General features: G+C 38.2%; 1 protein-coding gene, 1 long non-coding RNA gene and 2 pseudogenes across 8 annotated transcripts in view; all 4 read right to left on the minus strand.

Moving 5' to 3' along the window:
- Positions 1-2,550: 2,550 nt before the first annotated feature.
- On the minus strand, positions 2,551-9,715 carry LOC142631469 (protein FAR1-RELATED SEQUENCE 5-like; annotated as a pseudogene).
- A 16,683-nt stretch (positions 9,716-26,398) lies between these two features.
- Positions 26,399-44,137, minus strand: LOC142630648 (uncharacterized). 7 transcript variants are annotated; one of them, XR_012843379.1, is made up of 5 exons: positions 43,561-44,137; positions 42,339-42,411; positions 40,651-40,746; positions 27,413-28,737; positions 26,399-26,794 (listed from the first exon to the last, which is right to left on the minus strand). It is a non-coding gene; the product is annotated as an uncharacterized LOC142630648 (long non-coding RNA). The 7 variants fall into 7 exon arrangements; XR_012843375.1 differs by having other exon boundaries at positions 40,651-40,754; XR_012843377.1 differs by lacking the exon at positions 27,413-28,737 and having other exon boundaries at positions 26,399-26,783; positions 40,651-40,754; positions 43,561-44,132.
- A 10,613-nt stretch (positions 44,138-54,750) lies between these two features.
- On the minus strand, positions 54,751-63,494 carry LOC142632195 (stearoyl-[acyl-carrier-protein] 9-desaturase, chloroplastic-like; annotated as a pseudogene).
- Positions 63,495-70,443: 6,949 nt separating this feature from the next.
- Positions 70,444-72,089, minus strand: part of LOC142631470 (4-nitrophenylphosphatase-like) — an 8,199-nt gene continuing 6,553 nt past the window's right edge. The window contains exon 7 of the mRNA XM_075805642.1: positions 70,444-70,710. Coding sequence (XP_075661757.1) covers positions 70,456-70,710 — 255 coding nt within the window. The 3' untranslated portion in view covers positions 70,444-70,455. The remainder of the gene's footprint in view (positions 70,711-72,089) is intronic.

Raw genomic sequence — 72,089 nt, forward strand, 5'->3', positions numbered from 1 at the left:
TTTGTATTTTTCACATCTTTTTTGTATGCTTTCTTCTTCTCAAAATTACACGTTTAAACAAACAAAAGAAAATCCAGATGAACGTTTGAGTGTAGAAAGGAAACCTGTACCTGTTTGATAAAATGTCTCAATGAACATTGATGCATTCCTTTGTTCTTAACCCGTACCTGTACCTGTTTTTTTTTTTTTTTTTTTTTGGATCCCAGATTAAAGTTAGGTTTTTTGTTATAGTTTCATATGTAGAAACACGAAGCTCCTCTCTTTGTGTGACAAATAGTTTGCTGCCTTCATTTTGAAGATAATTGCTTTGCAAATATGTTGATTAAAATCTTGGTCTTGCTGTGAAGGTTGTTGAATGCAGTATATGTGGTTTCCCTAATCTCATACTTTGTTTTGCCTTCGTTGAGTTTTGAAGGTACTTTGAAGTTGTGGTGTATTCAATTGTTTTTTATGGTAACGAAATACGATAGTTTTACATGATCAATTGCTATGTTGGTTGTGCAAAGGTGCAAAGGCTACTTTTAGTCTAGGGGATGATGCTTGGATTCTACCTTGTGAAGGTTCTGCCTTTTAAAATGGTTAGATTTACATGATGATATAAATTTGCTGATACCTAACGGTTGAAATTTTGGTCTTGAACAAGTTCATTCGAAGTGTATGAATTCATTAATATTTGGAGAAAAGCTCTTGAAGTGGGCTCTAGTGGTTTCCTTAGCATCACTGCTAATTTTCATGATGAATTGATGATATGAGTTTGTGATTGGATTCATTCAGGAATTGCTATGGCCATCTTTACAATTTGTTTTTACATAAAAAGCCAGTCACCTTTCATGTTAGAGGGAAAAAATGGTCCCTTACTTTGTAGCTGCTTTCATTTTAAACTTGCAGAGTTATTTATGATCAGAATTAATTTCTTTTTATTACATTAGGTTGTTAAATGTTTGTTGATTTAGTTATTGATAGATATGTGGAGTTGACAGAGAAGCTAGATTATTCATCTGTTGTGGCCTTACTTTTGTTCAGCCTCATTCTAGCAATATTCCAAGCTCTTAATGGTTGCTGCTCTACTGATTGCATTTGTGACAACACATATCTTGTACCTAAACTTTTATAGACTTGATTATGGTAACGTATTTTCCAAACGGTCTCCCTCTATTGAATAATGCTCTAGTGACATTATTAATATTAAAAATGATTTGTACTGCTATGTCAATATGTCATCTTAAACTTCATTGCATAAGGCTTTGTTGCTCTGCCAGAATTTTTAGAGTTTCCATGTTGACACTACAAGAATGCTTCTTGAAAGTACCTCAATGTCTCACTTGAGTCAACTATAACTGTAAACTTTTTATTTTAGAGGAAAAAACAAAAACTTTAACATGTTACATGTGCTTTTGGTTATTTATTTATTTGCTAATATTGTGTTTCTTTTGTTTTAGGACCCTACTAGAAGATTTTGAAGTATGATGGATAGCATTTTTGGACAAGATTTTTTACTGCAATTGGCACAGCTGGGGGACAACATTTTGGACCAATATTTTTGGATAACATATTTGACTTGGACAACTTTTTAGATAGCATAGCTGAAAATTTAGACAATTGGTTACTCAACTTGTAGCAATTGTTTTAGAAAATTGTTGTAACTACTGAAGTTAACATGATGGATTCTTTGTATTAGTAGCTTCTAGTTAAATAAGTTGGACTTGTTCAGCAACTTTCATTAGTATGTAACATGATGGATTTTTTGTACGTAACATTTGTATTAGTAACTTCTACTGAAGTTAACATGATGGATCCATTTTACCAATGTTATAATATTGAACTCATATTAGTAAGTTGGACTTGTTCAGCAACTTTCATTCCATTATACCAATGTTAAAAGGGTGGGCTCATATCAATAAGTAAAGAGAAATTTACATACATTTGAGATCATTGTAAACTTCAATGGTTATTATCCATCTAAGAATATTATACATAAAAATGAGAGTTTGAACTTAATGGTTCAAGTAAATAGCATGACTACCTATTTAGATGTATTTTGCAATAATTGTAATTCACTTCCACTTTCTAAAAATGTTCAATTCTTCAACAATGTATAAGTATTCACTTCTTTACAAAGTCACAAAAGACAATGGACAATTGACCAAGTCAGGTATTGGAAACTAGCAGTATTCAACAATAATGCTCTTTAGTTGCAAAAGCCACCAGCTATTTGCAAATGCCCTTTGTAAGGTTAATTTAAACAAAAGAAAATGAAAACTCCAAATCCATCTCCACAACTATTTGCAAATTGTCCAAATAGGAGGACATGTAAAAATATTCATCCACAACTGTCTTATTTAAAGATGAACTTATAGAAATGAACTTTACCATCATATTTAAAAATATTCATCATTTTCATATATAATTTGTGTTAAACTAGAATCTAACATGTGTGTTCAAAAGAGTTGTTACAAAAGGTATCAACTATCCAAATTGTTAGATATCCCATCTAAAAAGTAGCTGTATGTTGCCCAAAAATACTGTCCACTAGTTGTGCTGTGCAGTTTGCTATTCAAAAAAGTTCTCCTTTATATTCAGAATCTTGTGCATAAAACTGTGCAGTTTGCTACTCAAAAAGCTGTCCAAAAGTTCTCCATTATATTCAGAATCTTGTGCATATGGCTGTGCAGTTTGTTATTCAAAAAACTGTCCAAAAAAGCTTTCCATTATATTCAGAATCTTGTGGTAGAGTCCTGGGAAAAAAAAAGTAAATGTTAAAAGCCACTTTTTCCCTACTACTGTAAAAAGTTTAAAAAACAATACATGTTAAAAGGCATTTTTTTTCTCCCTAATGTAAAAAGTTTAAAGTAACATAATGTACCTGGCTGAAGGGTAATATTAATGTATTTTCTTGAAGCATTCTTGTATAACTAAACATGGGATTGAACAACTCTGGGGAAAAGGATGATGATTGAACACCTCCTAAGAAAAAGAGGAAATAGTAACAAATGGTTAAACTTAACAAGCAAAGCTAAGAAAAAAAAAAGATTAAAAAGAGGAAATATTAACAAATGGTTAAACTTAACAAGCAAAGCTAGGGGAATCTTCCTCATCTTTTGTGTGGAGACTTTGCCATGATAGTTTGCCTACTTTCCTTACTCTAAAAACTAGGGGAATTCATGTAGATAGCTCTTGCCCCCTATGTGCTGAGGATGAGGAATCTTCCTCTCATTTGATGCTTTTCTGCACCTTTGCCAGGGCAGATTGGCATGGCACACCCCTGGCTATCCACACAATTGATCTTAGGAATGTTTCAGTGCAGCAATGGCTTGGGCAAATTCTCTTAAGACATAAGAATTTGGATCAAGATAATATGAAGTACCTGCAAGGGATTTTTACTACCTTGTGGTCTATTTGGACACATAGGAACTTGGTGGTTCATGAAGGGAAACAACCTAACCCTTAGAAGTCATTCTAATAGTCCAATCTCTTGTTTGCAGGTATGCAGAAGCTTTTGGCTGCTGCTCTACACCAGTTCATAGGAGTGGTGTTCAGTCCAAGAGGGTTTAAATTCCATGTGGCCCTTGGCAGCTCATAGTCAAAGTGGCTGGTGCTAGATTAAAAAGAATGAATAGAGCTGGGTATGAGTTTGAGGACAAGACTACTCATGGAAATTCCATTCTGCAACCTATTCCAGTCATCATCCAGGGAGCAATGCTAGAGGCAGCACTCAAAGCTAGGAAATTGGGTTTCAAACACATTGTCTCTCAGTGATTGTAGGAGGGCTGTGCAGGTCAACAACTGCAGAACCACTGCTAGTTGGCAAGTGAAGAGCCTCGTGTCTGATTGGTCTTATCTCTTAGCTAATGATTTTGTGTATCACTCTGTGTTTGTGCCAAAGGTGGTTACTAGTTGTGTTTTTGCTTTAGCTAAGTTGGCAATGAAAATGCCAATCCATAGCTGCTATGTAAATACTAACCTCTTGTAATGTCTCCTTTTTTTCTAGAATGGTATCAAAAAAAAAAACACACAAGCAAAGCTAAGCTAAGAAAAAAAAAAGAGATTAAAATGGTAGTTTTGGATATACTATGTATCATAGATCTAACTTGTGGAGCTTGTGAACTAGTTGCATTTTTTTCACTTCTCATCTTTTCCACTTGAATTTCTTGATTCATTCTTGAAGAGCTAAACATGGGATAAGCAATAGGCATCTCCGGGGGAATGAATGATGATTGAACATCTCCTAAGAAAATAAGATATAGTAACAAATGGTTAAACTTAACACGCAAAGCTAAAAACAAAATGGTTAAAATAGTAGTTTTGAACATACTATGTATCATAGAACTAGCTTGTGGAGCTTGTGAACTAGTTGCATATTTTCCACTTCTCATCTTTTCCTCTTGAATTTGTTGATGCATTTTTGTAGAGCTAAACATGGGATAAGCAATAGACATCTCCGGGGGAATGAATGATGCTTGAACATCTCCTAAGAAAAAGAAAAAAAATAGCAAATGGTTAAACTTGACAAGCAAAGTAAAGAGAAAAAATGACTAAAATAGTAGTTTTGAACATACCGTGTGTCATAGAACTAGCTTGTGGAGCTTGGGAACTAGTTGCATCTTTTACGCTTCTTCTCATCTTTTTCACTTGAATTTCTTGAAGCATAGAAGTAGATTGTGGAGCTTGTGAAGTTGATGCGTCTTTCACCTTCTTTCTTTTCTTTTTCTCCAATTGACTTTTTATTCTAGCATTGGTTATCCCTTTCTTTCTCACATGTGGTGGATCAAGGATTGGTTTCTCCCCATCTAAGTTTGGTTGCACCTCATCATGTGCAAGATCTTGAGGACATTCTTTACCAACATCTTCCACCCCATTTGTAGCCATCATATACTTTTCAAACTCACGTGATAGCTCTCTTAGATTATCCATCATAAATTTTGTCCCATTATCGGTCAATGAAGCCTTATCAAACATATTATATCCCAAATGAGTTAACATGCTCATACGCAATGTACAACTTGATTTCTTTTTTGGTTGAGAAAAATCATCATCACAACACAATCTCTTTTTTGCATCTTTTGTCCATCTAATTGATATATATGTATTGGGTATTTTGTTCACATTATTAACAAGAAACACCCTTAAAGCATGGCAACATAACAAGCCCAAAGTCTCAAATAACTTGCAATCACAACAAATGGTCAATTCAAACCGGTTAAAATGCACAGTATATACCCTACAACTCATCTCATTATGTAGTGAATATGTGAAGTTATTCTCATGATGGTTAGTTTCAACACAACTCAATCCCCCACCTGAATTGAACTCTTCTTCAAACATTTTAAACAAAGTAATAGTATAAACTTTAGCAGCATGACTTAAGATACCTCCATACCTCATTATTTTTTAAGGTACACCATTCTTACAACGAAATTCTTCATTTAATTCATTTTGGTGCATTTCTACCACTTTTTCCTCATAAAATTCATCAACTTCAATAAGTGTCATGGATGTTTTCATGATTTGATGAAATACACTATTTATACTCTCACTCCGTTGGGTAGACTTCATCTTTGCAAAAAAGAAATCTACATTGAAGGCTAGACACCACTTTTCTCGGATTTGGTATAACCTTTTAAGCGATGCATGATCCTTTAAATTATGCTTCTCAATCATACCATTCCAAGTTGACTCAAATTCCATTTCAGTTAAACATCCATTTAAGCACTTATTAAATCTTTGATGGAAATCTGGATTACCATAAAGTCCTGGGAGGTTTTGTTGGGCATTTTTACTAATATGCCATGTACAAAGTCTATGATGAGACTTAGAGAAAACCACCTTAATAGCATTTGCCATTGCTTGGTCTTGATCTGTAAAAACAGATTTTGGTTGTCGACCTCCCATTGCTGTCAAAAAAGTCTCAAACAACCAAATAAATGAATCAGTTGTTTCATTGGTTAGAAAGGCACAACCAAATAAAACATTGTTCCAATGATGGTTAATTCCCACAAATGGTGCACATATTAAGTTATACTTATTGGTTCGATAAGTGGTGTCAAAAACAACAACATCCCCAAAACAGTCATAATCTAATTTTGATCTACCATCTCTCCAAAAGAAATTTGCCATTCTATTTTCTTGGTCTACTTGCACTGAATAAAAAAACATTGAATCTTCACTTTGTCTATTTTTAAAATGATTAATAACACTTTGCCCATCCCTAGCTTCAATCAATTGTTTTCTTTTAGTGTGTAAGAAGTTATGGCAATCTCTCCTAAGGAACCCAATGTTATTTGCACTACCAAGCTCCTTTGATAAAAATGAGTAAGACTTTGTTGCTTTTATGCCTGAGCTAACCATTGTCTCAATTATAGTCCCATGAGTACTTAGCACCTTCCTTCCCGATCTCAAATTACACCTCTATTCTGGACTTGCAAATTCATGATTGTGTTCATCATTGAAGTGTGAAACACTCCAAATACCATTTTTAACATTAAAACGAATCCTAGCTTGACAACCTGTTCTTGTATCTAATTTATTATACTTCTTATAATCACAAGGGTCTTCAAACTCTTTATGACCCTGTTTTGAACACAAAAATTCTCGTTGCCTAAGTACACCATCAGTCTTTCGGTTAACCCCTTTTCGAATGCTAATCCCCTTGTTTAAAGCATACTCATTATAGAGATTATATGCTTCTTCTTCAGAACTCACTTGCATTCCAAGTTTAATTTCATAGTGTTCACCCAAATTTACATTCTCATGGTTTTCACTTTTATCATTGTCACCAGCTGTATCAAGAGCATTTTCTGAAAAATCCATTACTAGTCTAGCCTAATCATGAAAAAGAATGTTGAATGAACAAATTGAATAGGCAGAACTCATAATTTTCCATAATAACACAACTATAGACTAAAACTAAGAAAAGAAAAGGGAAAAGATAGATTAAATACCTCAGCGGAGACTCTTAGAAAGAGACTATTTATTGGAATCAATTCCTTCAGTAAACCCAATAGAACAAAAGCATCACATCCCTGCACCAGTGCCAAATTGAAAGAGATACAAATCAGTTTCAATACCCTGTTTCTTCAACTCTTTGTTTCACAAAAGTTGGGATATATATAAAAAATAAACTTCCTCTTTAGGCTATCACATATACAGCATGTTTCAGGTTCTTATTCCCATTTATCTCCTTTTTACACTCAAATGTGTCTTTGCTTTTCTTTTTCTTTTCTTTTTTTTTTTAAAATTTTATTTTGGTGATAAGTAAAAAAAAAAAAAAACCATCTGTATTTGCAAATAAATTAATAAAAAGAAACTAAAAAAACTATCTCTCTTCCAAACTCAAATGTGCCTCTACCGTTCTTTTTTGGGTGTCTCTGCCTTTCTTTTTTGGGTGATAATTGATAAGTGAAAAAAACCATTCTGTAGTTTCAAACAAATAAAACTAAAATGAAAAAGAAGATGTGAATAGGTATGAAAGGAAGCAGATGAAAAGAAATATTACCCATTTGCGGCGGATTCTCGAAATCAGCGATGGACTTGCAATGCTCAATTTGGGGTTTTCAGAGGATTCAACTTCCAGTCTCGTAGGACCTGCGATGCTCGGTAGTGGCTGTGTTTGGCAGCAAAATCCTGGTTGAGAGAAAGAACTCCAATCTCGTTGGATGCTCGGCAGTGGCTATGTTTGGCAGCAAAATTCGGAGTTGAAAGAAAGAAAGGAGAAGGAACACTTGAGAGAGAGAAAAGGGAGAGGGAGAGGGAGAGGGAGCACCTGAGAGACTGTGAAAGACAAATGGGTTTTGGAATTTCAGGTTTAGTAAGCGAGGGAGAAAGTGGCGCGGTTCGACATTTTTTTAGGGATAAAATGGTCTTTTTGATTTGGTTCACTGCAACAGGCTGATGTGGGTTTTTTGGGACAGGTGTTGATAATTTATTGGTTAGGAAACACCAAAGGAGATGCTGAGTTGGAATTACTGAAACATAGTATACTTTCTCAGCCTACACAGCCTAGCTTGACACCCAGGACAAAGAAAAAGCAGGGAAACATCACATCACCAATCCCCCTAAAGCAAAATTTGCCTGTTGGTTTCCCACTACACCCCCGCCTGGTAAAACCATGTGAATTGGTGAAGTCGTAAAGGCATCAAGCCTCGAGCCAGAGTGGACAAGTGGTGTGAAATACCTCAGAAGAAGATAAACTGCAATGTTGATTGAACAACGGCAAAAGTGGTCCAAAGTTACAATAATGCAAGGCTGAAAAGTATTCAAGCGGGGAGGTGAATTTGGGTTTGATTTTTTTTTGGGGTTCGTCTTGGCTACATGATTGAATTTGGGTTTGAACTTAAATTAATAGATTAAGATTGTGTTTAGAATTTGTTTATTTTATTAAAATTAAAAAAAAATTGTTAAAGATATTTAGATAAAGATAAAAGTTAATTGAAATAGTACAGTAATACTTATGAATAGTACTAAAAAATGTAATGGGGTCTATAAATTATAACAAAAATAAACTAAATAGTAAAATAAGCTGGTTTTTTAAACTGAAGCCAAACACATACTAAGGCAAGTGATTGAGATCCAATGTACTAGCAAAAGCAATTAACCATATGAGCGTAAGAGAGGTGAAAAAATATAGGCATAAATGCATTTTTGGTCTCTTCATTTTGGGGTCATTTCTATTTTGGTCCATACATTTTCATTTTACCACTGTTGGTCCCTACATAACGCGTTCCATTTTGGTCCTTACCATTACTCAGTTAACAGAAATTGCTAACGTGTCTGACGGCACAGTAAAATAATAATTAAAAAATCTATTTTGGCATTAAAAAATTGTCACGCCAGCATTTAAATTAAAAAAAATTAATTTATTAATTTTAATTAAATAAACAAAATTAAAAACAAAAAATCACGTTAATTGAGATCTAAGAGTGCCTTGAACAAGAACAATAAGAAGACAAACCCAGATTAAGAACACAAACCCAGAAATTAAAATTATAAAAAAAAAAACAACAACAACAACAACAAACGACCATTCAAGATCGTCAAAAACCATAGATCAAAAGGTAGATCAAGCCTACCTGACACAGATCAAAAACCATACATCAAATCAAATCAAATAAAAAGTTTGTATGATAGTCAAGAAAATGAATAAATCTCTTTTATTTAGCTAAATCAACATTCATCGTCTGCTTCCGATACCCAAGAATTCATTTTTCCATTTCTTTTCATTGTTCTTCAGAACCAAACAAAGCACAACTTGATCAGCACAAAAAAAAAAAAAAAAATCATTCTTTCGAAAACCAAATAAACCCCAACAATTAATTTTCTTTCTAATCATTTTATTTCCCTAGCAAACAAACAGAACACAAGAAACTCAACAAAATCAAAACTTTAGCTAAAAAAGAAGAAACCCAAATCGGAAATAAAACCCAAGACGGACTGCAAACCCACCACCACGGCGCCGGATTTGAGTAGAGGAGATTGAAATGTCGCCGGACGTCGCCGGAATTGAGCGGAGGAAAGTGACCGAAACACACACCCATAACAATGGTGGTGACAAACGTGAAATCAAAGACGATGGCTCTGATGGACGAGGAGCGCCTTGGAGGCCGAGATGAACGCCATTATCGACCCCCTCCTCACGTCCCCCTCCTCCTCCTCTGCCACAGGATCCAGATCCGGATCCGGGGCTGGGTTGGGTGGCGTGGCACGGGCCCGGGCAATCCATTTAGGGAGATGGGTCGAAGGTTTGAATGGGTTTGGGGAGAGAGAGAGAGAGAGAGAGAGAGAGAGAGAGAGAGAGAGAGTGAGAGAGAGAGAGAGAAATGGTGAAAGAGAGAGTGAAGAAGAAGCATCAGATTCTGACTGGGAAATTGGCTGTTCATTTTTCACTTTTGGGTTTGATGTTTGTATGGAGGGTTTGATTTTTCATGTGATGTTCTAGGTTTGTTAGAGATTGGGGGTTGTGTTTTGGTTTGTGTTCTTTGTGTTTTGAATCTTTGAAAGTCTTTGTATTTTGTAAATCTGTGCCTTTTGATTTTGGGTGTTTCATGTTGGCATGTTCTTGATTTTGAGGAAGAATTCATGATGTCTGGGAAGAACATCATGTAATTTTTTTTTAATTTAATTAATTTAATTTCTTTTTTAAACAATTTGTTTTTAAATTTTTTATTTAGTTAAAATAAATAAATAATATTTTTTAATTTATAAGCTGACATGACATTTTTAATATTATTTTATTAGTCACGTCAGCATTTAATGTGCCAACAGTGGATGTCGTTTGCCACATCAGCAATTTTTGTTAAGTAAATAACAGTAAGGACCAAAATGAAACACGTTAATTAATTTAGGGATTAAAAGTGGTAAAATAAAAACGTAGGGACCAAAAGTGCATTTACGCCTTTATCTTAATGTTTAGAGAAAAAAACTTATGGGTTGATCTAAGCTAGAAGTACTAGTGACTCCTTTTAATTAATCCAAGTAGTTTTAATTTGATCCAATGTTAACCTTGGATTGAGATCCGGTGCTATTGCGTCATCTAATAGAAAATCAATAATTGATATTAAAAGTTACAAAAGTTACTTTTAATCTCAACCCTTAAATAAAATTTTTTTTAGCCCTTAATTTTTTATCATTTCACTTTTACATTATATTTTTGGCGTAAGTGTACTTTTAATTCCTATGTTTTGACTTTTTTCCATTTTGGTCCCTACATTTTAATTTTCTCACTTTTAGTCCCTAAACCAATTAACGCGTGTTATTTTCGTCAATTCCGTCGATCAACCGATAGAAATAGCTGAGGTGACAACCGGAAGAATTAAAATATTAAAAAAAATGTCACATCACCCATGACACATCAGCATATAAATTTAAAAAATTAATTTATTAATTTTAACTAAAACAAAATTAAAAACCAAAATTTACAAGAATTAAAATCTAAAAGTTTCTTGAACAAGAATACCAACCCAAAAATTTAACATAAAATCCAAACCTGAACACTATTCTCAAACCGGCCCCACACTTTTATCTAAAACTCAAACTCTATTCTCTCATCTCAAACTCAAATACTGATACATACACAGATCTAATCCGAGTAAAGAAATGTAAAGTAGAATCAAATCGAAGAAAAAGAAGCTGAAAACAAAAGAAATCGAACCCAGAAAATCAAATACCCAAACCCAATAAATGAAACCTAAAAAACAAAAACAAAAAATCAAATCCAGATTATGGGGACTTGTTGCAGCGGCAACATCTGGGTAGACTCTCGCATCGCGTCGCGTCGGCGTTTGGGCTCACTATCTCATGTCGCGTCAGCGTCTGGGCTCAATGGCTCACTACCTCTCTGTCTCGCCTCTCTATCTCCTTGTCTCGCCTCACTATCTCTTTATTTCCTTTCTCTTTTTTTTTTTTTTTTTTTTCCTTCCTTAGTTCCTCTTTCACTCTCTCTGTTAGGTTTGCTGTTGAGTTTTGTTTTTTTTTTTTTCTTTGTCATCTTTGTCGAAGTCAGATTGTTTGGTGGTTCCAAATTTGGACAAGCCAAGCATTAAAGATAACAGCACCTCTCTCTCTTTGTCTCACAATGTTGAATATATTGGAGTTGTGGGATCTATGATAGCTGATTTGAGTTTAGATCTGTTATGGATTGGTTGGGCTTGCTGTTGTTGTGAGCCGAATTGGCTGGGTTTTTCTGGGTTTGTGTGTTTGTTTGATTCAATAAGCCGAGTTGGTTAGGTTGGTTGATTTTATTGTTGATTGTATGAAATAAACTGGGTTTTGTTTGAGTTTTTGGGTTTTTGAGTGTTTGAGATTTCTAGGTTTCCTTTGATTTTATGATTTTAGCTATGAATCTTTGGGGAAGAACGAGAAAAACTGATGGGTTTTCAGCATGGGTCTTTCAGCATTGGTCTTTGTTCTCTTCTCAAATTTTATTGCATTATTGATTTGATTTTAAGCGGGAAAGGAAGTTGATTCAATGGATTTAATTTTGAATTCATGTTCTGGGTTTGTGTTCTTTGTGTTTTTAAATTTGAGTTTGTGTTTATAAATTTTCTTTTTTATTTAGTTAAAATTCACAAATTATTTATAAAAAAAATAGATGCTGATGTGACATTTTTTATAATATTTTAATTCCTCTGGCTGCCACCTCAGCTATTTCCGTCGATTGACTGACGGAAATGACAAAAATAATACGCATTAATTGGTTTAAGGACTAAAAGTGCTAAAATTAAAATGTAGGGGACCAAAAAAAAAAAAAAAAAGTCAAAACATAGAGACTAAAATTGCATTTGCGCCTATTTTATAACTTGAAAATGAGCTTTTCTTGTTTCTGAAATTGGTAATTCAAAACTCAAAAAACTCAGTTTTGTTAACTGAGTGAACAAACAAAAAATCAGCCAAACAATGTTTCCTTATGTGGCCCCACGAATTTTGGGTTATGAGTTAACAAAACTGAGTTTTGTTAACTCAGTTTTGTAAAATCCAAACAAGGCCTTAACTATGAAAAAAACTGAGTTATGGAATTAGCTTATTACAGGCTTTGTATCTCACTTTTGTGATGTTTAGAGATGTACGGTGGTTGAATATATAAATAGGCTTTGCATATCACTTTTGCAATTAGCTTAAAAAGCTTTTTTTTATTTTTTATTATTTAGGTTATTTGTGCTACCATTCAATTTATTTTTATTACTATTTCGAGATTTTATTGCACTTTTTTATATTATTTATGAGTTTTACAATATTATTTCAACTACTTTTTAATTTTATCTATCGTACTTTTAATAAAAAGTTTTCAGTTTCAACTAATAAAGATGGTACCTGTGGGGGGTAAAAAGATCCTGATGGGAACATGGGCCTTTTGGGCCGTGTTAAGGAGGGCCGACCTGACCCTGGGTTTGGAAATTGTTAATACTATGGGTCGGCCCATGCGCCGAGGGTCCGAGGACCCAGCCGAGGGTGAACTTACCCTCGGACTGACACCGCAGAACCCGGACTTCATGGTACAGGTTAGGGAATGACACAGTCAAGACCAATGGTTAAAAGGGGTGAACCCTTGAATGCCCCAGAAGCACCAGTGTTGAAGAAATGTCAAAGACAAAGGCTGCTACCTCCACATTAAAGACCCTGCACCTACCACCCTGGCCGCATTAATGGGGAGGTGACACTTAAACAGTGGAAGGGAAACTTCTAGTTACTGTTCAAAGGTACTAAGAAAAGAAATATCTATACTAAGGGAGGAGTTGGGGGCAACACGTGGATAAAGTATTAAGAAGAATAGTATTTAAGAAAAGACCTAGAACAGAAATGAGGACAAAAAAAAACTTTTTGTAACCTAAAAAGAAAAAAGACAAAGAGAGAGATAATATAAGAACAGCTCTCGGCTTACGTCCGAGGAGACCTATTTACATTACTCTTTGCTGTTTCCTAATACTGGCAATCTTTAGTTTGTCATTTAATCTTCACTCACTTCTAACCTGGGTTTCAAGCCCACTCTCTACAAGTTTTCATTGTTTAAGGCTCATTGGGCCTGAGCCCATAACTGTTCTTGGGTCCAGGTGCAATTGTGCACTTACAATTGGCGCCGTCTGTGGGAAATCTAGTCTGGAAGTAGTAGAGATATTATGGCAGGCTTAGGCTCTCACCATGCAGAGTCACAAGGATCACAACCGGAAGATCATTTCGAACGTCTTGAACGTCATAGGGATCGTGAGGGAAGCGTCCATACAGAATACCCAGGGGATCGCCATCCTCCGGGAGGGGGTCGCGCTACCCACGAGGAGGGCTCTAAATCCATGCAGAAGGAAATTAATCGTTTGAAGAGGAAGTTACGCCGTGCTAAACGTAAGGTTTCTCCGTCCTCATCTAGTTCTTCCTCAGAGAAGGATAAGGGAGTTGGCTACGGTTCAAGGTCATATTCCCCCACTAGCGCAACATCCTCCGGCGAGGAGGACGACCAATCAACTCGCAGACGTAAGAAGCTTCGTTCTAGGGGCTTAGGCAACGATACCATGAGTAGGGCGTTGCACCAACTCTCTAAATCTCCGTTTTCACGTAGGATTGAGAGGGGGAGGCTTCCCAGGAGGTTCACCCAGCCCACGTTTACCATCTATAATGGCCGGACTGATCCGGTGGAGCACGTGAGTCACTTCAGCCAAAGGATGGCAGTGCACTCACACAACGAGACTTTGATGTGTAAAGTCTTCCCCTCCAGCTTGGGACCTGTGGCTATGAGATGGTTCAACGGTCTCAAGTCGGGGTCTGTAGGCTCGTTTGGGGAACTAACTAGAGCATTTGCTTCGCGGTTCATCACGTGTAGCAGAGTCCCTCGGCCATTGGACTCGTTGCTATCCATGGTTATGAAGGAAGGGGAGACACTGAAAGCATACTCCGACAGAATCGGGAGATGTTTAATGAAATAGACGGCGACTTTGATGAGGTGGCGCTTAATACCTTTAAGGTGGGCCTCCCTGCGATCACGAGCTACGAAAATCTTTGACGAAAAAGCCCGTCCGCAGCCGTACGCCGTCTTATGGATCGTATTGATGAATATAAAAGGGTAGAGGAAGACCCGCGGCGGGGAAAAGGGAAGGAGAAGGTTATCCCGCAGAGAGAAGGGATTTCGGGTCGGACGGATATCACAACAACAAGCCGAGGAGGGATTACATTGGACAAACCGGCTTGGCAGCACCCCAGTTGTAAATGCGTGTTCCGAGAACCGGTGCATCGCTATTAGAAAAAGTTCGCAAGGAGCCCTTCTTCGATGGCCGGCAAGATGGCAGGGGACCCTGCGAGAAGAAATCAAAACCTTTTCTCGTCGCACCATCAAGATGTGGGCCACACTACCGAGAACTGTCGGACCACTGTGGAACCATCTAGAGCGGCTCGTCGGTGAGGGAAAGTTAAAGCGACATTTGTGTCGGCCACCGGGCGGGTCGGTCAAGTTGGTTCAAACAACCGGAGGAACAGTTCATCTCGGCCGACATTGGGAACCATTAACGTTATCTTCGCCGCACACAGCGGGACCGGCTCGGGTCCCACTCGGGTCATGGCGGTTTCCGTCCGCAGGCCGAGGATGTCGGTGGTAGGCCGAAGAGATTAAAGAGCACCTTACCTGTCTTGGGTTTCTCCGAGGAGGATAAAATGGGGACTATCCAGCCCCATGACGATGCTCTTGTGGTTACCCTCAGAATAGGGAACTATGACGTGAAGAGGGTGATGATAGATCGTGGCAGCGGTGCGTATATCATGTACCCCGATCTATTTAAGGGGTTAAGGTTGGAGTTGGAAGATTTAACTCCTTATGACTCACCTCTTATCGGCTTTGAAGGGAGAGCCGTTGTGCCAAAAGGACAGATCCGTTTACCCGTTCAATCCGGCACGTAAACGGTTGAAGTAGATTTCATTGTGGTTGACGCGTACTCTCCATATACAGCCATCCTCGCCAGGCCATGGCTGCACGCTCTGGGAGCCGTCTCCTCTACCTTGCACGTTAAGGTTAAATTCCCTCGGGTGAACACGTTGAGGAGATCCTCGGCGGCCGGTGGTGGCCGTGCAATGCATATCGGCGGCAATACTTCGTCGGTCGAAGTCGAGTTATCAACCTTGCCCATCCAGAGTCATAGCAATTAACGGCTCGGAGGCACCTGGAGCGATGACGGAAGATGAGGCCGTTTGCGAGGAGTTAGAAAAGTTTGTAATAGCAGATGATCCAGAGAGATTCTTCCAAGTTGGCATACTTCTGCCATACCAAGATAAGATGGAGTTGTTGGAATTCCTAAAGGACAATATATATGTCTTTGCGTGGGACCCTTATGAGGCTCCATGCGTGTATCAGAGCTTTATTTGTCATCGTTTAAACGTCAATCCGGCCATTGTTCCGAAGAGGCAGCCACCTCGGCGATCTTCCCGAGAACATTCGAGGCCGTGAAGGAAGAGGTTCTTAAACTCAAAAGGGCGGGGGCGATCAAAGAAGTTTTCTACCCCGAATGGTTGGCTCATACCGTTGTCGTTAAGAAGAAGAACGGCAGGTGGAGAGTGTGTGTAGATTTTACTGATCTGAACAAGGCCTGTCCTAAAGATTCGTTCCCAATGCCACGGATTGATCAACCGGTAGATGCTATCGTTGGACATCCTCGGATGAGTTTCTTGGACGCCTTCCGTGGTTACCACCAAATTCCCTTGGCGTTAGAGGATCAGAGAAAACCGCTTTCATTACTCCAACCGGGAACTATCATTATAAGGTCATGCCATTTGGGTTAAAAAATGCGGGGCTACTTACCAAAGAATGATGACCCGAATGTTTGAACAGCAATTGGGGAAAAACATAGAAGTATACGTGGATGATATGGTGGTGAAGAGTAAGACAGTACCTTCGCACATGACAGATTTGGCCGACACCTTCAAAATGTTGAGGAAGTATAAGCTGCGCCTTAACGCCTCCAAGTGTTCTTTTGGCGTGGGATCCGGAAAGTTCCTAGGGTATATGATCACTCATAGGGGCATAGAGGTGAACCCAGTGCAGGTTAAGGCTATTCAAAATTTGCAGCCGCCTCGGAACCCAAAAGATATTCAAAAATTGACCGGAATGATTGCTGCGCTGAATAGATTTATTTCTCGGTCAGCTGACCGGTGCCGTCCTTTCTTTCAGTTGTTGAACAAGTGGAAAGGGTTCCAATGGACCGAGGATTGCGAGGTAGCTTTCCAACAGCTTAAGCAATATCTTTCTCGGCCACCCATTTTATCTCGCCCTGAGGTGGACGAGGTTTTATTCGCTTATCTGGCCGTAGCCACTCACGCGGTGAGCCTAGTCCTCATAAGGAATGAAAATGGGTTACAGAGACCGATCTACTACGTTAGTAAGTCTTTGAATGAGGCCGAGATGCGCTATCTGCCTTTGGAAAAAGCACTTCTGGCTGTAATCCACGCCACTCGCAAACTCCCTCATTATTTTCAATCTCATACTGTGGTTGTTTTGACCCAGCTGCCTCTCAAGGCTGTGTTGCGTAGTGCTGATTATTCTGGCAAGGTGGCAAAATGGGGAACCATTTTGGGAGCCTTTGATGTTAAATACAGGCCTCGCACATCGGTGAAGGGACAGGTCCTCGCAGATTTGGTGGCGAGTTTGCGAACCATTGACGAAGAAACTTCAAAAGAAGCACACTTGGATGGAAAATCAGTTGGTGTGATCACGGATGTATCACCCTCGATTTGGAGAGTTCACGTGGATGGGGCTGCTAATCAAAGAGGGTCTGGTGTTGGGCTTGTTCTAGTGTCCCCTGAAGGGATTGTCTTTGAAAAATCTTTGAGATTGGCCTTCTCGGCTACTAATAATGAGGCCGAGTATGAAGCAGTCTTGGTAGGCATGCAAATGGTACATAAAATGGGTGGCAAAGAAATCCATGTGTTCTCGGACTCTCAATTGGTGGTCGGCCAAGTCATGGGGACCATGGAGGCTAGAGACCCCAGAATGCAAGAATATTTGGCCCAGGTTAAACGTCAGCGAGCTGAATTCGACTCATTTGCCTTAGCTCATGTCTCTAGGAGTGGAAACACTCATGCATTCTTTTGCTACATTGGCCACATCCTCGGCTCAAGGTCTACCTAGGGTGATTCTCGTTGAGGATTTGATAGAACCTTCTCTTATAGCTGCTAACGCACCTCGCATCCATTTAATAAGGCCTGGTCCTAGTTGGATGGATTCAATCATATCTTTTCTCAAAAATGACATCCTTCCCGAAGACAAAGTTGAAGCGAGAAAAGGTACGTCGAAAGGCGCCGCGTTTCGGTTGTCCGAGGACCGAAGCTATACAAACGATCCTTTTCGGGACCGTATTTGTTGTGTGTACACCCGAATCAACGGAATCATTCTTGGAGGAATTGCATGAAGGGATTTGTGGAAGTCATACGGGGGAAGGTCCTTAGCCCATAGAGCCACGACTCGGGGTTATTGGTGGCCTAATATGCGAGAGGGAGGCTCGGGATTATGCCGTAAAGTGTGATCGGTGTCGGAGGTTCGCCCCTAATATCCACCAACCCGGAGGGTTCTTAATCCTCTGTCTAGCCCTTGGCCTTTCGCACAATGGGGCTTGGACATTGTAGGGCCATTCCCGAGAGCTGCTGGAAACAAAAGATGGCTGCTCGTAGGGACAGACTACTTCACTAAATGGGTCGAAGCCGAGCCCTTAGCCAATATCCGAGATGTTGATTCCAAGAGGTTTATTTGGAAGAATATTGTTACTAGATTTGGTATACCACATACTCTTATCTCGGACAATGGCGTTCAATTTGACAAAGAACGCCTTTAGGCGCATCGTAGTGACATGGGCATCACAAACGGATACTCTACCCCGGCTTATCCTCGAGGAAATGGACGGCCGAGGCCGTTAACAAGGTCATAGTCAACGGGCTCAAGAAGAGGTTGGATGATGCGAAAGGCAGATGGGTAGAAGAGCTCCCTCATGTCCTGTGGACGTATCGGACCACTCCACGCAGGTCCACTGGAGAAACGCCATTCTCTATGGCTTATGGAGCCGAGGCGGTGATACCATTGGAGTCTGGATTTCCTACTCTAAAGACAAGTTCTTTTAGTCCGAGAGAATAACAAGGAACTTCTAGAGAGGGATCTTGATTTACTTGAAGAACGGCGTGAGGCGGCTATGGTCCAAATGGCTTATTATCGGCGAAGCTAAAACAAGGACATGATGCCCACGTGAAACTAAGGCCACTTGCGCACAGTGATCTTGTATTAAGGAAAGTTGTAGGCACTTCTAAGAACCCGGCATGGGGTAAGCTAGGACCTAACGGGAAGGCCCCTACCGCATTGTTTCAATAGCGGGCGTAGGGTCGTATAGGTTAGTTGACCTGGATGAACGAGTTGTACCACGTCCATGGAATGTAAATAATCTTAGAAGGCATTATTATTAATCAAATAAGCTTTTGGCAATTAATGTTTCAAAGTTATAGCTGGCTCTCATATTCGAAGTTCTTGTTCTAAAGAATCAAACGAAACTTGGTTAAGTGTAGTCCTCGGACCACAAACCTTGTGGAAATTGATGTCTTATCATTTGTTAAACGGAACCTTAGTTATGTCGGGTCTTCGGACCTCCTACTTTGGGAAAATTAACATTTGAAGTTACCGTTCTAAAGAATCAAACGTAAACTTGGTTAAGTGTAGTCCTCGGACCACAAACCTTGTGGAAATTGATGTCTTATCATTTGTTAAACGGAACCTTAGTTATGTCGGGTCTTCGGACCTCCTACTTTGGGAAAATTAACATTTGAAGTTACCGTTCTAAAGAATCAAACGAAACTTGGTTAAGTGTAGTCCTCGGACCACAAACCTTGTGTAAATTGATGTCTTATCATTTGTTAAACGTAACCTTAGTTATGCCGGGTCTTCGGACCTCCTACTTTGGGAAAATTAACATTTGAAGTTACGTTCTAAAGAATCAAACGAAACTTGGTTAAGTGTAGTCCTCGGACCACAAACCTTGTGGAAATTGATGTCTTATCATTTGTTAAACGAGAACCTTAGTTATGTCGGGTCTTCGGACCTCCTACTTTGGGAAAATTAACATTTGAAGTTCTTGTTCTAAAGAATCAAACGAAACTTGGTTAAGTGTAGTCCTCGGACCACAAACCTTGTGGAAATTGATGTCTTATCATTTGTTAAACGGAACCTTAGTTATGTCGGGTCTTCGGACCTCCTACTTTGGGAAAATTAACATTTGAAGTTACCGTTCTAAAGAATCAAACGAAACTTGGTTAAGTGTAGTCCTCGGACCACAAACCTTGTGTAAATTGATGTCTTATCATTTGTTAAACGGAACCTTAGTTATGCCGGGTCTTCGGACCTCCTACTTTGGGAAAATTAACATTTGAAGTTACTGTTCTAAAGAATCAAACAGAAACTTGGTTAAGTGTAGTCCTCGGACCACAAACCTTGTGGAAATTGATGTCTTATCATTTGTTAAACAGAACCTTAGTTATGTCGGGTCTTCGGACCTCCTACTTTGGGAAAATTAACATTTGAAGTTACTGTTCTAAAGAATCAAACAGAAACTTGGTTAAGTGTAGTCCTCGGACCACAAACCCTGTGGAAATTGATGTCTTATCATTTGTTAAACAGAACCTTAGTTATGCCGGGTCTTCGGACCTCCTACTTTGGGAAAATTAACATTTGAAGTTATTGTTCTAAAGAATCAAACAGAAACTTGGTTAAGTGTAGTCCTCGGACCACAAACCTTGTGGAAATTGATGTCTTATCATTTGTTAAACAGGACCTTAGTTATGCCGGGTCTTCGGACCTCCTACTTTGGGAAAATTAACATTTGAAGTTATTGTTTTAAAGAATCAAACAGAACCTTAGTTATGCCGGGTCCTCGGACCTCCTACTTTGGGAAAAACTAGCATTTGCAGTTAAACGAAAGATTGCTTAAAGATTCGTCTTCGGACTATGACTTTGCTTAAAGTTAACTTCTGATCGTGTCTGGATGTTAATACCTTACTGTTTATTAACTCGGATCTTAAGTTTTATATCTTTAAGTATTGGGTGAATTTGTGTAAGGAATGGTCCTCGGATCTTACATCCTACTGGAAACAGTGTTATGCATTATAAGGGCTTAATCGTTATATGAAGTCCTCTTTCCTTTTTTATCAAGGCATTGTTCAAACGTGTTAACTATGTCACCTCGTATTAAATCTTTAGTAATATACGCATGATTATGTGGAAGTTACAATTGTGCAATCCTTGGAGTTAGATTTTTATGCTCTGAGAAACTCTTGATATGACTTAATGGGAAAACTTTTGTAATAAGTACATAAAGAATAAAGAAAAAGCAGACACAATCCAAGTGAAAAGCAAACGAAATTGTCTTTCATTAATCAAGTTGAATATACATTACAATATATAATTCAAAAACAAAAAGAATGGAAAAAGAGAAGCCCTAAGCTAAGTCCTAAGCTGTTGGAGGAGGATCTTGCTGAGAGGTACTAGTGCCCTCGGTCTTTCTCAACTCCAGCTCAAAAGGAGTCATAACCTGCTTTCCTTTATCCGCTGTCTTTGTTGGAAGGACGTTGGGTTCCACTATCTGGTTCGAGTCCTTCTCTGCATCTACTCCTCCTTCCTTTTCTTTATTGGAACCAAAAGGTTCGTAGGATCGAGAATCTGCCGTGGGACCATCGGAGGTAGAACAGGAAGAGTTGTCTCGGGGGTAGGAGTAGCGAAGGGCTTCTTCAATCTCCTGTATTTCTAGGGGAAGCCAAACGTTCTCGGACTTCCTCAAATCCGAAGACCGGGGAACTCCTGCTACGTTTAAAGCTTCCCCCATACTTTTTGACGCATTCGCGGCATAAAGCCACGAATTCCTCTCGTCATTGTTCCTCGGTGGTCGCTACCCCTTCGTCAAAACTTGCACAGCAGCGGCTGAAGAGAGAGTTGGAAGGAGCCGGCTTCTTCCTTCATCGAGCCGCTGTTTCTTCGCATCCGAGCACTCCCTTTGAGCTTGGGAGAGCTCTTCATTTCTTTCCTTAAGGAGTTTGCGCTGTCCTTCTATCTCGGGTCTCCATGGTCTTCAAGTTTGACTCGACCCCATTCTTCTCTCTCCTCGGCTCTGCTACCTCCAAGGTCGGCTTCTCGTTCTCGGCAAGGGCCGTACCTAAGGTCTTCTCGATCTCCACCCTAACTTCGAGCTCGGCCACGGCTACTTTCCGAGCGTCTTCAATAAACTTTTCAGCTACAAAGACCTCCCGAATAGCACGTAAAAAAGCATGATGGAGTTAGGAATAACAAAAACCAATTTAATTATAAATATTGTTGAAGGGAGAAACACTTACCGGCGCTAAGTCTCTTTTTAGAGAGAGGAATAGTTGTGGTTGGCCCATCTTTTCCAAGGTCTCCATGTCCTTGGGCAGCAGAAGAGGGCGTTCTAGGGCCTCGGCCAGGTGGTGGGCGTGGCCTTGTTGAACTGCCCTTATACTGGACTCGGGGAGATAGGAGCGCCGTCCGGCATTAGATCGGGGGACCAGGTGGCCGGTGCTCGGTGCACTACAGCCTCATCCCTGATTTCCCCGAGTTCAACTGAACGGGATCTACCCTTGCCCTTATCCAGCTTCTGCTGATGGGCCGGGGGGAGTTGTTGGCGTGGCTTCTTGGGCTCTTTATTAGTCGTCCCCTCATCATCCCCCTTCCTCTTCTTCTTGGGATCCTCGGCTAGCAGTTTGGGCTCGAGGAGGAGGAGGAGGAGGTAAAGCGGGAGAACTTGGGACGTCACCTTTTTCTTCTTCTCTCGCAACTTTGGCAGCCCTATTAGTGAGAAGACCCTCCATTCGTCCCATGTCTTCTACGTATTCGTCCTCGGGAAGGGCAACTACAAACCCTGCAATTCCAGAGGCCTCGGTGGCTTCTTCTTCCTCGTCGGAAAGCACTACAAACTGGTTCCCGCGAGGTGTCTCGGTGTCTTCGAGATGGAATTGATCTATCTCGTCGTCAAGGGTGTGTGAAGAAGACACACTCGCTCTTCTGGAATGACAATGTTTGTGCATGCACGGCAAGGGGGACCGTGCTATCGCCCGGTTGTACGAACGGTGTTAGGAGCGTCCGGGATGTCACGGTCGTCCAAAAAATGGCGCCGAGCTACGTTGATCCTCTTCCGTCTTCGGTCGCCTGCAATAATGGCGTCCTCTATCTCTTGGAAGTCTTTGGAAAGGGGAGTGTATCCGAGAATGAGGTGAGCCGCCCGGAGTTGTAAGTCTTCGCTAACGAACACCTCGGAGCGAAGTACCCGGTTTAAATCGGCAACGTTACAGTGACTCAGGCGAGGACGCACGTGCTGCTTATCTGCAAAAAAAAACGACAAAACAAACAACCCGGGTAGGATTCACACAAAAATTTAACAAGACTAAGTAAAAACAAAAACGCATTTTTGTGTGTGTGTTAGGAGAAGTTGTGCTGTGGGGAGATTAATCCTACGGCGTCGCACCTGGATCCCCCCACCGAACCGGCAAGTGAAAGCCATCGTGCCAGTTCCCGGACACGATCAAGTAGTCGTCCTTCATGCCTTTGTTTGATTTGGGCAGACAGGAGATTAGCCTAACGGTGCTAGACCGAGATTTCATATAATAACCTACTTTAGAAAGTTTGTGGGACTCATATAGGAACACGACATCGTGCCATGTGAGGTTTAAACCCATCTGCTCGTTTAGAGCATCTACACTACCTAGAACTCTAAAAACGTTTGGAAGGCATTGGTCGGGACACAACCTGTGGTTGCGAAGGTACTCCCTCATTACGGGTTTCATTGGAAGGGTCATCCCACCCTCTATGAAGGCTATCATAGGGATGATAACCTCTCCCTCTTTCCTAGAACCGGCCACGGCTGTTGCCGGGCAGTATTCTAACCCTACGTCGCTGGGAATATGGTATTTGGCTCTAAAGCCTTCCATCCCAGCGGCGGTATCAACTAGACACTTGAATTTTCCCATTACAGAGAGACGATAGACTAAACTTTAAAAGGGAGAGTGTTTGTATTGGAAGCCGAGGACAAATATTGAGGAGAAAAGGTTTAGAATAGGAGCAAGAACTTACAAGGTTCAAGATGTGCAAATTTCCACGGTTTTCTAAGAGTAGGGTATGATGGCTGATGTCTTGATGGGATTACCCCCTGAGGAATTAAATGAAGGTGCGGGTTCCCGAAGCGTCACGACGTGCGAAAAGGCGGCCTCGAAATTATGTCTGTCCCGCCTAAAATTTCGTGGAGTAATGAGAACCGTTGGATGCCCATCTCACCGTTGAACGTGGGAGATAAAGAGTAACTTACAGTAATAAATGCGCGCGTTTTCGAAAATAAAACCGCCAAGTGTCATCTTCTGGGACGCAAAACGACTTCCACACGTGCCATCACTTATAAAGTGTGTAGAACAGGTTCTCGTCGGATCAAAACCCTATTTTTCTCCTCGGACGTGGAAAATTAGAGTTTTGAGGGGCTATTGTGGGGGGTAAAAAGATCCTGATGGGAACATGGGCCTTTTGGGCCGTGTTAAGGAGGGCCGACCTCGACCCCGGGTTTGGAAATTGTTAATACTATGGGTCGGCCCATGCGCCGAGGGTCCGAGGACCCAGCCGAGGGTGAACTTACCCTCGGACCGACACCGCAGAACCCGGACTTCATGGTACAGTTAGGGAATGACACGATCAAGACCAATGGTTAAAAGGGGTGAACCCTTGAATGCCCCGTAAGCACCGTTGTTGAAGAAATGTCAAAGACAAAGGCTGCTAACTCCACATTAAAGACCCTGCACCTACCACCCTGGCCGCATTAATGGGGAGGTGACACTTAAACAGTGGAAGGGAAACTTCTAGTTACTGTTCAAAGGTACTAAGAAAAGAAATATCTATACTAAGGGAGGAGTTGGGGGCAACACGTGGATAAAGTATTAAGAAGAATAGTATTTAAGAAAAGACCTAGAACAGAAATGAGGACAAAAAAAAACTTTTTGTAACCTAAAAAGAAAAAAGACAAAGAGAGAGATAATATAAGAATGTACTCGGCTTACGTCCGAGGAGACCTATTTACATTACTCTTTGCTGTTTCCTAATACTGGCAATCTTTAGTTTGTCATTTAATCTTCACTCACTTCTAACCTGGGTTTCAAGCCCACTCTCTACAAGTTTTCATTGTTTAAGGCTCATTGGGCCTGAGCCCATAACTGTTCTTGGGTCCAGGTGCAATTGTGCACTTACAGTACCAATCAAATACTATGCCGTAACCACAATTCGTCTAACACGGTTGAATTAGACGGTTGAAGAAATCAAACGTTTTGTATAGATTAATTAGCCCGTATAGTTTATGAATATGTTAGTACTCGAATATTTTCAATTACTGTGATGAACGTTCGTGTGTATACTAAAATGATCCTGTATTTTTAAAAATATAAAATATTTTTAAATAACACATTTACGCTAATAAAAAAAATTATATTAAGTTTTTTTTTTAAAAGAAGATAAAGTGCAGTGTTGAATCTGTTGATTGAGCAATGGCAAAAGTGGTCAAAAGTTACAATAATGCAAGGCTGAAAATTATTCCAGCGTGAGGGTGAAGTCGGGTTAGAATTTTTATTTATTTTGTCTGTCTTCTAGCTTTAGATCAATCCATGAGTTTTTCTCTCTTAAACATATAAATTAATCGATGTAAATTGGACTAAAGATCAAAATATTATTATTCCAAGTAGTGGCATCTAAAAGGAGTCTGCCAGAGAAGCAATATCTTGGAAGATGAGATGACAATATATAAAGCAGAAAGTGCTCCATGCACAATGTAAGTGCGAGTCTACTGAATTAGGTTACAGTTTTGTATTCTTCACTTGAGACATTGAGGGGTCTAAGTCTAAGGCAACTTCTTCAAATAAAGTTGAAGATTTATTTAAATTTTGGTTTTTTTATTATTTAAAATCTATTTTTTAATATAAAATAACAAATTCATTGTATTACTCAATGACTATAGAACTAAAATAAAAAATATTTCTTGAGTGAAGCAAACAAATACTAAAAAATTATGATTAAAAATTTGAATAAAATTCTACATTTGAATTTCTAAATAAAATTTGAGTATAAATTTATTTACTAGTGAGAAATTAATGAGTTTTTTTAGTATTTGTGTGTGGAAGATTAAATGAGTTCTTTCACTCTAAAACTAAGAAAAACAAATTGTCACGTCCAATGAAAAAAGTTTTCCTTTAACTAGTTTTTTTTTTTTAAACTATCTTTTATTTATTAGTGAATTATAAGACTTAATTAATACTTCTAGTAGTACAAAGATGTCACTATTAGTAAAAATTTAGAGACCTTTTTTCTTTGGGGCCTTACAAGGTTGCCTATTTGCCTCACTAATTGAGCCTAGTTTTGTGATGCATTATTTTCTGCATGGTAGAAATCCCATTAACATGCATTTTATTTTATTTTTACATAAATATATTTTTTCAAAATTAGAATCGTACTTTGACTTAGATTTTTAATATCTGTATATATCACACATAATATCTTGTATTATATGATACATGAATAGTCAACAACTTATAAAGGTTTTAAATATATAAGTATTTTTCTTACAAATTTGGGATTAATTCAATTAATGATTTCTTCTGCAATCACTTATGCAATATAATTAAATATATCTGACTAAATATGTATTTACAATATTTACAATCAAATTGGTCACACTAGAAAGTTTGGTTTTAGTTTTAGTCTCATGAATCCTATAGATAAAATCTGATAATAACAAAAGGATATAGATGGAACAATTAATCAAACGAAACAATTAAAGAGAAAGAAGGCAAACATAATGATCCCCACCCAAAAATATATACTGTATTAGTATGAAGTATGAACTGTCTAATTCATAAGCATGTAATTACATTATTTTGCTTTGGGCAGAACAAAATAAAGAAAAATAAAGTAATTACATGCTTATGGATTAGACTATACATACTAATACAGTCAATACAATTCTTGTATCTAACGATACATGATCATCCCAACTACAAAACAATACAAAACTAACAACCATGCACAAAAAGATATCTCAACTAAAATAGATGATATATCACAAAATAATACAACTTGCAACTATTTAGATCAAATAATTTAAACAAATTACATAAAAAAATTAGATGATCTAAAATATTTGTATCCAGGAGGAGTCTGCCAAAGGAGCAATTTCTTGGAAGATGGCAAGAGATAGTGCAGAAAGTGCTAGATGCGCATTGTACTTTATCAGCGAAATTGGTGGAAGAGAATTGCATGCCAACTATGATGTACCTAAAAAGAAGCTAGCGTAAAAGGCATTGATTGACCTAAACACAAATGTGATCAATATTTGTAATAATTGAGGTTAAAGTTATTGAAGCCTGAATGTGAACCTGAGAACAAAGGACCTGCTCTGCATATTTTAAATGACCCGCCTTGTCTAAAGTTGAGCTTTTTGTAAATAGATTGATAATTATTGTGATTGTTTCTAATTAATATTATTATGAGCTTTGTTTAACCAAAAAAAAAAAAAGGACATGATTGGATCGACAGATTCAGATCAAGACTGGGTTCGGATCAACGAATCTGGACCCACAATCATGGACTAGACATAAGTTATACTCTCTGCTACTTCCAAGAAGAAGCTCTAAACAACTTTTTCAGTGGAAAAAAGTTTCTTTCCAATGGGCCATAGCCTAATTGTATTCCACCTTCACATGTGGTGTAAGGTCATGGTTTCATACATCTATCAACTATTCCTTTCCCATTTCCCGATGTGAAATGTTTCACATGACACTTGTATATTATGTGATCATATATATTTTAAAAATACGTAAAATAAAAAAAAATTGTTATGTTAAAATAAAATTAAAAAAAAAAAAAAAAAAAAAGGCTTATGTGAATGTCTACCTTCTCACCCATGAAAAGCTCCACTTTTAACTGAAGCAGACAAAACACCAAAGCCTCCCAGATCTCCTTCCATTGACAATTCCCAACCTCTTTCACTTGTACTATTTTCCATTTCGTTGAAATCTCAAATTCCAAAATTGTAATTTCGTATTACCAAAGATCATCAAGTGCATTAGTTCTCAAAGACGAAATTCAAGTTTTCACATTCTCAAGTAAGACTCTGTTCTGGAAATTATATATTCTTCTTTTTATTTATGTTTTCATCAATATTATTATGACTATTACTATCAATTTTTATGCTTTATAACTCAAACCTAAACCTAATACCTCCACCTTGTACAGAAAGAAAGATTTTTTTTCCCCTTTGTATAGGAACAAAATTGTTGTTCTCAAAGCTGTAATCTAAGAACTAAATCATCTTTCCAACAGATCATTTTTTGCTAATTCCCCTACAATTGTTGTGGCAATGAAAGTCTAAATGCTCACTTGATCATCTTAATATAATTAATAATAAACAAAGTTTTACCCCAAACTTAGTTGCAGCCTAAACTTACAACTTTGATTTAAAGAATTAACACGAGTAGATGACTATATATTTTAAAAATCTAAAAGTTAGATGACATGCTTTTTACATGGTAAAATTTCGTGTCAATTAAATTTTATTTACTATTTCATATATAAACTTATTTTTTTATTTATAATTTGACATTATAAAAAATTAAAAATTAAATATTTAATTAATGACAATAATATTAATTTTTTATATTCTAAAAATTTTACAAATATAGAAGGTATAATGTAATTTAACGGTGAATTTGTCAAAATTTATATCCAACTATAAAATGTTGAGTATTGTTGTAACCTTACGCTACGTTCAAACTCCTTGCCATCATCAAAATAAATAAAATAAAATAAAATCTTTGCCAATCTTTGTCCACTGGTAATTAGATACTTCTAATATTTACACACTGTGGGGAGTAAAAGGACCCAAGTGGGCATATGGGCCTTTGGATTGTAGCATGAGGGCCGACCTGCTCTAGAGTTAAGAGTTTGTTAACTCTGCGAATTGGCCCATACGCCGAGGGTCTGAGCATACAGCCGAGGGCGAGCTTCTCCTCGGACAGATCCAAGAGAACTCAAAGCTTCATTATGAAGGTCAAGGCACAGCTCTGGAAAGACTAATGGTTAAAGGGAGAAACCCTGAATCTTCGAGGTACATCGGTGTTAGAAAAATACTAAAAAAAAAGGCTGCCACCACCACATTAAAAACTCTGCACCTACCTCCCTGGCCGCATTAATGGGGAAGTGACCCCTGAACAGTAGAACTGAAACTTCTGGTCACTATTCAAAGGTACTAAGAAAAGAAATATCTAGGGGGAGGGGGTTGGAGCAACACGTGGATAAAGCATCAGAAAAATAAGTATTTAAGGGGGATGAACGCCAGAGAAAGAAGGGGGTCAGTAACAAAGAAAGAAATTAAGAATTGTAACTTCTACGAGAGAAAGAGAAATAATACAGAAGTAGTCCTCGGCTTACGTCCGAGGAGGTTTATTTGCAATTATCATTTGTTATTTACAAGTGTTTGTAACACTTAGCTTGTTATCAAGTTCTCATTACCTCTAACCTAGATTTCAAGCTCACACTCTACAAATTTATTGTTTAAGGCTCATTGGGCCTGAGCCCGTAATTGTCTTTGGGTCCAGGTGTAATTGTGCACTTACAATTGGCGCCGTCTGTGGGAAATCTAGTTTAGAGGGAGCAGGGATACTATGGCAGGCTTGGGTTCTCACCATGCAGAGTCACAGGGATCACAACCGGAGGATCTTTTCGAGCGTCTTGAGCGTCGAAGGGATCGTGAGGGAAGTGTCCATACAGAATACCCCGGGGCTAGCCATACTCATGGGGGGTAGCAACACCCATGAGGATGGTGCTAAAGCCATGCAGAAGGAGATTAATCGTTTGAAAAGAAAGCTGCGTCGCGCCAGACGTAAGTCTTCACCGTCCTCATCTAATCCTTCCTCAGAGGAGGTCTGGGGAGGTAGATACAGCTTAAGGTCATGCTCACCCCCCAGTGCAATGTCCTCTGGTGAGGAGGACGACCAGCCAGCTCCCAGACGCAAGAAGCTTCCTTCTAGGGGCTTAGGGAACGATGCTATGAGTCGGGCGTTGCACCAACTCTCCAAATCTCCGTTTTCACGGAGGATTGAGAAAGGGAGGCTTCCTAGGAGGTTTACTCAGCCCACCTTTACCATCTACAATGGCCGGACTGATCCGGTGGAGCACGTGAGTCACTTTAACCAGAGGATGGCGGTGCACTCTCATAACGAGACCCTGATGTGTAAAGTTTTCCCCTCTAGCTTGGGACCTGTTGCTATGAGGTGGTTCAACGGCCTTAAATCGGGGTCTATAGGTTCGTTTGGGGAGCTCACTAGAGCATTCCCTTCGCGGTTCATTACGTGTAGCAGGGTACCTCGGCCATTGGACTCGCTGCTATCCATGACCATAAGGGAAGGGGAGATGTTGAAAGCATATTCCGACCGGTACTAGGAAATGTTTAATGAAATAGATGGTGACTTCGATGAGGTGGCGCTCAATACCTTTAAGGTAGGTCTTCCTACTGATCACGACTTGAGAAAGTCTTTGACTAAGAAGCCCGTCCGCAGCGTACGTTGCCTCATGGACCGTATTGACGAGTACAAAAGAGTGGAGGAAGACCAGCAGCAAGGAAAAGGTAAGGAGAAGGTTATCCCACAAGAGAGAAGGGATTTCAGGTCGGATAAATATCACAACAACAAGCCGAGAAGAGATTATGTCGGTCAATTCGGCTCGGCAGCAACTCAGGCCGTGAACACTGTGTTCCGAGAACCAGTGCACCAATTATTGGAGAAAGTTCGTAAGGAGCCCTTCTTCAGGTGGCCTAGTAAGATGGCAGGAGACCCTGCGAAGAGGAATCAGAACCTCTTTTGTCAGTACCATCAGGACGTGGGCCACACTACCGAGAACTGTCGGACCCTTTGGAACCACTTGGAGCAACTGGTCAGTGAAGGAAAACTAAAGCAGCACTTGTGTCAACCTGGTGGACAGGGCAGCCAATCTGGCTCGAACAATCAGAAGAATAATCCATCTCGGCCGGCATTGGGAACAATTAACGTTATTTTCGCTGCACCTGGCAGGACTAGCTCAGGTCCCACTAGGGTGATGGCGGTTTCCCATTCTCAGGCCGAGGAGGCAGGCTGCAGGCCGAAGAGGTTGAAGGTGACTTTACCTGTCTTGGGATTTTCAGAGGAGGATAAGGTTGGTACTATCCAACCCCATGACGATGCTCTTGTAGTTACTCTTAGGATAGGGAGTTATGATGTGAAGAGAGTGATGATTGATCAGGGCAGCGGTGCAGATATCATGTACCCTGATTTATTTAAGGGGCTAAGGCTGAAGTTGGAAGATCTTACTCCTTATGACTCGCCACTCATATGCTTCGAAGGAAGGGCCGTTGTGCCAAAGGGACAGATTCGTTCGCCCGTCCAATCCGGCTCAGAAACGGTTGAGGTGGATTTCATTGTGGTCGACGCGTACTCCCCATATACAGCCATCCTCGCCAGGCCATGGCTGCACGCTCTGGGAGCTATCTCCTCTACCTTGCATGTTAAGGTTAAGTTCCCCTCGGGGGAGTATGTTGAGGAAATCCTCGGCAGCCAATCGGTGGCCAGGCAATGCATATCGGCTGCAGTGCTTCATCAGACAGAAGCCGAGTCATCAGCTTTGCCCATCCAAGAGTCATAGCAATTAATAGCTCCGGATGCACCTGGAACAGTGACAGGAGAGGAGGCTATTTGTGAGGAGTTAGAGAAGTTTTTGATAGCGGATGACCCAGAGAGGTTCTTCCAAGTTGGCATACGTTTGCCACACCAGGAGAAGATGGAGTTATTGAAATTTCTGAAGGACAATATTGATGTTTTTGCGTGGGACCCTTATGAGGCTCCAGGCGTAGATCCGAGCTTCATTTGTCATCGTTTAAACGTCAACCCTGCCATTGTTCCGAGAAGGCAGCCCCCTCGGCGTTCTTCCAAAGAACATTCCGAGGCTGTGAAGGAAGAGGTGCTCAAACTCAAGAGGGCTGGGGCTATTAAAGAAGTTTTCTACCCGGAATGGTTGGCGCATATGGTTGTGGTTAAAAAGAAGAATGGAACGTGGAGAGTATGTGTGGACTTCACAGATTTGAACAAGGCCTGCCCTAAGGATTCGTTCCCAATGCTGCGTATTGATCAACTGGTGGATGCCACTGTCGGACATCCTCGAATGAGTTTTTTGGATGCCTTCTAGGGTTACCATCAGATTCCATTAGCATTGGAGGATCAGGAGAAGACCGCTTTCATTACTCCAACAGGGAACTACCACTATAAGGTTATGCCATTTGGATTGAAGAATGCTGGGGCTACCTACCAAAGAATGATGACCAGAATGTTTGAACAACAACTAGGGAAGACCATTAAGGTGTATGTAGATGATGTGGTGGTGAAGAGCAAAACAATACCTTCACACGTCAAAGATCTAGCCGACACCTTCCAGGTGCTAAGAAAGTACAAGTTGCGCCTTAACGCCTCAAAGTGCTCCTTTGGCGTGGGATCTGGAAAGTTCCTGGGGTGTATGATTACTCACAGAGGCATAGAGGTGAACCCAGCGCAGGTCAAGGCTATTCAGGATTTGCAGCCGCCTCGGAACCCAAAAGAAATCCAGAAATTGACCGGAATGATTGCTGCATTGAATAGGTTTATCTTTCGGTCAGTTGACCGATGCCGTCCTTTCTTCCAATTGTTGAATAAGTGGAAAGGGTTTCAATGGACCGAGGACTGCGTGTTAGCTTTTAAACAGCTTAAGCAATATCTTTCTCGGCCACCCATTTTGTCTCGCCCCGAGGCGGACGAGGTTTTGTTTGCTTATCTGGCAGTGGCCATCCACGTGGTCAGCCTGGTCCTTATAAGGAATGAAAGTGAGGTGCAAAGACCGGTCTACTACGTTAGTAAGTCTTTAAGTGAGGCCGAGATGCGCTATCTACTCTTGGAGAAAGCACTTCTGGCCATAGTTCATGCCACGCGCAAGCTTCCTCATTATTTCCAGTCTCACACTGTGGTGGTTCTGACCTAATTGCCTCTCAAGGCGGTGTTACGCAGCACCGATTACTCTGGTAGGGTGGCAAAGTGGGGAACCATTTTAGGAGCTTTTGACGTTAAATACAGGCCTCGCACCTCGGTGAAGGGGCAGGTCCTCGCTGACTTGGTGGCAGAGTTTACCGAACCATTGCTAGAAGAAACTCTGAAAGAGGCGCGCATGGATGAAAAATCAGTTGGTGTGATCACAGCCGCAGTACCTCCGACTTGGAAAGTGTATGTCGATGGGGCAGCTAATCAGAGAGGGTCTGGTGTTGGACTTGTCCTAATGTCTCCTGAGGGGATTGTCTTCGAAAAATCTTTGAGATTGGCGTTCTTGGCTACTAATAATGAGGCCGAGTATGAAGCAGTCTTGGTGGGCATGAAGATGGTACGTAGGATGGGTGGAAAGGAAATCCATGTGTTCTCGGAATCTCAGTTAGTGGTCGGCCAAGTCATGGGGACCATGGAGGCTAGAGACCCCAGAATGCAGGAATATTTGGCCCAGGTCAAGCGTCAGCAAGCTGAATTTGACTCCTTCGTCTTAGCTCACATTTTTAGGAGTGGAAACATCCATGTAGATTCTTTGGCTACGTTAGCGACGTCCTCGGCTCAGGGTTTGCCCAGGATTATCCTCGTGGAGGATTTGCTAGAGCCAACTTTTACCATTGTTAGCGCAGTTCGCATTCACCTGATAAGGCCTGGACCTAGTTGCATTGACCCGGTTATATCTTTTCTTAAGAATGACATCCTTCCTCAGGACAAATCTGAAGCAGATAAGATACATCGAAAGGCGCCACGTTTCTGGTTGTCCGAGGACCAGAAACTGTATAAACGGTCCTTCTCAGGACCATACTTGTTGTGTGTGCATCCTGAATCAACAGAGGCACTTCTGGAAGAACTGCATGAAGGGATTTGTGGGAGCCACACCAGGGGAAGGTCCTTAGCCCACAGAGCTCTGACTCAGGGTTATTGGTGGCCCAATATGCAGAGGGAGGCTCAAGACTATGCTCGAAAGTGTGATCAATGCTAGAGGTTCGCCCCTAATATTCATCAACCTGGAGGGGCTTTCAACCCTCTCTCCAGTCCTTGGCCTTTTGCACAATGGAGATTGGACATAGTGGAGCCATTTCCAAGGGCTGCAGGAAACAAAAGATGGCTTCTCGTGGAAACAGACTATTTCACTAAATGGGTTGAGGCCAAGCCCTTAGCAAATATCAGAGATGATTCCAAGAAGTTTGTCTGAAAAAACATCGTCACTAGATTCGGTATACCACACACACTTATCTCAGACAATGGCGTTCAATTCGACAGCAAGGCTTTTAGGAAATATTGTGGTGATATGGGCATCATAAATAGATACTCCACCCCAGCTTATCCTTAGGGAAATGGGCAAGCCGAGGCCGTTAACAAGGTCATAGTCAGTGGGCTGAAGAAAAGGTTGGACGATGCGAAGGGCAGATGGGTAGAAGAACTCCCACATGTCCTGTGGACGTATCGGACTACACCGCGCAGGTCCACGGGAGAAACACCATTCTCTATGACTTATGGAGCCGAGGCGGTGATACCTCTGGAATCTGGCTTTCCCACCCTGAAGACGAGTTCTTTTAGCCCGAAGAATAACGATGGACTCCTGGAGAAAGGTCTTGACTTACTTGAGGAACGACGCGAGGCAGCTATGGTCCAAATGGCTTACTATCAACAGAAGCTTAAATGGGGATATGATGCCCACATAAAGCTAAGGCCACTCGCACCTGGGGATCTTGTACTAAGAAAAGTTGTGGGCACTTCTAAGAACCCAGGTTGAGGTAAGCTAGGACCAAACTGGGAAGGCCCCTATCGCATTGTTTCCGTAGCGGGCATAGGGTCATATCGGCTAGCCGACCTAGATGAAAGAATTGTACCACGCCCATGGAATGTGAATAACCTTCGAAGGTATTATTATTAATAAAATGTGCTTTTGTTAGTTAGTAGTTCAAATTATAAATACTTCAGGGGCTTGCAGTTACTATTATTAAGTGTCGAACAGAAACTTGGTTAAGTGTAGTCCTCAGAGCACAAACCTTGTGAAAATTGATATCTTGTCATTTGTTAAACAGAACCTTAGTTATGCCGGGTCCTCGGACCTCCTACTTTGGGAAAATTAACATTTGAAGTTACTATTATTAAGTGTCAAACAGAAACTTGGTTAAGTGTAGTCCTCGGACCACAAACCTTGTGGAAATTGATATCTTGTCATTTGTTAAACAGAACCTTAGTTATGCTGGGTCCTCGGATCTCCTACTTTGAGAAAATTAACATTTGAAGTTACTATTATTAAGTGTCAAACAAAAACTTGGTTAAGTGTAGTTCTCGGACAGCAAACCTTGTGAAAATTGATATCTTGTCATTTGTTAAACAGAACCTTAGTTATGCCGGGTCCTCGGACCTCCTACTTTGGGAAAATTAACATTTGAAGTTACTATTATTAAGTGTCAAACAGAAACTTGGTTAAGTGTAGTCCTCGGACCACAAACCTTGTGGAAATTGATATCTTGTCATTTGTTAAACAAAACCTTAGTTATGCCGGGTCCTCGGACCTCCTACTTTGGGAAAATTAACATTTGAAGTTACTATTATTAAGTGTCAGACAGAAACTTGGTTAAGTATGGTCCTCGGACCACAAACCTTATGGAAATTGATATCTTGTCATTTGTTAAACAGAACCTTAGTTATGTCGGGTCCTCGGACCTCCTACTTTGGAAAAATTAACATTTGAAGTTACTATTCTTAAGTGTCAAACAGAAATTTGTTTAAGTATGGTCCTTGGATCACAAACCTTGTGGAAATTGATATCTTAGTTACTGTTCTTATTCTTATCACATGCTTTGTGGAAATCACTATTTTTCTATTCGTTAACTTAGATTTTAAGTTCTATATCATTAAGTGTTAAATAAATTTTTGCAAGGAATAACCCTCAGACCTGACATCCTGCTCAGAGTAATACTTCACATTACAAAGGTTCAACCATCATATGGGTCTTTTAACTAAGGCATTGATTAATGACCAAACTAAGTTATACAACTGTTTTGAAGTTATAGTTGTTTGATTGGTGGAGTTAGACTTACTTATTCTGTTTTCCCTTTAACTATTTATTAGTGAAAACTTTCATGGCAAGCACAAAAAGAATAAGGTAAAACAAAGACAACATGAACGAAAGTTGAATAAAAATGTTCTTCATTAATTATATACAAAAAAGGGGAGTACCGAAAGTTCCTATACTAGGCCCTAAACTAGGGAGGGGGTCTTGGAGGGAGCTGCTGCCAGCCTCAGTGCTCTTCAGTTCCAGCTCAAAGGTGGACAAGGCTTGTTTCCCTTTGTCTGTTGAAGGAATGAGGGGCTCCACGTTTTGAATTTGCTCCTTCTCGGCACCACCACACTCATCCTTCTCTTTATGGGAACCTTCAGGTTCTGTAGGATCAGGAACAAGTTCTTGCACCACAGGAAGAAGGGCAGAAGAGGCAGCAACAGGAGGGTCTTCAATTTCCTGTATGTCTAGGGGAAGCCAAATATTCTCGGGCTTCCTCAGCTCGGAAGCTTGAGGAACCCCTGCTGCATTCATGGCCTCTCCCCAGACCTGCTGACAGTACTCTCGGCACAAGGCCGCAAAAGTTTCTGTCAGCTGTTCTTGCGTTCTAGTCACCCCCTCTTGATAGCTGGCCTTCTTTGCTGCCTCCAGTGCGTGCTTGTGGGCGCGAGCATCCTCCTTCGCCCGTGTAAGCTCCTTTTCCAAGTCAGAGCGTGCCTGTTGGACTTGGGCGAGCTCGTCATCCTTTTGGCGGAGAAGCTTACGCTGCCCCTCCACTTGGCTCTCCATCGCCTTCAAGCTGGCTTCAGCACCATCCCTCTCTCTTTTTAGATCGGCCAGCCTTGATGTGATCTTCCCATTCTCTGCTAGGGCCTGGCTTAGGGACCTTTCTGCCTCTTGCCTTAGCTCTTGCTCCATCCCAGCGCGCTTCTGAGAATCCTCCACGAACTTCTCGGCCGCGAAAACTTCTTGGATGGACTGCAAAAATGTCAGGAGGTTAAAGATGGTAAAGTGGTTAGAATAAATATAAAGTACGAGTGCGAGGTGGAACTTACCAGAGCTAAACCCCTTTTTAATGAAAGGAACAGCTGAGGCTGACCCATCTTCTCCAAGGTTTCCATGTCCTTGGGCAGCAGAAGAGGACGCTCCAACACTTCGGCCAGATGGTGGGCATGGCCTTGTTGGACTGCCCTAATGCTGGAGTGGCAGGGAATTGGTGCGCCGTCCAGTCTCAAGTCAGGAGACCAGGTAGCTGGTGCTCGGCGCACCTCGGCCACGTCTCTGATCTCCCCACTTTCAACTGAGCGGGCGCGCCCTTTGCCCTTGTTCAGCTCTCTGGGCCGGCAGGCGCGTTCTTCTTTGGCTTCTCGCCACCAGCCCCCTCGGCATCCACCTTTCTTTTCTTCTTATGATCGTCGGTGGGAGGTTTAGGCTAGGCTAGAGGAGGGGGTGGTGGCAAGGCAGAGGGAACTAGGGACCCCCTCGTTCCCTTTTTGGCCACTCTCGCGCCTCTCGCGGTCATGAGGCCCTTAAGCTCGTCCATGTCTTCCTCAATGAAGCTGTCTTCTGGACATGCTATCACTAGGCCCACGATCCCAGAGGTCTCGGCTACTTCTTCTTCCTTGTCGGAAAGAACAACGAACGGGTTTCCGCGAGGTCGTGGGGAGTCCTCAAACTGAAACTGTTCTATCTCCTCGTCCAACGTGTTCGAAGAAGACACTCGCTCCTCTAGGACAGCAATTGCCTGAGAGTGCACAGCGAGGGGGACTGCTGCTATGGGCTGTGTGTACAATACGGTGTGAGGGGCGTCAGGGATGTCGTGGTCAGCCAAAAAGTGCGACCTAGCTACGTGAATCCTTCTTTGCCTCCGGTCACCCGCAATTATTGAGTTCTCGATCTCCTAGAAGTCCGAAGAGATAGGGTTGTACCTTAGAATCAGATGAGCTGCCCTCACTTGTAAGTCTTCGCTGACGAACACCTCGGAGCGTAGCACTCGATTCAAATCGACAACGTTGCAATGGCTTAAACGTGGGCGTACGAGTTGCTTATCTGCAAAGAAAGACATCCAAATAAACAAACATGGTCAGATTCGTAGAACATGTAATAAATTAAAGTTAGATGCTCAAGTAAATGCAAATGCACATTCCTAGATGATAGAGGGAGTTATAGGGTAGGAAGTTAAATCCTAAGGTGTCGCACCTGGATCTCCCCACTCAACTGGGCAGTGGGGGCCGTCGTGCCAGTTGCCTGAGACGATGAGGTAGTCATCCTTCATGCCCTTATTAGACTTGGATAAACAGGAGATTAACCTAACTACGCTAGAACGGGATTTGATGTAATAACCTATATTTTTAAGTTTATGGCACTCGTACATGAAAACAACGTCGTGCCAGGTAAGGTTGAGACCCATCTGCTCGTTTAGAGCGTCGACACTACCTAAGACTCTAAAAACGTTGGGAGCACACTAATCGGGACACAACCGGTGGTTGCGGAGGTACTCCCTGGTTACGGGTTTCATTGGGAGGGTCATTCCACCTTCTACGAAGGCGACCATTGGGATAATGACCTCTCCGGTTTTCCTAGAACCGGCCACGGCTTCTGCCGGGCAGTATTTTAAACCTACATCACTAGGGATGTTATACTTAGCTCTAAAACCTTCCATCCCAGCGGCGGTATCAACTAGACACATAAACTTTCCCATCAGAAAGGAACGAAAGACTAAGTTCTAAAAGGGAAAACGGTTAGAAGGGGAGCCAAGGACAGGATCCGAGGAGAATGGGTTAAGGAAAAGGAATAATCACTTACAAATTTGAAGTTGTGCGAATTTCCACAGATTTGTGCAGACAAAAGGTGATTACTGATGTTTTGATGGGATTAGCCTCTGAAGAAATAAATGAAGGCGCAGGTTCCCGAAGCGTCACGACGTGCGGGAAGCGGCCTCGAAATTACATTTGTCCCGCCCAAATTTTCATGGAGTAACAAGGGCCGTAGGATGCTCATCTCACCGTTGAACGTGGGGGACAAGGCGTAACTTACGGTAATAAATGCGCGCGTTTTTGAAAATAAAACCGCCAAGTGGCATCTTCTGGAACGTGAAACGGTCTCCACACGTGCAATTATTTACAAAACGTGTGAGGTAAGTCCTCGTTGGATCAAAACCCTATTTTTCTCCTCGGATGATGAAAAGTAGAGTTTTGAGGGGCTATTGTGGGGAGTAAAAGGACCCAAGTGGACATATGGGCCTTTGGACTGTAGCATGGAGGGCCGACCTGCTCCAGAGTTAAGAATTTGTTAACTCTGCGAATTGGCCCATACGCTGAGGGTCTGAAGATACAGCCGATGGCGAGCTTCTCCTCGAACAGATCCAAGAGAACTCAAAGCTTCATTATGAAGGTCAAAGCACAACTTTGGAAAGACTAATGGTTAAAGGGGGAAACCCTGAATCTTCAAGGTACACTGGTGTTAGAAAAATACCAAAAGAAAAGGCTGCCACCACCACATTAAAGACTCTGCACCTACCTCCCTGGCCGCATTAATGGGAAAGTGACCCCTGAACAGTAGAACTGAAACTTCTGGTCACTATTCAAAGGTACTAAGAAAAGAAATATCTAGGGGGGAGGGGGTTGGAGCAACACGTGGATAAAGCATCAGAAAAAGAAGTATTTAAGGGAGATAAACGCCAGAGAAAGAGGGGGGTCGGTAACAAAGAAAGAAATTAAGAATTGTAACTTCTAAGAGAGAAAGAGAAATAATACAGAAGTAGTCATCGGCTTACGTCCGAGGAGGTTTATTTGCAATTATCATTTGTTATTTACAAGTGTTTGTAACTCTTAGCCTGTTATCAAGTTCTCATTACCTCTAACCTAGATTTTAAGCCCACACTCTACAAATTTTATTGTTTAAGGCTCATTGGGCCTGAGCCCGTAATTGTCTTTGGGTCCAGGTGTAATTGTGCACTTACACACACTTTACAATTAAGTATCATTAGAAAACGATATTTATTCACATATATATTATTACACAATTCATGATTATTACACTTTAGCCAAATGGCTCTTAATTGTAAATTCTTTGGTTCTTTAGTGTTGGGTAGTTGTCCTTCTTGTTTTGATGATGTTATTAGGAAGGAAGCTTGTTGCACTACAAAAAAAAAGGTTCTATAGCCGCGTTTTTAAAACGTGGCTATAGCTCAGAAAAATGTGGCTATAGGACGATTTGGTCTATAGCCGCGTTTTTTTAGGCCACGTTTTTAACAGTGGCCTAAAATGCGTAACTATAGGCTTGAGGGGTCTATGACCACATTTTTTTAAACGCGGCCATAGTTGTGGGTTAAAGCCGCGTTTTTGAAACGCGGCTTTAGGCTAGTTAAAACGCGGCTTCAGCCCATCACTATGGCCACGTTTTTAAAACGCGGCTATACCCCTGAATACTTCACAGCTGCTCTACACCCTTAGTTTCTCTCTTGCCTTCAGCTATACCCCTGAATACTTCACAGCAGCCTACTCTACACCCTCAGCTTCTCTCTTGCCTTCAAGAAGATCAAGAGGAACACAATTACACTAGGAACATTTTTTTCCTTTGACTTTCCTACACTTTCTCAGCAATGAAACACAAAATTGATGCCCAGAGTTCAAACAGTAGGATATAACAATCATAATAACAACAATATTTCAAAACATAGAGACTTTCTAGTTTCCACAAAGCATCTATACACTGAAATTCCAAAAATTTATTTGCCTACATCACAACAATAATGCTATTTTTGTGAAGGCAAACAGCCTCCCAATGTGTCAAACCTAGCATAACTCATCAACTTTATATGAGAGGCAACTTGAGTTCTTTTGTATCTATTATTATTTTTATAGGCAGGATTTTGGAAGACATCCACAATCACTTTGGCATCTATCTCAACAATAAGACAAGTGATATTTAAGGTAATTCCAACAAATATAAAGGTAATTCCAATCAGCACTGAAAGCCAATAATCATAGATCTGACAGTATAATAGTATCAACTATTATCCTTACCTCCAAAGTGATGACTCCACAAAAATGTCTTTCCTCTTGCTTTTTGGTGTACCCAAGCTGTAAAATAAATGAGAGTCCAAGAATGCGTATGGATAACTGCTCTCCTACACCAAGAATGATTTTTCAGCCAATCAAAAAGAAAAATATGCTCTCTATGTAGTTATATGTTCCCCAAGAATAAAACCCAGTGATATAAGGCATATCTGATTCGTGGAGAAGAGTTTTTTTCTTTTTATATATTTTTTTATAAGTAATAATGAATTTCATTAAAAGAACTCTGAAATGGTTTCCAAAAGAATTACAATCTAAGATTTACAAGATCCATGAAAACTACTAAAGAATTTACAAGTTATCCCACCAATTATAATACAACATTCAAATAAAGAATGCAAAAATCATTTTGAATTATACCAAGTTACAAACTAAAATCTGAGAAATATAAAGCACGGCTTTTATATTTGACACCTTTCTTTATAGCACATGTAGTTTCAGGTGCTTGTTTCTTCTTTTTCAAAAGGTCATAAAGTTATCCCATTCTTCCCTTGTTTCAAGTGCACTTAATTTAAATACTTCCAAAAACTAGAGAGTCCAAACCTAAAAGAGACAAGTAAAACAAATTGATGTCATCTATAAATTATACACCTTGATAATATTTTAAGTTTTACCTCAACAGCAAAACTAAATTTATTTCTGTATTACAAGACCAACTTAAAAGTAAACATCCTACAAAATAGAAACCAGTGTCATTGGACATAACAAACTACCAAGCTGATTAATTCTTTTGAAGAATAAACAACAAGTTTTTTATTGGTTTGCTGAAAGTGGGTAAAAGTACAGTTGTATCAAGAAAAAAAACAAGATTTCAAAAAGTTGTGCATAAGCAATGGAACTAAAAAGCTAATCCAGATGCAAGCTTAAGTATTTACTAAAGAAGCAGAAAATAACCAACATTTACTCAACTCTATCTCTATCAAGACAAAACCACTCTGCATAATAGAAATTTGAGTACTGAATAAGCCAAAATGGACCAAATATTCTAAATTGGACCAAAGTGGCTGAAATGGTCCGAATAGACAAAATGAACCCAATGGACCGAATTGAGTCACCAATGCAGTTAATAGAAAATTCTAATGTAGAGCCATATCTAGTCACTTGCCATTGCAACCAAAAGAGCCAATGGTGCCTCTCCAAATGGCATCTTTATTGTTTTCACCAAAGCATTAGCAGATTTTTTGGTGTGAGCTAGAAAAATTCAAAAGAACTATGAGATTTTTGTTTTCTTTTTGATAATTAATTTGTTATAAGGATTGGCTTTTGTCATCTTGTGCTAACAGTATAACTAAAATTCTTTGAATCTAGAACATTACTTCTACAATGCCCACAAGATTTTGCAAACGTTCAAAATAACAAGACAACGGCAAAGTCAAAATAAATATATAACAAGAATTAGAGAAAAAAACAATGTCCTCAGGACAATACCAACATGCAAAATAATGAAACACCGTATGGTTACTATAAGTAAGACTTACAAATAAAATATTCAACTGAATTCATTCAGAATAGTGAAATGAGTAACAAAGAGAGCCTCCTTAGATGATAATGGGGGGTTAAGCTACACTCCTAACTCTTAATGCAGTACATCAACTTTACCAAACACAAAAAGAAGTTCTGAAGAATCACAAACTTACCCATACACCTCTCTTGTGTGCTCCATGTCTTTGGGCCGTCAAGCTCTTCGTATATGGCAGGGCATAACTAATCCTATAAAACAAAAGGCCAAAGGCAAACAATCAGCAACAAAGTTTAACAATATGAAATCCAATTAAGTGAATTTCAATCCAAATTCTCAAACAGCAAAATGGACAATAAGTAAATATATCGCTTCCAATACGATTTCTCTCTAGTAAACCTCTCTAATTCTCTCCTTAAATCATTAAAAAAAAAAGCATAAATTCCTACGTCTAAAAAAAGAAGAAGCGTAAAGATAATAGTGGTTTGTTATCAAAGAGTTTGTGTTTGATTTAAATTGGGAAACCAAGTAGCATAATCCCCTAAAAAAAGAAGAGTAAACTCCTACCCCTAAAAAAAAAGCGTAAATTCTTATTACCTGAAGTTTAATGCCAACATTGACTCAGCCAAAGGAAAAAAAAAAATATATATATATATATATATATATATATATATATATGTGTGTGTGTGTGTGTGTGTGTATGTATGTATATAACATAAAGTAAAAATAAATCTCACCAAAAAAAAAAATGATACATGGCATATTTACTTGATTGCTTCAATTAAATTTCACCAAGAGACTTCTAATATTAATGAGAAACTTAAAAACAAAAATCAGGTAGCACAACAATCAGCTCCCTTCAATTGGCTGGTTGGCTCCAAGAGGTTGATAGCAGCACCTATTTGAAATTCATTGAGAAGTTTTCTCAAGCACCTGGCGTACATTCCTTTTAAACCCAAAACAGAGCCACCCATTAAAAGAGCAAGCCACCACCATTACAAACAACCAAATAAAATCATACAAAATCACAAAATCCAACAAGACTATCCCATATTTTGGTTCTCAACGCAACAAGACTATCAAACTACCCATTGAATTCCAACCACCCAATAAGCTATCTATCCACTCTTGCCACCACCAGCACTGCCAAAATCTGATTTGGACAACAAATAATTTATTTGTTGGGAAAAATAAGAGAGCATTTGAAACCATGATTTCAATTTCCTACCATGAAATGCAGGCATTTGAAAGCATTCACCTGCTATGATCGAGCACATTAATGAAGCTAACGTATTGAAGTAAATAGAGAGCATTGTCTAGATGAAGGAGACAAAAGAAAAATAAGTAAAAAATCATGTGATTTAAATAAATATATAAATAAAATAAAATACCATACCTACCTTTTCTACATATTCAACTACGGTAGAGTTAATCACCTCCTTGATTACTTGCATGGTTAGAGCATGTGGAGGCCCCTCCATAAAAACCACAAGTACATGGAGTGCTGCTCTAAACTAGTCAACCACAACAAAGGATAGTTAAATAGTCATTAAATGATTGGAAGCCACTTCTGTTGACTACTGTAACTCTTCATGGATGACCATATGCAGTTAGAAAACAAAAACAAAAACAAAAAACAAAAGAAATGAGCTTCTCTCCATGATAAAATATACACCTTTTGCAAGACCTCAAAACTCAGACTCAGTGAACTATTAAAGCAAACCCCAAAACCCTCATACAATATATGAACGGATATATATATGACCCAAATTATTTAAACTAATCTATAGTACTTATGAAGCACTTAAAAATAAGCCCATTTTAAACAGAGACATTGAAGAACTCCAATCAATGATATAATAACTCATAAATCACATGAATTAATTCAAAGTGGCCAAACCAAACATAAAACCTCCATCACGTTACAACAATATGATTCCTTAAATCTCAAATAATTGGAGTAGTAAAAAAAAAAACAAAAAATGTAAGAATCAAATAGTATACATACCAAGGTTATTGTCGAGAGTTTTGGTGAACTGGTTGAGAGTTGGGGGGACCTTGAGCCTCTGCTTGAGGATCCGCTTCTTCCTCTGAAGCTGAACAGTCTTAGGCTATTTGATGAATCAGGTCAGATCTCTCTCCGGTGACAAAGCCCCACCGATCTCAACATCTCGTCCAGATCGACGACCTTCTTCAACAACCGCCACCGCTCCGCCTCACCGCCACGCGTCAACATGTACAACGTCTCCCCTCTGTTGTCTCCTTCGATGCGATTCTCCATCGACCACGACCGCTCGATCTCTCCCAACAGATCCATCTCCGTCTCCCCACACGGCGGCACGTCTGGCACTGTCAGCAACCCTCACCACCACCACCAGATCGTGAAGCGCACCGCTCCTCAGAAAAGAACCTGTATATGCTCTCCTACCACTCACCCCGAAATTTCCATATACACCCCTCTACCTGGATATATAAAAATCATATATAATCTCTCTTATCAAAGCCAGAGGGTTGAGATCGGAGATGGAGGATGAAGGTTGAGAGATGGAGGTTTGGAGGGCGAGGGTTGAGATCGGGCTTGAGAGGTAGAGGCTGATGTGCGATTGAAGAGGCTAGGGTTGAATTTAGACAGAGAAAGGTTCGAAGGGCTTAGATCAATGCCTTAGGGGTTCTTTTTCTTTCCAATTTATAGTAGGGGCTGTAGCCCCGTTTTTTCAAACGCAGCTTCAGGGATGCTTTAGGCCACGTTTACAAAAACGCAGCTTCAGGCTGACTATGGCCGCTTTTTTAATAAACGCGGCTTTAGGACAGACCTATAGCCATGTTTTATAAACGTGGCTTCAGCCCATTCAAGAAAAACGCAGCTGTAGAACCAACAAACGCGGCTATAGACCTGGTCTTAGGCTGCGTTCAACACACGCGGCCATAAATCTGGTGCTGTGGGTGCGTTTCAGGGAAACGCAGCTTAACTAGGGTCTTAGGCTGCATTTTTTCAAACGCGGCTAAAAAAAACGCGGCCTAAGACCTGCGTGTTTTGTAGTGTTGTATTGTGTATTTGTTTGTTTAATAAAGTCTTGATTCATAAAAAAAAATGTCATTTGCGCAAGCTGATGTTTCACTCTTCTATTGATAATAGTTTATGAATAATTTTAGACTTATATTTGAGTTATCATCAGAGCACGATGGCTAGGGAAATTGTGAGATTCATGACTGAGGGAATTGTGAGCTCGATGACTGGGGAAATTGTATTTGTAAGTAAGTTGATTTCATATGCTACTAAGCTGATCAGCAGTGCTCGGGGTTGCGAGGACGAGCTAAGAGGGATTCGTCAATCATTAACCATGATTCGAGCTGTTCTGACTGACGCCGAGAGAAGGCAAGTGAGAGAGGAGTCTGTGAAGCTTTGGCTCCAGATGCTTGAAGATGTTGCTAATAAAGCTGACAATGTGCTGGACGAGTTTGGGTACGAGAATCTCCGGCAAAAGATAGAAGTTGGAAACCAAAGGAAGAGAAAGGTATGTGATATATATTCAACCTCCAATCGCGGTTTATTCCCCCTCTCAATGGCAGACAAAATTAAGGATATTCAGGAATCACTGGTAAGAGTAAAGGACTCGGCAAATAAGTATGGTTTTGCTAAATTATTGTTAGTGGAATCAGTAGATACTAACAATAAAATTATCCCAAACCGAGAGACAAACTCCTTTCTTAATCATTCAGAAGTTATAGGAAGGCAAAATGATGTTTTGAAAATAGTGAACTTGCTAACTACTACAACCAATCAACAACTCTCAGTCCTTCCTATAGTTGGAATGGCGGGTTTGGGGAAGACAACTTTCGCAAAACTTGTTTACAATCATGAGCTAGTAAAGAAACATTTTGATAAAACAATATGGGCATGTGTCTCTAACGATTTCAATGAAAAAAAGATTTTAAGAGAGATTCTTGAATCACTTACTAATAAGCCAAGTCAATTACAAAGTGAGAATGCAATACTTCAAAACCTTCAAAAAGAGTTGCAAGGAAAAAGATACCTTCTCATTCTTGATGATGTCTGGAATGAAGATCATATGATATGGGATAATCTGATATCAATACCTGATTTAAGAGGATTGCATTCTCTTATCGAATTAAAAATTTGTAATTGTCCTAAATTGACGAGTCTCCCAGAGGGGTTAGCCCGCTTGAAGACTTTGGTGATTGGCAAGTTTTGTAAGGAGCTGGATGATTTCCCGAGTCTCGTTTCTATCGAACGCCTGCACGCATCACTGCAACATTTAGAATTGATAGGGTGGCCTAAACTAAACGCCATACCGGACAATATTCAAGGCTTGACTGCCCTTAAAAGTCTCTACATAACTGACTTTGATGGGATGGAAATTTTGCCCGAGTGGTTGACCAAGCTTTCTTCTCTTCAAACTCTGCGCATCTTCATTTGCTCCAAGTTAGAGGAAAGTTGTGCAATTGGTGGAAAAGAACGGTACAAAATTGCCCATATTCCACATATCACAATCTCTTAAGCGAACAAGTGGTATGTGTAGTCAAATCCACTTATCATACTCTCATTTAAATCAATATTATATTCTTAATTGCCTCCAATTCTTTTCTCTCTTTAAGTTTCTGCCAAATTGTTTTTTTTTTTTTTTTTTTAAATAAAATTTTTGGCAATTTCTGATTAGATCAGTTAAAGTATCCTGGATTGCATATTCTATTCTCTTCTATCATTGAATTTAATATTCGGTAGTATTTTATAAAATTATTTTGGCATGATTAGATTACTGTTGGACTGGCACTCAATTGGACAAGCCTTCATAAAATCTGAACATTGGGATGGATACAATTTACAATTTAGGCGTGGAGGTATCTAACTTGCCAACCAAACTTGTTTTCTCTACTGGTTTTGCTATTAAAATTTATAACGTACTCCCACTACTATTTTGTAATTTTATTTAACCATTCAATTATTGGTGGATTTAAAATTTTAAGAGCTTATCTCTCTTAATCTCTTTAAGAGACGAGCTCTTAAATTTATTTATATAATTTTTTTTAAGACCTTATAAACTGTAGAACTTTGTAAAGTCAAAAGCAATACTTGCATTTGAAGTTCTCTTTGTATAAAATTTTCCCATGTTTTTTTTTTTTTGTTTTTTGTTTTTGATGGCTTGAGTGAATCTTATGTTATGGATTTAGCATTTGTGAATTAAAACTAATCATTTTCTGTTACTAATGGCCCTAACTTTTTGCTCTAGTAGAAACGGATGGTTTCATACAAGACCTGTATACTGTACTTAAGTGGATCATGGGTTAACATTTTCTCTCCTCAAAAGGTCCAATTCCCTTACTAAAGAGATGTTCTCTGGCGTTAGCCAAGTGGAAGGTTTCCTAAATTGGTCAAGAATTTTTTAGAAGTTATTGCCAACGTGATGCTCACTTTACAGCAAAAGCTAGATATTGCTTATTGTGGCTGCTGCCAGAGTGGCTAACAATTGCACACAGTCTAGTGGAGTGTCAATTTGATTCCTATCTGATTGGAGTTCATTAAAATTTTGTGAGTTCCCCCAAATCTCATCTTCTATTCTTCTTATTTCTTTATTTCATCTACTGTTTTTTGAAATTGTTGATATTATGGAATGTACAATTTGCTAGAGTCGTTGGACTAACTTTTCTCTCCTCAACATTTGGTACTTACAGGATGCAAGGACCTTACTTATCTCCCTAAAGTGGATTTCATGCGTTTGATCACCAAATTGCTATGCCTATCCATTCATAACTGTCTCTAAGTTAAATAAATAGAAGTGTTGAGGGCGATGGCACATCCTGGTCCAAAGATGGGGAATGGATTAAAAAGAGGAATCTGTTTGTAGTTCACGTATATATTATTACAATAGTACGTGTGGTATGTTTTCTTAAACTTAATCCTCATCTCTTCTCTGATGCTTTACCTTAAATCAACCAATTCTATTCATAATTGCCATACTTTCTTCCTATCTCAGTTTAGTTTTCCCCCAATCTTTTTCTTTGTTGATGAACTATATTGTCTTGATGTGCAGGTGCTAGTGGCAACATATATATTGTATTCAGCTGGAAGAACAATTTGACTAATTCAATGGAGTTTAGTAGAAGTTCTTTAAAGTTGGTAAGATTTTCTTCTCTTCTCATTTATGAAGTATTATATGAATCCAACAAATATACTATTCATGCCAAAGATCCCCTCTTCCCTATCACTTTTCCTACAACATATACAAACCTGTTGCCTAGAAAAAGGAAAAGAAAATTTTGTCAATCCAAAATACTCTATGAGTTTCTTTTGACATGATTAGTATTGGTAGTATTTTATTAGTACAACTGGAGCAAGAGCTTAAGAAATTTAATATTACTTTTATCCCAACAATTGGGACCACCATATTGTAATAATACAATACAATTTATGCTTGAAGGTAACTAAACTTGGCAAATCATCACCGTCCTCATCTTTTTCCTTTGTTTTTTCTATCTAAATTGTTGACATGTTTCGTCTCTCTTATGAATCTAGCAACATCTTGTGTTCTTTATTTAGCCATTCAATCATTGAAAACCAATGGGCATATACATTAAGCTTTTGCATTTGGAAACTTCGAAAGCTAGCTAATTAAATTAAGCATTAGAGATTGTAAGTTCATATAAAAGCTCCTTGTGCGCAAAACAAAGTGAAGGATTTCTTCAAATTAAAGAGGGAATTATTATTCCTTTTCTTGATTATAGACTTTCTCAGTTTTTCGAAGTTCCTGAATGCTTAAGTGGGTCTCTTATTCTGGATGGGTTCAAATTTTGAAGAACTTGAGGAGTTTTGCTCTTTCATACTTTGGAAACTAGACTAGTGAGTGAGCTCAATAGAATAAATTCTTCAAGTTTTTGGTTTTGGATATTAAACCCTGGCCACATACATTAATAACAATAAACTAAGGAATCTTTTGTGCTTGTTTCATGTGCTACAACTATGTTTTCATATGAGATGGTTATTCAGAATAATCATTACATATTATAAATCTTTGTGTACATAGTTGGGTAATGTTCCTTTTGCATTTGTGGAATTATAATTGTTTTTTCTATTACTGATGGCCCTAGTATCCCATTGTAGAAGAGAAGGGAAGATTCTACTTAGGAGCAGCATATGGCAATCATGATTCCCTAAAGCTGATGCATGTGCTCCCATACTATGCCTCACCACATCATGCAATCTATTAGATATTTTATTGTCCAAGATTTTCATCATTAAAAGGAAGGATGAGCTGAAGGTAATGCCCTGGGCTTTCCAAGATTGTCATCTAAAACAAATTGACCGCTATGTCATCCACCTGGTAGCATCTTGAAGCTTATGTGATATCAGAAAAAGCTGGTGGTGAGTCCGTCTATAACTGACTTTCTGCTATCTTTCTCGGCGAAAATGGGAATTTAACATTAATTTTTAAAAATTATAATTAGTAGGTACTGTTTATAAACTATATTTTTTACTAACATCTCGAGTCTAAGAGACTCGATTTTGGGCCTATAAATCGAGTCTCAAAGACTCAATTTTCATGGTCGAATCAAGTTTGATGTGACATTTTTTCCATTCTTTCACTTTGTTTTTTCTTATTTTCCTTCTCCTTCTTTTTTTTCTGAGTTATTTTCTCTGTGCATCTGTTCATTTGCTTCTTGCACAAGCTCAGCCACTACAGGTCCATCGTCGCCGACCCAGAAGTGCAACCCAGGCGGCGCGACCCAGGTGCGCAACCCAGGTCGCGACCCAGGCTGCGCGACCTAAGCACGCGACCCAGGCGCGCAACCCAGGTCGCGACCCAAGCGCTCGACCCAGGTTTCTGGGATTTTTTTTTTTTCTTTTTTTTGGGAGAGACTTGAAATTTTTTTGGTTTAGAAATCGAGTCTCTAAGACTCTATTTCCAGGTGGACACCATGTGGATAAAATGCCACGTCAAACGTGATAGACCATGGAAATCGAGTCTTTGAGACTCGATTTTGGCCCCCAAAATTGACTCTCTTAGACTCGAGATGTTAGTATTATATTAACTTTCAAAATAGTACCTAGTAACTATATTCTTAAGCAATTATGGCTAATGGCCCATTTTCCCCGTCTTTCTCTAAACTAGTATGTATTTTTTTTCATATAAGAATGAAATATCAAACTTTCATTCATAAATTATTTGTTATTTCTTCCATAATATATTCACTTTCTTCAAGCTTTTCTCATAATTTGGTCATAATGTGTCTGTAGGAAGACTTGGTTCTTGAATTTCAACCAAGGTCCGCTAATGCGTGAACGGGTTTGTTTACTTAAGCTGTCTAACTCTCTTGGAAAGGTTTTGTTAATTTCTTTTTTATTTCCCTTCCCCCAACATAATATAATGCATGAAAAATGAATTTTTTTTTCTTTTTAAATTTTTTTTTTAATAAATGCTTGCATAAGTGTCATGGATAAAGTTTAAATTCACACAAAAAATTATTGATATTTTCCCAATATTATATTGTTCTTGAGCTTTAGCCAATTATCAGATTTGCTTTTGTACTTTTAACAATTGGCCCAGTAATTGCTTTTTTTTTTTGAAATCCAATGGATAATAACTCACTCTCTAGCATCATTGACAACTCATTTCCCAACATAATTTCAATTTTTTCATCTTTAGGTACCTACGGAGCTTTGTTGTGGCTGCTAGTGCCAGCTCATTGCCCCATTTTCTTTCTTCTCTACACAAAAACTCCTATCTCAACCAAAATTATTAATCTTTTTTTTTTTTTCTAGTGCAACATCATCTTTTTGACTTTTTAAAGAAGTGAATATGCAAGTGCATTTTCTTTTCTCTCTCTTTTATCAATCATCATTGTTATTTTACCATTTGTATTATTTTTGTTTCTTTTTTCTGCCACTATGTGTGTGTTGATATGCATAAGGGTATTTAAGATTTTTTTGTTCACATTTATGTATTGCTATCTTTATTCTATTAAAGATTGTTGGGCATAATTTTGATGTGAACTATTCTTTTATTGGATTTTTTTTTTTTTTTGGTGGTATTTGTCTATAATAAACTATATAATTTTTGTATGTTCATTAATGTAGGGGCTTGTTTTGCAGCCAAAGCCCAAAATGTATGGGATATTAGTGGAACCGCCGTGGAAGCTTTGCCGCCTCAATCTCGTGCGTGAACAGTGATCTAGAGATCTGATTTAACGCCTTGCTCATGGCGTCATTTCTCAGGCCTTTATGAGGTAGGCTTTTATACCTCCGTTTGTGATGGCGCTCCTTGTCATAGGAGAAGGACTCGCTGGGTGGGGTCCTTGACCTCGGACTATAACTGGCATCCTTTCCATCTTCAAAGGAAACGTTAGAGTTGGAGGGGTTTCTTTTTCTCCGTGCATGGCGCAACTTCCTCTTTAGGTGGTCAACCTCCAACTGTAGGGCTCTAGTGTCCTCATCGCGAGAAAGGTGGCCCTTACCCCGGGGCTGACTCCTACTAGTTTAGGCAGTATGCACACTCCCTTCCCTATTCCTTCTACGCTCGAGGTTGACAAAGGGATTTTCACATTGGGACCCTTTAGATTCTGCCTGATGTGGACCTAAACCTACCATTGTTGACTGTTGCACTCACTATCACTCAAGCTCTCCCCATAGATGGCGCAATGCCCAAAATGAATGGGATTTGGTCCAATGAGCCCTGAATAATAATTTTGTTGAGAGTGGGTTGAAGAACTAGACCCTAATGAATTTGACAATGGCTAGCATGGATTTAAAGGATGATCACACAAAAATAAGAAACAGTGTTCTTAACGAATTTTGTTGTCCAAGGAGGTAAATCTCCATATAAATCAATTAAAACGGTTACAAGTACAATTTTGATGACTACAGTGTTCTCTTCTGAATTTTTTGATCCCCTCCTCATGGTGGGTTTCTTCCATTATATATCTCCCTTTGGACCATCTTGATCCTACACTTGTCGATCATTTGAGCCCTTACTTGAGTGTCTGTCCCATCAAACACCCTCTTTGGATTTCTGTGAGTCGTGGTAGCCAAGGTAGCTCTGTACAAGGGTCTTCTCCACATAAATGCTGCTAGAAAAGTAGCTGGAGTGCATTTAATGCGGTGGTAGCAGCTTTTCCTTAGATATTTTTGGGTTTCATTCCTTCTCGTATGTCCATAAGGCACGTCCATATTACTAGAGCTTCTTGTAGGGTCACTCTGTTGCTAGAATACATATTTGAGCTGCATTCATCATATCCGAGGAGAGATTCCTCCTCGGACCACCTTTTATTCATCCCTAACTTATAAGACTCTAGGCTGGAATCCCCAGTAACCATTAATTTCTCATCGGACAACTCACGTTCTCAGCCAAGGCCCAGGGCCCAATATATGATTTGGGCCCTTTAACCTTACAATTAATATTTAAGAATATAACTATATATCAAAGTTAATCATTTTGTATTCAATATGAACTATAGTTAATATATCAATACTACAATTCGGCCCCCCCAAGTAAAATTTTCTGGCTACGCCCCAGTTTAACAAGTTTTTAAAAGAGTGCTTATGAATGCCAGGCTAAAATATTTCCAAATAAAAAAAAGAAAGAAATGCCTCTCTATTATTGCACACAGAGATACTAAAGGCCCGTTTGGTACATGTGTTTAAACACTTGTTTTTAGTTTTTAAATAACATTACACGTATTTTCACACACTTTTTCACCCATACATATTTCCAAAAAAACTGAAAACTGTTGTTTAAACACACATACGCCCTAATTTTTTTACTTGGTTTCCTAGATATTGGAGTGATCTTACTTTTTTTCCCAGTATAAAATAGTGCTCATTATTATAACCTAGGCATTTCATCCAAAAGCGATAAGACTTAAAAGCATAATTCAAAGAAGACTGATATAAATGCTCTTCAAGTTCAAGGTTGCCAAATGAAAAATTAAAAATAGCGGCAAGAACAGTTGTCATACCTGAAGTTTTTGAATGAGAGAAACTTCGCTAAATCAATACTAGTAAATCTTTCTACAAAAGGCATTATAAACACAACTTATTCCTAGTAACAAAGAAGTGAGAACATTCTAATGCAAGCTCATGTCATGAGCAGCTAGGGATGAACGCAACTTGAGCTGCCATGAGGGATATGTAGCAAGCACTAATCAACAGAAGGATATGAATAGTCACTGTGAGGACACTAATCGGACTTATCCGCTTTGGGGAGCCAGTCCCTCACGGTTTCATTTCAGGCGACATGGGAACGTACGGATCTTCACCCTCTTTGAAATTTGTGTAATAAATGGTGAAACGATAATAAATGGATTTGACATGCACCTTGTAGCGCTTTCCCTTTCGTTCTTTTGAAGCGTGTGTTTCCTGCAAACACAACATCCAAAAGCCACAATAGGATGCTACAATCTCTTGCATGTCTTCCTCTCCTTCCTACCAAAGTTTACCTTCATGGACTTTTGATTGTGATGGATCATGCTTTACTACATGCTTGGGTTGCAGATTGAGCCATTTTTCCTTATAATATCATACTATTTCAAATGAGTTACTGGTTGTACTAGTCCATTGTGGCATATTATGAGGTTACCGAACCCTTTGTTAGGTCACTCTCCATTTTGCCACACATATCTTTTTTAGTTCATCATGGCAGGACTTGGGTTGATTTCCTTAGGTTTTATTGGTTCGCTTGTTTAGGTTCACATCTTGGGCCATTGTGGGCTTTTGATGTGGGGCTTGGTTTAGCAAGCTTAGAGTTATTGGCCTGTTTTTATGGGTAGCACTTATTAGGACTTGGGGTCCAAACCACCTACTCATAAGTTTGAACCCCTCACTCGGCATCAACATTAATATGAGAGGAAAGTGTGTTGCACCAAGTGCACTAAATAATTTCTTAGCTTAGGCCTAAGCCAACTATAATAATTTTTTAAAAAAATAGATAGATAGTGGGAGAGAGGGAGATAGGATGCAATCCTTTAAAATTCTTAAGTGCTAGTTAAAATAGGTGGTGTGGGTTTAAAATTTGAATGTCTCAATTGAAAATACCAAGAGGTGTTAGTTGAGCTACAAGAAACCTGGCGGGTGGAAACCAACTTAATAAATTGAGATTCTCTAAAATTCTTAATATTTTTTTCACCATAAAGTTTTTAAAATACTAACTATTTATTAGTAACAATGGGATTATAATGGTGGTGCAATTGAGTGTATGTAAAACGATTACCAAACCAACCAACGTGGTAATGCAATATATGCTGTCACATCAATCAAAAAGACAATAAACTTTGGAGAATAATTCTAACATATTTCTTAAGTAAAATCTTTGGTTACAGTTAAATAAGACTAATTAAGTAAGAACAGCACCACCTTAACCTTCATGATTTAACACATGATTTGTACTTCGTTTTGCTCATATAATCTGACGCTAGGATTTGTTTTTAATTGGTAGTTTATTTCAGTTGTAGCAAATTAAAGTGACGTTATGTGGAATTCTTATAAAGAGAACTAAGCTTCAAACCACTCTCCCCAATTATTTTAATATTTAAATACCCACACAAAAAAAAGCAAGTAAAATAGAACCCATCTAATAAGCTAGCTACACCACTCTACCAGAAATCCAGCTGAAAGGAATACTGGGTGCTTTTTGAGCCTTTGCTATAGCTCTCTCCTCAAGCCTTCTCGTCCTTTGAGCCAACCTACATACGTAGTCCTAGCTAGGACTACCAATTGTAAGTCCAGTAAGCTTCTCTACCTTCCATTTAGCCACCAAAAGTTCCACAATTTCTCCATAGTCCCTAGCCGTGTAGACCCCAATCCTAGATGCAACCATAGCAAAGTGATCAAAAAGATTGTGGTCATGGCCATCATACATCATGTTAACGTATGTATAGTATTGTGGGCTTGGCCCAACTAGGTTACTTACTTGTATAGCACACATTGTACTACACTCTTACTTGTACTGCACTCATATTTACTTGTACAACACTCATATGCCCCTTATATAAAGGCACTCATGTATATTATTTCAGTGTGAAATACAATACTATTGAATTCAGTATTTCTAACATGGTATCAGAATCACTACTCTGACATTTTCTTAGCAGTTTTGTTTTTATTGGTGTAACTCCATTCTTAATTTTGTTTCTGCTGTCACAACAACTGCCACAGCCTTTCGCCGTTGAACCTTCAAGTCTTCTAGACATCGTCCTGGGGTTCTGGATCTGTAGCAGCCGCCGTTGAGGAGTTCGAACATTGCAAAGACCACTGCCTTTTCCGGCACCGCCGTGAATATTGCTCCGATAAATTTTTCGAAGGTACCACAAAGATCGTCTTGCTCCAATCTACCTGTTCGTGGAAGCCTCGTAGCCATCAGAGACCACCTGCGCCGCCACACGCCGCTCAAAGAACCTGCGCTAAAGCTCACGTGCCTCACGCGTCGTCATCCTTCCAGGCTGACGTCATCCGTGACGTCATCAGTGCCACGTCAGCCCTAGTTGACATCAGCATCCAGTCACCTACTGACGTCAGCGACACGTCATCATGCTGACGTCATCATTGATCGACCGTTGACTGACCGTTGACCGTTGACTTTTTTCCAGAGTTGACTTTTTGCAGCCCAGGTTGTCCTTACTCAGTTTTTCACGTAGATTTCATTTTTGCAGTCTGTTTTTGCATATTGTGTCTCTAAATGGATAAAAAGGATGTTTTTCTTCCTTACCCCATCAATACTGTATTGGAGGGGACTAGGAATTACTTATCTTAGTCTCAAGCTATGCGTAGTTTTCTTAAGGGTCGCATGCTCTGGCATTATTGTACTGGTGCAATCACTATTCCAGTGAAGGGGGCAAGTGAAGAAGATACTGTCTTCCTCAGTCGCATGATTGAATAGGATAGTCACAATCACATGATCCTCACATGGATTCGAAACACTTCCATTCCCTCCATCTCCAATTTGTTGGGCAGCTTTGATGATGCGAAATCAGCATGGGATATGTTAGCCAAAAGATACTCTACTACTCACAGATCCATGAAATATCAGATAGTGGTTGAATTGCATCAACTCAAGCAAGAACCGGGGCAGTCCATCAATGACTACCATGATCAGCTTCGCTTCATTTGGGACCAAATTGACCTTTCTGATCCAACTTGGGCATGCTCAAAAGATGCTTAACAATATGCTGCTATTAGAGATGAATTTCGTCTCTATGAGTTCCTGATGTCACTCCACAAGGACTATGAGCCCATTCGAGGTCAACTTCTTAATCGTTGTCCTCCTCCCTCTCTTGATACTGCTGTGAACGAGTTAGTAAGAGAAGAAGCTCGCCTTGCAACTCTTCAAGCCCAGGATAAGTTTAATGTTCTGGCCCTTACTCCTTCTTCTCCACCCATAGAGCAACCTCAGCACTCAGGTGATCCATCTGGCTCCAGCAATCGTCGCAGACAGATCAACAAAATGTTCTACAACTATTGCAAGCGTCTTGGCCACACTATTGAGACTTGTTACCGTCGCAACAAATCTATTGTTGCAATTGCTAATACTGAGTCTACTCTGCCAATGCCTACCATTTCAGCTGAGTCCTAGTCTTTTGGATCCACTATCAACCTCTCACCCACTGAACTATAGGAGATCATAGCTCAGGCTGTTCATATGGCTAGTAATGCATCTCTTTCCACTGCTTTCTCAGTTTTACCTGGTAAGTCTCAAACTTAGCTTTTTGATTCTGCCTGTTGCAATCACATGACACCTCACTCGTCCTTATTCTCCAAACTTGACCCTGCTCCACATCCCCTAAATATTCACATAGCTGATGGTTCCACCATGCATGGGAATAGTCTAGGTTTTGTTTCGACCTCCAACCTCTCTGTTCCTAGGGTCTACCATGTTCCTGACCTATCCTATAATTTGTGTTCTGTGGAACAATTACCTGAACTAGGTTATCGCCTTATATTTGACTATTCTGGGTGTATTGTGCAGGATTCGAGGACGAGGCAAGAGCTTGGGATCGGCCCTAGAGTTGGGCGTATGTTTCCCGTGGACAATCTTTATCTTCCACCTGTTGCTCCGGTTTCTGTTGCTGCTGCTGCCACTGCGGTGTCTTCCTTACCCTCTCTCTCACTTTGGCACTCTCGTCTTGGTCATGCACCCTCTTCTCGGGTACAACAGTTAGCTTCTAAGGGTCTGTTAGATTCTGTGTCCAAAGACAATTTTGATTGTACTTTATGCCAGTTAGGAAAACAGCCAGCTTTACCTTTTAATAATAGTGACTCTATTTCTAATAGTATTTTTGAGTTAGTTCATTCTGATGTTTGGAGACCTTCTCCTGTTGCTAGTATTGGTGGATCTCGATATTTTGTTGTTTTTATCGATAATTATTCTCGTTACAGTTGGATATTTCCTATGAAATCTCGTTTTGAAATTTTGCCAATATATAGTAACTTTGCAAAAATGGTTGAAACCCAATTCCCCAAAAGAATCAAAATTTTTCGTTCTGATAATGCTCTTGAATATACTCAATATGCTTTTCAAGCTCTGTTACACTCCTATGGCACTGTACATCATCTAACCTGTCCAGGTACCTCTCAGCAAAATGGTCGAGCTGAACGAAAACTTCGTCATATTCTTGACACTGTTCGTGCTCTTCTTCTTTCTGCCAAGGTTCCTTTCCCATTCTGGGGTGAAGCTGCTCTTCATGCTGTTCACACTATTAACCGAATTCCAAGCACTGTCATCCATAATCAAACTCCGTATGAGCGCCTCTTTGGGTCACCCCTTGACTATCATCACCTTCGCTCCTTTGAATCTGCTTGTTTTGTTCTTCTTCAGCCTCATGAGCATAACAAACTTGAGCCTCGATCTAGACTTTGTTGTTTCCTTGGATATGGCGAAGCACAAAAGGGGTATCGGTGTTATGATCCTGTCTCTCATCGTCTTCGTGTTTCTTGTAATGTTGTCTTCTGGGAACACCGCTTGTTTGTTGAACTCTCCCATTTTTAGTCTTCCCTTACTACCTTGTCTGTACTTGAAGTCTTTCCAGAGGAGTCTCATGTTCCTTCTCCAAATCCTCTTGATCCTCCTTTGGACTTCTCTATTCAACCTCCAGATCCTTTTGATGCCTATTCTGGACAGGTCGAAGATGAACAAATTGATGACGAGCTACCCCAACTTGAGCCTAGGTCCCCCGCTCCTGCTCCGCCTGAAGATCCTCCATAAGACCTTCCACCTCCACAAGACATTCCACCTCGTCACTCAACCCGGGTAAGATCCATTCCTACACATTTACTTGATTATCATTGTTACACTGCACTTGCTACACTCCACGAGCCTCAAACCTATCGTGAGGCCTCCATTGACCCTTTATGGTAGATTGCAATGAAAGAAGAACTTGATACATTAACCAAAAACCATACTTGGGACCTGTTTACTCTCCCTCCTAGACAGTCTGTGGTTGATTGCAAGTGGATCTACAAGATTAAGACTCGCTCAGATGGGTCCATTGAGCGCTATAAGGCTCGTCTTATTGCAAAAGGTTTTACACAGGAGTATGGGATTGATTATGAAGAGACCTTTGCTCCAGTTGCTCGCATCTCATCTGTTCGTGCCCTCCTAGCTGTTGTTGCTGCTAGAAAATTGGATCTTTTTCAGATGGATGTTAAAAATGCATTCCTTAATGAGGATTTGAGTGAAGAAGTTTACATGCAACCTCCTCTAGGTCTCTCCATTGAATCAAACAAGGTTTTCTGCCTTTGACGTGCATTGTATGGTCTTAAACAAGCTCCTTGAGCCTAGTTTGAAAATTTTAGCTCTACCATCTTTTTCTTGGGTTACACTGCCAGTCCTTATGATGCTGCCTTATTTTTTTGTCGTACTAATAAAGGCACCATTCTACTTCTCCTCTATGTGGATGATATGATCATAACTGGTGATGACCTTAGTGGCATACAAGAACTCAAGGATTTTCTCAATCAGCAGTTTGAGATGAAAGATCTTGGACACCCTAGCTATTTCTTGGGTCTTGAAATCACTTGTTCCTCAGATGGTCTTTATATTACTCAAGCCAAGTATGCCTCTAACCTTTTGTCTCATGCTAGACTCACTAACAGCAAGACTGTTGACACTCCAGTTGAGCTTAATGCGCATCTGACTCCCTCGAGGGGGAAACCATTGTCTAATCCTTCTCTTTATAGACGATTGGTTGGCAGCCTAGTCTATCTCACAGTTACTCATCCAGACATTTCCTATGTTGTTCATCAGGTCAGCCAGTATCTGTCTGCTCCACGATCGACTCACTATGCTGCTGTTCTGCGCATTCTTCGATACTTGAAGGGCACTTTCTTCCATGGCCTTTTCTACTCAGCTCAATCTCCTCTTGTACTCCGTGCATTCTCTGATGTTGATTGGGCAGGAGATCCTACTGATCGTAGGTCCACCATTGGCTATTGTTTTCTCCTTGGCTCTTCCTTGATTTCTTGGCAAAGTAAGAAACAAACATTTGTGGCCCACTCTAGTACTGAAGCAGAATATCATGTTCTTGCTGATACCACATTTGAGCTCCTTTGGTTACGATGGCTTCTTAAGGACTTAGGTGTGTCTACATCCTTTGCTACTCCTCTTTATTGTGATAATCAGAGTGTCATTCACGTTGCTCACAGTGATGTCTTCCATGAACGAACTAAACATATCGAGATTGATTGTCATTTTATCCATTATCATCTTGTTCATGTTTCTCTCAAGCTCTTCTCCGTCTCCTCTAAAGATCGACTTGCAAACATCTTCACCAAGTCCCATCCTAAGGGACGCCTTCGTGATTTAGTTCACCAAGTCCCATCCACCTTGAGTTTGAGTGGGGCTGTTAACGTATGTATAGTATTGTGGGCTTGACCCAATTAGGTTACTTACTTGTATAGCACACATTATACTACACTTTTACTTGTACTTGTACTGCACTCATATTTACTTGTACAGCACTCATATGCCTCCTATATAAAGGCACTCATGTATATTATTTCAGTGTGAAATACAATACTATTGAATTCAGTATTTCTAACACATCAAATGGGCTGGCATTGAGATTTTCCTCCTCATTAGGTCTGCAAAGGCTATTACCATATCATTTGGATTGAGCTCAAAAAGCTTTTCAGCTATTTTTGTATAGGACAAGACTTAGGTATAGTACTTAGGCGTTGTTCTTTAGGTTCTCCTCTTAAAATTCAACCATGTAGTTACTTAACTAAAAAATATACTTTCATTCTATGAGAAAAAATCCACTTGTCTAACTCTTAAGAGGAGAACCTAACGAACAGTACCTAAGATATTGTACCTAAGTTTTGTCCTTTTGTATAAGCAGTTTCATGGCGCTTCTCATCTGAGGCTATTATGCCACATATATGTCAAGCTTTATGTCCCCATGTTGCATGGCCAGCTTGACTGTGTTCCAATGAGAAATAAATGTTGCTCGTTCTTGGAATGATGTGTAAATGGTTAAAAGGTATGGATCATGCCCGAGGCCAAGATCCTAGGTACAAAATGCACATCAAGTTAATCCATTCAAATTTTAAGAGTAAAGATCTCCATCCAACACTGTAATAGTTTAATAAGGAATGTAATATAAAAGAGTTAAATTACCGATTCTCCCAAAAGTTTCAACTGTTAGGAAATGATGAATTTAATCACTTAACCATAAGTCTAACACTCTCCCTAACTTGTGGGCCTAAACTTTCCCTTTATAAGTGGGGGCTCAACAAGTGGGAATTTAACATTTTAAATGGGAGGTAGAATAAAACCAGGGATCCAACTTAGGATCTCCTACTCTGATACCATGTTAAATTAGTCCCAAAAGTTTAAGCTGTTAGGAAATGATAAATTTAATTACTTAATCATAAGTCTAACAAAAAGCAAGGCTTAACTCATCAATGGCTATTTTAGGATTGTGATGCGAACTTCTTGTGACATTGTTAAAGAGAGTTGCAATTATTAATTGCATGAGTTATAGATTAAAAGTTGGTCAAAGAAATTATTTCAATTTTGAAAATCAGGAACTGCTCTGATTGATTTTGCACCTATGTGATAACTGATAGTCAAATCTAATAATTAGAACAGCCAAGGGGTAAAATTGAAATTTAAATAGGTATATAAAAATTTCTTTCACAAAAGAAAGAAAAATTATATAACTATTTAAAAGGTTAAAGATGTAAGTGGTTATGACTGAATCACGTTAACCTTTTTTTTTTTTTTTTCAATCATAACCTTCTTTAAGTTTTTTAATATTTGATATTTTATGAAAGTGCAAAAGAGAAAATTATTAGTGTAATTTTTAAATTATTAAATTTAGCATTTTTTGTATAACTTAAAATTTTTGAAGAATCTGTATTAGTGTTTAAAATCTCACCATTCCTGACCGAATCAAGTACTGAGTTGTCTTCTCAATTTGTTTCATGTCCACTCTTCCAGAAAGGAAAAGATACTTATTAAGAAGATCACCATGCCTGTTTTCTTCTACACTTCATGCCCTAGCCCAAATTGCCCAAGGTGTGTTATCTACACCAGTTTCATCGTGAAAAATTTCAGTGGAATTAATTTGAGTTTGGTAAGTTGGAAGGACTTCTTCTGTGATCATATCACCCACTAAGGTAACAAGGTACTCATCCAGAATGTCTCTTGTTCTCTCCCTTAATTCATGAACTTGCTCAATAAATCCATCTGAGGCAAAATCTTGTGGTTGCCAACATTTCTCAACAGGTTTTAGAATAGTTAGGACATTGTTTTTAGTCCAACCCTCCATAGATTTGAAAATTTCAACCTTCTTAGGTGATACGGGACAGACTTTGTTGACATTGAATTCATTAGGATAACCTAAACACTTTTCTACTTCTCTAAATCCAACAAAAAAGAGACAAAAGTTATTAATGTTAGGATGTTGAAGCTAAAATGCAAGCCATGGTCAAATTAAATGCAATATGAAAACCATTATAGGTGATTTAGAATTGCTATGCCAAATGCATCCATCATTTATTAATAAGGTATATAGTTTAACATCTTGTAGGGGTTGATTTCAAGTGAGCCCAAGAAAAATGGGAATGACCCAATTAACCAAGGTTCAAAAGAGAAGGGAATCAAGTCCAAACTCAGTCTAGACGTCCAATGGAGGCTAATGGTACATAGCAAAGAAAGCGGCTCAAAGACATGAACTCATAAGAGGTAAAATAAATTAACAATACTTCCAATATCTATCAGTGTCAAACGCAAGACGAGGAAAGCATAGGACAAGGTAAGAGAGAGAGAGAGAGAGAGAGAGAGAGAGAGAGAGAGTTTGGGTAAAGTAAGTGTTTTAGGTAAGATGCTCCAAAGATCCAGGATGGAAAGCTTCATTTTTGTTTTTGCTTAGGTATCAGGGTGGGTTGATTTAATCACAATTTGAGTAATTTTTTTTACTAACCATTCTAGGTCAAAATGGAACTTAGGGAACTTGCTGAATTTGCCAAAGCTCGTTAGACAGCATTAAATGAAGTGGGCTTACTTCTCATGGCTAGATATAGTCAAGCCGAATTTATAGTCGCATATAACAAGTCATCGGCTCACTTAGCAAGTTTTTGTATCTTCGGTCCATGTTAAACCAACACACACCCAATCTTTTCCCTCCATACCGTACTCCTTTACTTTTCCCATTAAAGCACATTGAGTCCATGCATAAGATGAGATAGGATTTTACAAAATGAAAATTCTGACGGAAATCCTTAGGGCATTAGTTAATAATCCATTTAAAGAAAGTTTTTATAAGAAAAAAAAATTTATGTTTTGACAACTTTTTCATTTCCCATAAAAGTAGTATCAAAACTTTCTTAAAATGGATTGTTAACCAGTATGCTAAGGGTACTTGTTATAAAAACAAAGACAATTGGTCCCAAGGCCTATAGATTCTTTAGCAAAAATGGGCATCAATATATCTTTTATAATTTCTAAAGAGTTAAGTGATATTTTTTGAGTTTCATAAAAAAAAGTGATCTTCTTTTTATAATAAAATAAATGTGATCATCATCGTATTATTATGACTTCGCTGTGTGCATGAATATATACCAAGTTTAAAGAGCAAACAAAACAAATCAAGATATTATAATATATTATATGAAAATCAACAATTCAAATGAGTTATTGATCCATCTTTCTTTCTAATTATGAAAAATGTTATTCCTGTGAAAAGATGAGATAATTTGAAGTTTAAATTCACTTAGTGTTGGAGAAGATGGTGGAAGTCATAGAAAATTTGGGAGATCTCGAGTTCTCATTGATGGTAGAGGAAATACTGAAGGAAGGGAGTGAAAGTTGGAGTTGAGTGATAAAGCCATGTCTCCTCTTTAACCTCTCTTTTAGCTCCAGAACACCAAGTAATAAGATAAAGAGGGAATTGTTAGTAATTAGTTGTTACGAAATTTGGAATACATACATACATATATATATATATATATATATATATATATATAGAATTTAGTGAGAGAAAGAGAGAGAGGCAGCAGAAGAAGATGTGATGGGTGAAGGAAAGAATTTAATAACTCTTTTTAAAGAAAAATTTTGAAGGGAGTTTAATGACTTAATGGAATTATTACATCACTCATGTCTAAAAAGATGAAGACATGACCACCAGTTTTTTAACCATTGGATTTATTAGAAATTCATTTTATATATATATATATATATATATATATATATATATATATATATATATATATATATATATATATATATATATATATGAGAAGTGCTAAAAATATTATAAATTTTAATATATTAAACTTATAAACTAATGTATTACCAACTAGAAAAAGACAATTAAAAAATATCCATATTTGAGATGACTAAAGCACACAAATTAAATTAATTCTCACATTAGTTTATAAGCTTTATGTAATAAAACTTATAATACTTTAAACATTTTCTTCCATACTAATAAGTGTAGTGCCAGTTAGTCTAGTATCTACATGGTAGATGTCAACTAAATTTCTAACAATAGAGATATGTTACTTTAACATTTTAAATATAAGAAGAAGAAAAAAAAGGTTACCTTTAGAATTCCTATAAATAAATAAAATAAAATAAAAAGTTTCCTTTAGAAAGTTTCATTATTAATTATGACCCATTCCTTTATTTTTGCTGAATAAAACGCTTTCCTTTCGGGTAGCTCAATTTTATGTGTATTCACTATTCAGCAGGGTGGTCGATACCATACCGGTACTGGCCGTACCGGCCAGTGCACCGGTACCGGTACACTTCTATTTTGTACCGAAAAAAATACAGGCAGTACCGGCCGCGTACCGGCCAATTTCGGGCAATATCGGCCAATACCGGGCGTACGGGCCGGTAAAAAAAAAAAAAAAAAAAACCTTTTTTTTTTTTTAGTTTTGTAATTTTTGAATTTTTGTAAGGACATAATGGTAACATATTTATATTAACTTATTAGTATTATTTGTTTTCTTAGTATGTAATGAACAGCTAAACTTTCTATTTTTTATAATTTTTTTTTCCTTTTAATTGATAGTAAAGTCTAAAACTATGAATAATTTGTTTTGAATTGAGGTAATGTTTTATGATAAACTTTTATATTTACTATAATATAAGTGAAATATTATATGCTTATAAACATAGTTCTAGAGATTTTGGCGTGTGTGTGTGTGTGTGCGTGTGTATATAAAATAGCGGTAAACCCAAAACGGTACACCAGTATTGACCGGTATCCGAAATATATCGTACCGGTGGCCAAACCGGTACAGTCTCCAGTACGGTATTGACTTCCTTGCTATTTAGACAAAAGCATTAACGGAACAATGTATAGCAAGTTTTTACAAGTTTTACAACAAATCCTAGTTGATAGGTTACAAGTTTTTAATTTAAATTTACCACTGAATTACTTTCTTGCCCACAAGTTATAGCAAGTAACAACCTGTCACAAAAGATTTGTTGTAAAAATATTGTAGACATAGCTTTTTCTTCTTTTTTTTACATCCTCTGTACTTAACAATGTGCCCATACTTATAATCACACTTTTCTCTAATACACCACTCCTTTGGTGGATCCTACAGGGCAGCTCAACAGAATAAGTAAGACAACTACCTAAAACTCCAATGAGGGCTCTAATACACCACTTTTCTCTATAAAAAAAAATTTCTAGAATAGCCTTTAAAAATTTTAAATTATACAAAATATAATAAAAATATATATACGCAAATACATAAAATCATACAATTTCCTTCTACAAGTTTTCTTATTTTAAATCATTACATAATAATCTTATTATCAATACTGCAAGTTACATTTCTTTCAACATATTAGGTCAATAAAAATTTTCTAGAGTATTTTTTATTTTAAATTTTGTAACAGCCTGATATATTGTTAAGGGAATCAAAGTTTGGTTACAAAATTAGTAGTAGTAAAAGACTACATCTCTCACTAAATAAATTAACATGACTATATATTTTGAAAATCTAACTGTTGAATTGCATATTTTTTATATTCTTAACACACATGTTAAATTTAATGCCAATTGAATGTTATTTACTATTTGATCCATAAACTTATTTTTTATGAATAATTTTAGACTGCAAAAACTTGAAATTTAAATATTTGATTAATAAGTGAAGTTGTCAAAATTAGCATCCAATAAAAAAAATATTGAGTGGAGTTATAACTTTAATCTATAACCAAGTTTGTTACCAATCTTTAACAAAAGTGTGCTGAAAGACTAATTTACCCTTCTCTATTCAAAACAGATGTCATAAAGGTAATTTGGTCTTTCAATGCTAAATTTGGTCAAATTTAACAACAAAATAGAGGACAAGAGGTTAAGTGTAACGTATTTTGAAAATTAGGGGGTTGATTGTTCATTGAACAATGTTTTCCAACTAACATTCAACTCCACTGGATCTTCATTAATTACATGAAGCTATACTTGTGCTCGTGATGCATGTATATTCCAATTATGTTTAAAGAAGTGCTACATCCACAATATTTTCACAACAAATCTTAGTTGGTAGGTTGTTACAGGTTTTTAATTTAAATCTACCACTGAAATTACTTTCTTACCCATTAGTTACAGCAAGTAACAACTTGCCACACAAGATTTGTTGTGAAAATATTGTAGATATAGCATTTTTTTTAACATCCTCTATACTTATTAGTGTGCCCATACTTATAATCACAATTTTCTCTTATACACCACTCCTTTGGTGGCTCCTTGAAGCAGGGGCAACTCAACAATATAAGTAAGATAGACAATTGCCTAAAACTCCAATGAGGGCTCTAAATTATTTTTTTCTCTCTCTCAAAATGGCCTTTAAAAAATTTAAATTATACAAAATATAATTTAAAAAAAAAAACACACGAAAATAGATAAAGTCATACAATTTCCTTCTACAAGTTTTCTTATTTTGAAATCATTGCATAATAATCATATTATTAATGCTACAAATTACATTTCTTTCAAAATTTTAGATCAATAAAAATTTTCTTGATTTTTTTTAATTTTTATTTTGTAAGGGCCTAATATATTGTTAAGGGATCAAAATTTGGCTACAAATTTAGTAGTAGCCTAAGACTAAATCTCTCACTAAATAAATTAACATGACTACATGTTTTGAAAATCTAACTATTAAATTGCATGTTTTTTTATATTCTTAACACACATGTCAAATGTCATGTCAATCAAATGTTATTTACAACTAGCTTGTAACCTCATACATATGCATGAATACACTTAAAGATACACAATAAGATGCATAATATAATTCCTATATATAATTTAAATACTATTGATAGTCATTTTTATATTTTGTTAACTCTTTATAAAATTTTGTAAAGATATTATTAGGTATAAAATGTAAATTGCTCTTTTTTAATTATTGTGAAACACTTTTTTTTTACGATTCATTTATTCTAGACTTTTTGGTTTTTGTACTTAATAACTCACTTAGATTGATATTTATGATGTGGTTTCACATTTGATTCTAAAATTAAGAAATAAAATTCTTTAACAATAAATAATTTAGGACACATGGCGCAAAATTGAAACTCTAATTTGGAATTCTAATTTGAGTTTATTTCAACTTCACCTATTATTATTATTATTATTATTATTATTATTATTATTATAGATTTGATCCATAAACTTATTTTTATGAATAATTTTATACTACAAAAATTTGAAATTTAAATATTTGATTGATGAGTGAAGTTGTCAAAATTAACGTCTAATAAAAAAATATTGAGTAGAGTTGTAACTTTAATCTATAACCAAGTTTGTTGCCAACCTTTGTCAAAAGTATACTGAAAGACTAATTTACCCTTCTCTATTCAAAATAGATGTCATAGAGGTAATTTGGTCTTTAAATGCTAAATTTTGTCAAATTTAACAACAAAACAAAGGACAAGAGGTTAAGTGTAACGTATTTTTAAAATTAGGGGTTGATCATTCATTGCAATAGCTCTGATGGTTAAGTGTAATCTGAATGATAATTAATAATGAAAAGGTATAGTTTGTACTTTATTTTTTTTAAGTTACTTGCCAAATAAAAAAATTAAAAAAGTTTTAAAAAGAAGCCTAGGCCGGCGTCAGCTTACATCAAAATAACAGACCGGAATAATCCATGTTGGGTTAAAAGTAAGGTCTAAAGTCCAACCTAACCAATGATAAAAAGGACATAAATTAAAGGACAAAATTTACTATAGTACCTTAGGTGTTGTTTCTTAGGTCTCCTTTTAAGATTCAGCCATGTGACTATTTAACTAAAATATACACTTTCATCTCATAAAAAAAAAAATCTACATGATAGAATATTAAGAGGAGAACCTAAATAACAGCACCTAAGTATTGTACCTAAATCTTGCCCTAAATTAAAATCTACGGCACTAGCCCATACCAAGGGCATGGCAAGTTAGATATGTTGAATTTGATCTAACTTAAACCTAGGGGCTAAAATTATATATTTGTCTATCCTTAAAAAAAAAAATGTGACCACCCTCAATTTTTTTATGCCCAATAAAATTAAATTTTGGCTCATAATTTGGTCCACTTAACAATATATCGGAGTCTTTGAAGCAAAAAGAAGTCCAAAAAAAAAATTTATTGAACTAAATTTTAAAAAAAATATTATAATTTAAGCAAGACCAAAAAGAACTCAAGGGAAAAAGCCCAAGATCAATCCAGACCTCACTCACTACTTAAGCAGATTTTTAAATCAACAAAAAATAATAATAATTAAATTTCTATAAACTAATTAACTAAATACCGAATCAAATTTTAAACCAAAAAAATTCCTAACCTAAGGGAAATAAGAATCTCAGGTCCTCAGCAGCGCTACAATAGCAACACTTAGAGCAGTCGATGGTGAGATCAAAGATTCCCTTACCCAGATTGAAGATTGCAAGATCGGAGACGACGATGGCGAGATTGGGAAATAAGAACCTCAGACAACATCAAGGAATTTCAGTTCTCTCACTTTTTCTCTATCTCATCTCTGCTCTGAGCCTCTGATTGAGCAACACTCTCTCTCTCTCTCTCTCTCTCTCTCTTTCTCTATCTCATAGTCTAACTTGTGACTATTTTTTGATAATGCAATGTATTGACTTACTTTTTTTTGTCTTTTATAATGTTAACGAGTGCCTTAAGGACATTGGTTAACAATTCATCTTTTATATTGCAATGTATTGACTTACATTTTTAAGAAGATGATTCATTTTTTAAAAACATTTTGTCACGTCCATCAAGTTACTTATCCTTCAGTCTCCTCCATCCCTTTCCTAGGTTCAGCTTTCCCATTGAGATATGGCTCAAGAAAATTATCAGGTGCTGGACTCCATAAGTTAATAATCTCTCTCAAAAAATATATATAGTAAATGGCTGTATATCAACTTTCATTTCTCTCTCATCTCAAGACTACGATCTATTTGTTTCACTATAAAATATTTTTTGGAATTCATTCAATTTATATTCCATTCAATGAAAAAATGTTTGTTTTTTTCTTTTTGGAAAAACGTTTTCTATATTTTATATGGTTTAGTATGACAAATAAATTGAATAAACAAAAAAAGGTTACAAAATTAAGAATAGAGGAAACTTACAAATTACAATGTTGTTAAATTAGTAAGATTTCCAAGTTCCTTCGGGAGCTCCCTTGATAATTCTTTGGCCCCGGCATTTGATAAAAATATTAAGGTATATTTGGTAACTGTTTTTTTATCTTATTTCTATTTCCAAAAACAATTTTTTATTTTTGAGACTAAAAAACTTGTTAGGCAACCTAAAATAGACAGAAAACAAAATCTGTTCTCAAAACTCAATTTGTGAAGGAAACTGAAAACATGCAAAAAGCTGTTTTCAATTTCTAATTTTTAAAAGGCAATGAAAACACGTATTTTCTTTAATGAACCTGTCTCATTTAATGAATTAGTATTAGAGCTTAAATCCTAGTAACAACATATTTTAGTATTTTTTTTCTTCAAAAAACGATCTTTTTAATTTCAGCTAACCAAACATGTTTTTTATTTCAAAAATACAAGAAATTTTTTTTTTTATATATTCCCAAAAACAAGTTTTTGAAAATAGAAAATAAATAAATAACTATTACCAAACATAACTTTATTTTCTCAATTTTTTTCTAATAATAGTAATTGCAATTAATTAAAAATAATTGTACAGCGATTTTGGATCACAGTTTAAGCATACAGGTATACACTCTCCTGCCATTATGAGGGGGAAAAAATCAATACAAAGAATATAAAAATTCACAAACTATAGAGTCCACAAAATAAAGTACTGACAAAACCAGAATTAATTCTCTCATCCGAGAAAGTTCTTGCCTCTCAAGCGTTCTCTTCCTCCAAATATTCCACATAATGCAAGAAGGAGCCACATTCCACCCTTTATTCCAATATAAGTTTAGTTTTCTTCTTCAACATTGAAGCATATCAGTATGATACAATGTTCTCAGCATCGCCCATCCCACTCCAAACACCACAATGTTCTATAGTAAAACTTGAATGTATAAATAAAATTTGCTATCACTAACAGGGATACTTTTGTTGCTTCTTCCACATCTTCAATTTCTGCATTAAACAATCATCAATTAAATAATTTCAAGTTAACCACTCTTGAACTAATGAGTGCAACTGACATATGTAGCCATATTTTATCAAAAAAGACATGTAGCCATTTCATCAAACAAGTTGAAGGGTTTAAGCAAATAAAGGTTATGAGATTATTGACAAAAAGAAATTGCGTGTAAGCAATATGAACTTAAGAGTGCTTACCAAGATCAGCTTCTACCATGTAAATGCAGGCAGCACATATGAAGGATATGCATCATATTTGGATGCATGAGCTTGCACAGAAGATAAGTCTGCAGCTTCTCCAAAACTAACAAGTCCAAGCTCATTTGCATGGATCCCACCAGTGATAAAAGCTGACTGGATTCCAGCAGCATTTGCACCCTTGATGTCATGATGGAGAGAGTCACCCACAGCAATAGAATCAGAAACATCCGCATCAGCCATGGCCATAGCTGCTTCGTAGATTATCTGAAACAGTAGTCAAATCACAAATGGTATTAAACTAAACTCTGGGGAGCATACAGGAAGGATGTATATATAGTTGAAATAAATACACTGAAGAGAACAAGGGTTATATCACAAACACTGTAGTCAAGAGAAAGAGAGATCATGTCCCATCTTCAGAGTGAATTTCTCAGCTTGAAGATCAAACATCTATGCATATAATCATAAACAAACAATTGATAAAGCATGTAGGATTATTAGAAGAAACAGAGATAGCAGAACAAGATTTATATATATATATATATATATATATATAAGTAAGAATAGCTTATTGATAAGAGAATACTTCATGATCCTGGGTGCACCAGAGTGCTCACCTTGTGGCTGACACTGTACCATAGTGATGAATTTAGGGCCAATAACAAGTTTCAAAAAATTATTTGATATGTGCTGTGTAAGAATGCTTATATGGATATGATTTTCAACCTAAATTTTGATGAGAAGTTTCAAAAGATGATTTGGAAATGATTCAAGAAAGTGTGAAAATTTCTTCAGATATATGTACTTTAAACTGTTCCATTGACTTTTTATATTATGAGACACATAGCTGATTGTTTGTAATAATAGTTGCAATTCATTAATCGACTTATAGATGTCAAAATAATTATAAATTTGGTAAAAAAAATGTCTATGAACAGTATGATCTAACTTGAAATTTTTGAAATTTTGAAAATTTCTTGCTTAGTCATTTGAAAGAGTATGTAATGCTAACATATTAAACTAGTTGCTAAACCATGCATGCACAGAAAATATTATTGAAAATAATTATGAACCATATGTATTTAAACACACACACACACACACACACATATATATATATATATATATATATATATATATATATATATATATATATATATCAATCAATAAAATGCTAAATCAGAGAATTTGTTTAGTGTTAGGTTGTTTTATTATATTGAAATAGTGATTTTTAATTGTTTTAACTAACAACAACAACAAGCCTTAATCCCAAATTTTTGGGGTTGGCTATTGAGGAGATTAGTTAGGGTCAGTTACATGTATTCTTTTCCTCCATATTCTATCTAAAGTTATATTTTATGTACCACCGCACACCCTTGGTGTGATGGTCACTCCACAAGTATAAGTGCTTGTAGGGTGTGGGGGTCAAAGGCCGGGGTTCAAGTCTTCAGGAGGGAGCTTCACACACATATACACTTAGATTAGGCTAGAGTAAAATTTTATCTTGTATAAAAAAAAATTAAAAAATAAATAAATAAATAAAAGTTATATTTTATGTTACTTCCTTAATTGATAAGTCCATTTAATTACTTTTATTAATGTTATTTTGGGTCATCCTCTACCTTTTTCAATTCCCTCGACTT

The sequence above is a fragment of the Castanea sativa genome, chromosome 4 (genome assembly GCF_040712315.1).
Source record: "Castanea sativa cultivar Marrone di Chiusa Pesio chromosome 4, ASM4071231v1".
Taxonomy (NCBI): domain Eukaryota; kingdom Viridiplantae; phylum Streptophyta; class Magnoliopsida; order Fagales; family Fagaceae; genus Castanea; species Castanea sativa.